Source organism: Megascapheus bottae, chromosome X, assembly GCF_031878675.1.
Source record: "Megascapheus bottae isolate mThoBot1 chromosome X, mThoBot2.hap1, whole genome shotgun sequence".
In the NCBI taxonomy this organism is placed as follows: Eukaryota; Metazoa; Chordata; class Mammalia; order Rodentia; family Geomyidae; genus Megascapheus; species Megascapheus bottae.
The window spans coordinates 73279491-73351579 of record NC_143547.1 but is presented as its reverse complement, the minus strand read 5'-3'; the positions used below and the strand labels follow the sequence as shown (position 1 = coordinate 73351579).

At 39.1% G+C, this 72089-nt stretch overlaps 1 pseudogene; it reads left to right on the top strand.

The window, feature by feature from the left end:
* Positions 1-23291: 23291 nt before the first annotated feature.
* On the top strand, positions 23292-24180 carry LOC150041334 (ragulator complex protein LAMTOR5 pseudogene; annotated as a pseudogene).
* Positions 24181-72089: the final 47909 nt, after the last annotated feature.

Genomic DNA, 72089 nt, shown 5'->3' with positions numbered 1-72089 from the left:
ACATCCCCTCCAGCATCTGTTGTTATTAGTTTTCTAGATCCTGGCCATTCTAACTGGAGTGAGGTGGAATCTTAGAGTTGTTTTGATTTGCATTTCTTTTATGACCAGAGATATCAAGCATTTCTTCATGAATCTATAGGCCATTTTTATTTCTTCTTCAGAGAAGATTCTCTTTAAGTCTTTGGCCCATGTTTTAATGGGACGGTTGTTTCTTTGGAGATTAGTTTTGGAGTGATTCAATTTTTTGAGCTGCAGAATGCATTTTTGAAAGAGATAGCCAGACTGGAGATGTAGCACAGAGTAGAACACTTTCCTAATCTGTACAAAGCCCTAGGTTCCATTCCCAGTGCCACAATAAAATGAAAAAATAAAATGAAATAAGAGGAAGGACAGGATGTAGAGTTATAGAGATTATCAGACTGTTCTAAAGAGAAGATGGCTTAGTAAATCAACTACAAGGCAATACAAGGGACTTGGAATGTGGCTTAGTGGTAGAGTGCTTACTTAACATGCATGAAACACTGGATTAAATTCCTCAATACCACATGAACAGAAAAAGCCAGAACTGGCACTGTGGCTCAAGTGGTAGAGTGCTAGCCTTGAGCAAAAGAAGCTCAGGGGGCTGAAATTTTGGCCTAGTGTTAGGGTGCTCGCCTAGCATGCATGAAGACCCAGGTTCGATTTCTCAGCATCACATAAATAGAAAAAGCCAGAAGTGGTGCTGTGGCTAAAGTGGTAGAACTCTAGCCTTGAGAAAGCCCAATGACAGCACTTAGACACTGATTTCAAGCCCCAGGATTGCAAAAAAAGAAGCTCAGGGACAGTGTCCAGGCCCTGACTTAAGCCCTAAGACTGGCAAAAAAAAAAAGACAATACAAGGTGACTTGTACATGTGTGCTTCTTCATTAAACCTACTACAGTACTTATAAGATATTTATTGAACATATGTGCCAGATGCTGTGTTAGGCTTTTGGTATACATCAGTGACCAAAGAAGACCTAACAGATCTCTGCCTGCTGTAGAGTTTACATTCATTTACCTATGGGCCCATTCATTCTAAAAACCCTTAGACAGGCCCTGGGGCTGGGGAGATCAGTACAACAATTTTTTTTTCCTCAGAGTTCAGTTTGGCCCAGCAAGAAAGGAACCTATTATACTATGTTGTTTGAAGTATATACAGAGTGCTAACAGAACAAATAAAGATGGCATATAGCTCAGATGAGGTCATATAGAAACCCAACTTTGAGAAAGAGTAGAAAGCTGTCATGCTGAGAGAAAGGTAAGAAACAGCCTCAGAAACACACAATCAGGGAAATATGAAAGTCATATGATCTTTGAGGTTTTAGAGATAGTTCCTTACTGCTGTCATGGGAAGAGACAAAAGTAAAGGAGAGTACAGAGAAAGTTCTCAAACTTAGCTTAGTGTCTAGTATCTATTTGTTAACAAAGCTATTGGTTGAGTTAATGAGTGAATAAAGTTGAAGTGATATAGTAGATTATCTATTATTGTGTAACAAATTTCTCCCAAGCCTGGCAGCTCAAACTAACAAACATTTATTATTGTGCGAGTGGCATATCTGGGTAGCTCCTGCTTAGGGTGGCAATGAAGTTGTTGGCTGGGACAGTCATGTCAAGGTTCTGGTAGGGATAGATGGCTCAGTTTCATGTTCTCACACTGAAGGTCAGTTGTGACTGCTTTATTGGATCCTGGTAATATACACATCGCAGAGGAATTCTTGACAGGTATTAGCTACAAGCTGTAATTATTAGCACCTAAGTAACTACAAGGTATAAATATTAGCTGCTAAGAATTGAGGCATGGTAAAAAAAAAACAGTTATGTGTTTCTCCTATTTTTATTTTAATGTATAGAGGGGTTACAGTTATATTCACCGGATAGAAAGTGCATTACTTCCCAAACATTGATACCCCTTCTCATGTTTTTGTCCCCAGTTCTCTCTCCCCAGCCCCTCCCCTCATATTTTCCCCTCCTATTTCAAATAAAGAAATAAATGTATATATAATATACTACGTAACAAAGTCAGATACTGTAACAACATGAGATTAACCAAAGGGCAACACAAGAGAAGAGAAAAATAGTCACTAATAATTAAGCTCTTGTTTCCTTGTCCTGGAGGTCCTTTTTTTTGGTGCTGAGGAGAGAACCTAGGTCCAGATACTTGCACATGCTAAGCAAGTACTCTACTACTGAGATATACCTCAGACTCTTTGTTAGAAGACAATTAACAAATGAGTAAGCTGATCATTTTTGTTGTTTCAGGAATCCCCTTCCATTGTGACTGGGGTGAGAGAAGCTGAGAGAATATATATATATATATATATATATATATATATATATATATATATATATACACAACACACACACACATACACACACACACACACACACACACACACACACACACATGCTGGAGTACCAAGGTAGCACTACCTACATAGTACTCACTTGTTGGCAAAGTAGGAGAGATAAACAGGAAACAGAAGAGAAGAAAGTGGGGTTTTATTTGTAGAGGTTGAGTGGAGAGGATAAGTTGAATTAGGACCAAGTAGAGTTTGAGATGTTTCTATGACCATCTATATGAAAATACCCAGTTATGCAACTCAGAAGAGAAATCTGGGCCAGAAATTTAGCAATCATCAGGAGAATAAAATCATGGGTATGGATTAGATTGTTTAAGGAACCATGTCCACTTAGAATGGAAGCCTTCCTAGGAAAGAATCACAGGCTCATCTAGTATGCACAAAGGTCTGGTTTCGATTCCTTGGTACCACATGCACAGAAAAATCAAAGTGGCACTGTGGCACAAGTGACAGAGTGCCAGCCTTGAGCAAAAAATGTCCAAGGACAGTGACCAGGCCCCAAGTTCAAGCCCCAGGACTGGGAACAAAAGAATCACAGCCTCACCACCAGTTGTGTGATGGATGAAAAAGTGCCTAGGAAGGCATGTCAGGTGTGACCAGAAGGAACAAGGAAAATCTGCAGTGTTAGGAGCCGGGAGCATGACCTAGTGGTAGCGTGCATGCACAGCATGCACAAAGCCCTGGATTTATTTCCTTGGTACCACATACACAGAAAAGGCTGGGAGTGGTGTTGTGGCTCAAGCTGTAGACCACTAGCCTTGAGAATACCCAAAGACCGTGCCTAGGTCCTGAGTTCAAGCCCCAGGACTGGCAAAAAAGAATAATTCATGGTATGGTGTGAGGCAAGCCTGGCTGAGCCATGTTCTTCAGGCTAGAAGGACACCCTCTTGGGATTTACAAGCTGTAATCCTAGTACTAACTCCTCAGATAGCTTTTCCCCCACTAGTTCAGCTTCTGGGATTGTAGATTTCTGGAGTTCATTGAAACTGCAGCAGTCTTTGGCCCGATAATGACTGTGAATGATAAGTGCTAACTTTTACTGAGTAGGAGGCTTTGGTTTAGCTGTGGCTTATCCCCTCCAAAACTGTTTACATTTGGTCAGCAGTGTTACAGGGTTGAGAATTTAAGGGATATGTTTAGGACGTTTGGTCATAGGAGTTCTGCTCTCATGAAGAAAGCAATGCCATTCTCAGCAACCCGCGTCATTTCTAGTGGGAGGGACTGAATTCTCACCTCCACTGCATTAGATTAGTTGCCATAAGAGCAAGGTGTAGACAGTAAAGGAGCCCTTCTTGTCTCTTTTGCATATGCCCACCTGCCTTTCTCCTTTTCCACCAGTTCTAGGCCCTTATCTGATGCAGTCATCCAATCAGACTTCCATCTTCCAGAACAATGAGGTAAATAAAAAGTCTTTTCCTTAATAAATTACCCAGTCTCTGGAATTCTGCTATATCAATGCGAAATAAAGAAAATGTTGACTACTTCATATAGATATTCTGACTTAAATAACTTTACATTTGTCAACTTATGCATTATCCCCCTTTTAAAGATGGTGAATTGTATAGCCTATACCACAGTATAAGTCCAGTTTGAGTTTACATAGGCCATATCAAGAAAGAGGTAAATGAAGATTCCTAAGTCTCTGGAACACTTCAGTTGCCTTTCTTCTTGAGGAAGTAAGTTATTAGGACAGATCTAACTGGATTGGGGAACCCATCTTCAATAGCTGAAAGCACCTGACATGAACTTTCTTTGTTCTTCTTGGATCTAGATGAAGTTTCATGTACCTCGACACATCTCACTGACTGAAGCCTTTAGGTTAAGGAGCAATGATAACAGATTGTACCTTTAGATGGAACAATGTGTTGAGACGGACGGCATAGTTCATCAGTTTGCCCTCAAGTCATGCCTTCCAGGTGTCCATTTATTGCTTGAAGCCCTTAGCATAGTCTGTGCCTCTCATCATCCCATTACTTTCCAGGTGTAAACAGCTCACCTTCTACTAGAATTAATTTTTCAAAGGGAAGACATAGGGCTGGGAATGTAGCCTAGTGGTAGAGTGCCTGCCTAGCATGCACAAACAGGGCTTGGTTCCATTTCTTGGTACCACATACACACAAAAAGCTGAAAGTGGTGCTGTGGCTCAAGTATTAGAGGATTAGCCTTGAGAAAGCCCAAGGACAGTGCTCACTTGGACTTTCTCAAGGCTACAGCTCCACCACTTGAGCCTCAGCACCACTCTCAGCTTTTTTCTATGTATGTGGTACGGAAGAATTAAACCCAGGTCTTCGTGCATGCCAGGCTAGCACTCTACCACTAGGCCAAAGTCACGGCCCCCAGAAATAGAATTTTATATATGTTATGCCTCCAGTGGCTTCTCAGCCCTTAGCACATAGCTAGGCTCCCAATAATCCTCAAGAAGTATTTGTTGGGTGAATAAATTAAAAGATGGATGAATTTTTCCCTACTACAAGCCTTCTTGCTTAACCTGTATTTCTGTTCATAACCACCCTAGTTTCCCCAACCAGAAGAGCACCTATAACTTCTTTTAAAGACAGGGTTAAACACCCCTTTATGTTAAAAGCTCTGGAGAAACTAGGAATACATGGAACATTCCTCAATGTAATAAAGGCTGTGTATGAGAAACCTACTGCCAGTATTACACTTAATGGTGAAAAATCTAAAGCCATTCCCTCTAAAATCAGGAACGAGACAAGGATGCCCACCCTCTCCACTCCTCTTTAACATAGTACTAGAATTCCTAGCCAGTGCAATAGGGCAAGAAGCAAGCATAAAGGGGATCCAAGTAGGGAAAGAGGAAATAAAACTATCCCTCTTTGCAGATGACATGATTCTGTATTTAAAGAATCCTATAGACTCTACTCCCAAGCTCCTTGAGCTGATTCAAAGCTTTGGAAGAGTAGCAGGCTATAAAATCAACCCTCAAAAATCAACTGCCTTCCTTTATGCCAACAGTGAGAGGAACGAGGCAATAATCAGGAAAGAAACTCCTTTCACAATAGCCTCAAAGAAAATAAAGTACCTAGGAATTAGCTTAACTAAGAATGTAAAGGACCTTTTTGACGAAAAATTTAAAACCCTAAAAAAGGAAATTAAAGCAGAACTAAGGAAATGGAAAAACCTCCCATGCTCCTGGATTGGAAGAATCAACATTGTGAAAATGACAATCTTGCCAAGAGCTATCTACAAATTCAATGCAATACCCATCAACATCCCAATGCCATTCTTTAAAGAAATAGAAGAGGCAATCCAAAATTTCATATGGAATAATAAAAGACCCCGTATAGCAAAAACACTTCTTAGCAGAAAGAACAGCGCTGGAGGAATTTCAATTCCAAACTTTAGACTGTATTACAGAGCTATAATTCTCAAAACAGCTTGGTACTGGCACAGGAACAGGCCTGAAGACCAATGGAATAGAACTGAGGACCCAGATATTAAACCACAGACCTATGGCCACCTAATCTTTGACAAGGGAGCCAAAAAAATAGAATGGAAGAAAGACAGCTTCTTCAACAAGTTGTGCTGGCAGAACTGGTTAAGCACCTGCAGAAAACTAAAGCTGGATCCTTCTTTGTCACCTTGCACTAGAATTAACTCCAAATGGATCAAAGACCTGGAGGTAAAAGGTGACACACTGAAAACTCTACAGGAAGGAATAGGAGATACACTAGGCCTCCTTGGCACAAGTAGAAACTTTCTTAATAAGGACCAAGAATCACAACAAATCAGAGAAAGGCTGGATAAGTGGGACTGCATTAAACTGCAGAGCTTTTGTATGGCAAAGGACATAGCTAGTAAACTAATCAGGAAGCATACAGAGTGGGAGAAGATCTTCACCAACCAAACAACGGACAAAGGCCTCATATCTAAAATATATCAACAACTCAAAAAATTGAATCACTCCAAAATTAACTTCCAAAGTAACAACCATCCCATTAAAAAATGGGCCAAAGACTTAAAGAGAGTCTTCTCTGAAGAAGAAACAAAAATGGCCTATAGACACATGAAGAAATGCTCAATATCTCTGGTCATAAAAGAAATGCAAATCAAAACAACTCTAAGATTCCACCTCACTCCAGCTAGAATGGCCAGGATCAGGAAAACGAATGACAACAGATGCTGGAGGGGATGTGGCCAGGAGGGATCACTACTACACTGTTGGTGGGAGTGTAAACTCGTGCAACCACTATGGAAAGCAGTGTGGCAGTGCCTCAAAAGGCTAAACATAGAACTCCCCTATGACCCAGCAATTCCACTACTTGGCATTTACCCAACCACCCAGAAACAAGGACATACTAAATCCACCAGCACAACGATGTTCATTGCAGCACTATTTACCATAGCAAAGATATGGAACCAACCTAGATGTCCCTCAGTTGATGAGTGGATCAACAAGTTGTGGTATTTGTACACAATGGAATTCTATGCTGCTGTCAGAAAGAATGACATCGCCCCATTTGTTAGGAAATGGAAAGACTTAGAAAAAATCATATTAAGTGAAGTAAGCCAGACTCTAAGGAACTTAGGCTCAATGGTTTCCCTCATTCGTCATAATCAGTAGAAACCTTGGGCTCTACTAGCAGAGATTTTCAATAGAGCAAAATCTTGATACATAAGGACATATAATGTGAAGCTAATTGAAAGGACCTCCAGGATAGTGAAACAAAAGCCATATAATGAATGATTGTTGTCCTTAATGTACTATGTTGTCTCTCATCTCCTTTGCTATCCCTTGGTTATCTCATATTGGTATAGTATCTCACTTTGTTATCTGATATATTGAATTTATTTGTATATGGATATTTGAAATTTGATAGGGAAGGGGGGAAAACCAAGACGGGTGGGGGGTGTGGGGGGGAGGGAAACGGGTACCAAGACATGTGAAAGGGTATCAATGTATGTGAATTAATGCACCTTCTGTCTGGCAAATATCATGTAACCCTTTTACTAATTACAATAAAAAAATAAAGACAGGGTTAATAAACAAGTGTGGGTGGTTAAATCATTTGATTCAATTTCACAAGTGTTTAGTAAGCCTGCCATAAACCCAGGACTGTTCCTATGTCCCCTTGGAAATAACATGCACCTAGGCAATTTAGAGAATTTTAAAAATACATATTTCAGACAGAGGAAAAGGTATCAATAGTAATATGCTTACAGTCATATACTCATGACCTTCCTTCAAAAGTAAGACATATGCACAACTTAGAGGCTCTGGAAATCAAGAACTCTTATTAAAGGAACTTTTTAGCATAACCATTCCTTTTGAAACAAAACCTAAACTGGATTGACCTCAAGCTGATTTATATTGTGCATGTATACGATCAAGTGTAACAAGTCATACATGCTACCGAAAGCAATTGCAGTGCCTGATCCTAGAGTGTTGCCCAAGACCTCAGTAGGCATATTATTCAATATGGGGCTTATGCTTTTATGACCTTTCTCAAATCCAAACAATTCTGAATTCCAAAACAGACATGGTTATAGGGACATAGGAGAGGCACGGTAATTATATGGTATATTAGGTCACTATTTGGGGCTTGATTATTAAATAGCAGTGTTACTTTTCTTGGGGGTGGTACTATTATACTTTAAACTCAGAACCTTGAGTTTGCTAGGCATTCTGCTACTGAGCCACAATATCGACTTCATTTTCTGCTAATTATTTTTTTCATATTTTTATTGTAATTATTAGAAGGGTTACATTATATTCACCAGATAGAAGGTGCATTATGTCACAAACATTGATACCCTTTCTCATGTCTTGGTCCCCATTTCCCTTCCCCTATCCCCACCCCTCATCTTGTTTTCCTCCTTCTCTATCCTATTTCAAATAAACAAATAAGTATATAAAATATATCAGATAACAAAGTGAGCTATTGTAACAATAAGAGATAACCAAGGGACAGCAAAAGAGATGAGAGCTAACATGGTACATTAAGGACAACAATCACTTACTATATGGCTTTTGTTTCTATATCCTAGAGGTCCTTACATTTAGCATCATCCTATATGGCCTTATGTATCTATTGTAAATCTCTGCTAAGAGAGTCCAAGGTTTCTACTGGTTATGACAAATGAGGGAAACCACTGAGCCTATATTACTTGGAGTCTGGCTTACTTCACTTAATATGAATTTTTCCTAAGTCTTTCCATTTCCTTACAAATGGGGCAATGTCATTCTTTCTGAAGCAGCATAGAATACCATTGTGTAAAATACCACATCTTGTTGATCCACTCATTAACTAAGGGATATCTGCTATGGTAAATAGTGCTGCAATGAACATCGTTGTGCTAGTGGATTTATTATGTCCTTGTTTCTGGGCAATTGGGTAAATGCCTAGTAGTAGAATTGCTGGGTCATAGGGGAGCTGTATTTTTAGTCTTTTGAGGAACTATCATACTGCTTTCCATAGTGGTTGAATGAGTTTGCACTCCCACCAACAGTGTAGTAGTGATCCCTCCTGGCCACATCCCTGCCAGCATCTGTTGTTATTAGATTTCTTGATCCTGGCCATTCTAACTGGAGTGAGGTGGAATCTTAGAGTTGTTTTCATTTGCATTTCTTTTATGACCAGAGATGTTGAGCATTTCTTCATGTGTCTATAGGCCATTCTTATTTCTTCTTCAGAGAAGACTCTCTTTAAGTCTTTGACCCATCTTTTAATGGGATGGTTGTTTCTCTGGAGATTAGTTTTGGAGTGATTCAATTTTTTGAGTTGTTGATATATTTTAGATATGAGGCCTTTGTTCGTTGTATGGTTGGTGAAGATCTTCTCCCACTCTGCAGGCTTTTTAGTTAGTTTGCTATGTCCTTTACCATACAGAAGCTCTGCAGTTTAATGCAGTCCCACTTATCCAGACTTTCTCTGATTTGTTTTGTTTCTGGGTCCTTATTAAGAAAGTTTGACCTGTCCCAAGGAGACCTAGTTTATCTCCTATTCTTTCTTGTAATGCTTTCAATGTATCTGCTTTTACCTCCAGGTCTTTGATCCATTTGGAGTTAATCCTGGTGCAGAGTGACAAAGAAGGATCCAACTTTAGTTTTCTGCAGGTGTTTAACCAGTTCTGCCAGTACCACTTGTTGAAGAGGCTGTCTTTCTTCTATTCTAATTTTTTGGCTCCCTTATCAAAGATTAAGTGGCCATAATCTGTGGGTTAATATCTGGGTTTTCAGTTCTATCCCATTGGTCTTCAGGCCTATTCCTGTGCCAGTACCAAGCTGTTTTGATCACTATAGCTCTGTAATAGGGTCTAACGTTTGGTATTGAAATTTCTCCTGCATTGTTCTTTCTGCTAAGAATTATTTTTGCTATACATGGTCTTTTCTTATTCCATATGAAATTTTGGATTTCCTCTTCTATTTCTTTAAAGAATGACATTGGGATATTGATGGGTTTTGCATTGAATTTTTTAGCCATTGGCAAGATTGCCATTTTCACAATGTTAATCTTCTAATCCAGGAGCATAGGAGGTTTTTCCATTTCCTCTCTGCTGATTATTTTTGATAAGATTTTACTTGCTGTCATTCATGTGTCTGGACAGTGGTCTGCCTGTTTAGGCTTCCGGTCATTTCAGGGTTGACGGGCCTGTGCTATCACGTCCAGCCTTACCCCAGTGATATAAGATCTTATGGGGTTTTCTGCCCAGACTTGTCTGGAACCATACATAATCTTCCTTCGCAGCCTCACAAGTAGCTAGGTTTGTAGGTGTGAGCCAGTGGCACCTAACCTAAACAGAGGGACTTTGTTTTTGTTCAGTTTGCTTGTTTTTAATGCTACTCAAATGCAGAAAGAAAAGGAGAGTATGAAAGGTCTAGGTACAATCACTCCCCTCCTCCTTTCATCTCCATTTCCACTTCTCCTCCTTAGACTGCACATTTCTTTCAGCCTCTTGCCTGATTCACACAGAGCCTAAACTCAGACAATATTCTTGCATCAACATACTTTATATTTGTCTCAGGCCTCTTTCTAAGTCTCAGCTTTTGTGTCTTCTTATTATTATCTGAGACCCCCCTTTTTCCCTTTTAGTTTCAGAACCCTTCTCTCTTCCCTCCCTACTCCATCTTCATGTCTACTGTTGATCTTAATTTCTGATTCATCAACTCTGAACTTCCACATCTGTTCAAGCCATGCTTGGGACAGGTCTTTCTCTCTAGGGCTATTCTTTGTTCCTTATGTCTACCTTTCTTGTTTGTCCTTCCTTATCTTCCTTATGTCCTTTCTTATTGTAATGCACAGTTGTAGTCCTAGCAGAGGCAGAACAAATAACACAAATCTGGGCCACATAGTAATACCCAAACTGAAAAAAAACTCCCCCCCACAGTCATACTTAAGTTTAAAAGTAAGACAATTTAAATGAAAACATAAAAAAGAAAAAACATAAGTGCATACAGTGATATCCTCTTATATGACTAAAAATCACAGTGGTGTTTCGTGCACAATTTTGAGGACCTTGTTCCATAAATCAGTTCTTGAATGAAAGCATTTTTTGGAATGATGGGCCATCTAGTGGCAAGTGGGAGATGAGTCTTCAGTATGAGAACCAGATGGATTTCTAGATGAGTGGGTAAACTCTTCAACCCTGCTAGACTCTGGTAGATCCCACAGAACCAATCTAAAAATGTGCATGTACAGCAGTAGTCAAATTTAGGAAGAGCTACATGACGTGTATGACTTTATCTGTGTTTGTGCTATTATTCACACACACACATGCACCAACATATCACGTTTATAAATCAGCCTCCATGGCCAAATTCAGAAACTCTATAAATACTTTTTTGCATCCCAACAGCTTTTGTGTCAGGACAGTGTAAGTAACAGACTTGAGTCAAAGTTTTGTTCTGGGAAGTTACATTAAGAGAGAATAAAAGCAATGTTAGGGAAGAAATTGCTGTATAAGAAAGAGATAGCTTTTAAATCATATCTCCCAATTTTATAAATTGAGTTTTTTTTTAAAAAATCTACTTAAGGTACTATGTTATCTCTCATCTCTTTTGCTGTTCCTTGGTTATCTCATATTGTTACACTATCTCACTTTGTTACCTGATATATCGGATATATTTGTATTTGGTTATCTGAAATTGGATAGGGAACAGGGGAAAACAAGATGAGGGGTGGGGAAGAGAGAAGGGAAATGGGGACCATGACATGTGAAAGGGTATCAATGTGTGGGAATTAAGGCACCATTTATCTGGCAAATATCATGTAACCCTTCTATTAATTACAATAAAAATATATTTAAAAAAAAGAGTAGGATCGATGAATATTAAAAGGGAGAATGTCCAAAAAGCAGCATTGTACCGAGAAACTGCTTTGCTGAATATCAACTCTTGTGTACTCAAAGATAATAAAAATATTCAAAATTAATAAAAAGAGGAGGATCAAAAAAAAATCTATGTCACCCGGTGTGGTGTCTCACACCTGTAATCCTAGCTACTCAGGAGGCTAAGATCTGAGGACTGAGGTTCAAAGCCAGCCCAGGCTCTAAAGTCACTGAAAGTCTTATCTCCAGTTAACCATCAGAAAACTGCAAGTGGCACTGTGGCTGAAGAGGTAGGGTGGTAGCCTTGAGCTGAAGAGTTCAGGGACAGTGCCCAATCCCAGATTCCAAGCCCCATGATTGACAAAAAAAAGTCAATATATTCCAATTGGTAGTCATTTATTCATCCTGTTAACATTTTTAATCCATTAAATCATGTACAAAAACATCATGGTATTGTTAATATTCACTTGCATTTTGCAAAAGAGAAATGAATAATGTAAGTAATATATATATATATATATATATATATATATATATATATATATATAGAGAGAGAGAGAGAGAGAGAGAGAGAGAGAGAGAAAGTAGAAACCAGGCATCGTGCTACTTGCCTATCATTCTAGAACTCTGGAAACAGAGGTTGGAAGACTATGAGTTTAAGGCCAGTCCTGGCCAATATATTGAAACACTATTTCAAAAAACTATTTTTAAACATCTCAGTCAAATAAAAAGAAAGAAAGAAAGAAAGATGTGTAGTAGAGCTGGACATAATCTTAATATAGCGAATTCCAAGAAGCCTAGAAATGTGCACCCTCCCATGTGCTTCTCTCCAAGTTAGCTGCAATAGTTAATAAACACATAGACTTTTAGATAGCTTTCAACAATCATTCTTTGCTGCATTACCAGAAGAGCTGAGACTTATAGCTGTTTCAATAGTAAAAACATGGTATGGGGGTACTACCTGTAATCCCAACAGCTGGGAGGGCAAGGCACTAGATCATGGAGAGAGATGGTTTCAAAACAAAAACAGAAAAAGCAAATGATGTATGTAATTGTTTGAACTGTTTCAGAGTGCTCTGCCTTTAAGACTGACTACCTCACCTAGTTTCTGCGTGTGTCTTGGTCTTAGCACTAATAGTCATACGTCCTAGGATACCTTATAACTGGTGAGAAACTAGAACAATACATCATTCTAAGTCCTTAGATTATTTGAAAAGGTTGATGATGAGCAAAAATCCAACCTGAGGGAGTTGAGGGAGGGAAACCCGGACAAAAACGAGAAGGGGTATCAAGGTTTGAGAAGTAATGCACCCACTACCTGAGGAATGTAACTGTAACCCCTCTATACATTACCCTGACAATAAAATACAATTTAAAAAAAAGGAAAGCTGGGCATGTGGCTCACACCTGTAATCCTAGCAGCTCAGGAAGCTGAGATCTGAGGATCACAGTACAAAGCCAGCCCAGGCACTAACATGTCTGTCAAGAGGTAGGGCAGTAGCCTTGAGCTGAAGAGCTCAGGGACAATACCCAGACTCAGAGTTCAAGTCCCACAACTGACAACAAAAAAGGGAAAAAAAATCAACTTGTGTCCAACCCTTACCAAAAGTCCTATGAGCTAGATACTATCCTTCTCTCTACTGTACATATGAGACACATGAGTGGAGGACTTGAACTTGCCTGAAATGATTTAGCTAGTGTCAAAGACAAGATTTGAACCAAATCCTGCAAGTACCAAATCTTGCATCAATTCTGCATTACTAACCTGTATGACACGCACGTACTTCCACCCCTCCACTACTCAGACGAAGGATAGTACACAGCATTCATAGTCTAACAGTCTTTACCAGATGACCTCAGAAGGTTTAATGACAGGAATTGATGTTATTAGAGATTTTGATAGTTCCTTATAACATTTTGGAAAGAAAATTCAAACACTTAGAAGAAAAAGTAAGTGGCTTTGAAAATGTGATCTTTCTATTTACTTGATTCTGAAATTCTCGGGGTACCTGATGGACTTAACCTAAAGCCTTCATCTTTCTCCCTGACAGCCATATCTTAGAACTGCATTGTTGCAGATCACATTGAGTCATTTCTCCTCCCGATTCCCCTGAGCAAATATACTGTGCGTTTTTGGAGAAGGGAGCCCTGAGATCAAGGCCACATCTGATGCCCCAGATTTCATTCTTCTTAGTGGCTGAATAATATTCCATCATATATATGTTCTACATTTTCTTTATCATCCATTGTTGGGCACCTAGGCTGCATCCATATCTTGGATATTGTAAATAGTGTTTCTATAAGCAGGTAAGTTTCTCTCATATGTTGCTTTGCATCCAGTTTGGTAAATGCCCAACATTGTTATAGTAGGATCATAGGAAACTCAATTTGTACTTTTTGAGGAACATTCATACTGACTTCAACAGGAACTGAACTAATTTACATTTTCACCAACAGTGTACAAGCATTTTTCTTTTCCTGGCCCTTTCTATTCTCCCCATCTTCTCTGAATCCTCATCAGCATTTGTAATTATTGTTTTCTTGATGATAGCCATTGAGACTGGGGTGAGTTGGAATCTAAGTGTCATTTTAATTTGTATTTCCTCTATGACTAAGGATGTTGAGCATTTCTTAATGTATTTATTGGTCATTTATACTTCTCTTGAGAATTGTGTGCTGTTTGTTTGCCCACTTATTAATTGGATCATTTATTCTTTTGGAATTTACTTGTTGGGGGTTATTATATATTCTGGATATTAATCCTTTGTCTGATGAATAGCCTGAAAAGATTTTCTCCCATTGTGTAGATTATCTCTTTATTCTGATAATGGTTTCCTTTCCTGTGTAAAAGCTTTTTAATTTGAAGCAATCCCATTTTTCAATTCTTGATCTTATTTTCTGTGCTATTAGATTTCTATTCAGAAAGTCATCGACTAAGCCTATATCGTCAAGTATTTTTCCAGCATTTTTCTGTACTAGTGTCCATATTTTAGGCTTTAAAGTATTGGATTTGTTTTGTACAGAAATTTAGTTTCCTTCCTCTACATGTAGATGTTTATTTTTTGTGAAATTATTTGTTGAACAGAGTGTCTTTTCCTCAAGATAGTTTTTTGAACCTGGCTGCAGCTGTGTGGGTTTGTTTGCGAGTCTTTTATTCCTCTGGTCTAGGTGTTTATATTTTAATTTAATTTTGATACTAAGGTTTGCACTCATAGCCTAGGTACTATTCTTCAGTTATTTTGCACTAAAGGTTAGTGCTCTTCTATTTGACCCAAAGCTCCACTTCCACCTTTTTTTCTGGTGATTAATTGAAGAAAAGAGACTCATGAACTTTACCTGCCTAGGCAGGCTTCAACTGGGATCTTCAGATCTCAGTCTGGATTGGTTGGATTTCTGATGGTTATATGGTCTAATTTTTTGACAGGGTCTTTACTGCTTTGCCTTAAAGCATTCTTTTAATGTCACTGAAGCAGGGTAGTAGAAATGGGAGGTGATTCTGTTACTGTGACTCTGTAGAAGAAGCTCTAGCCAGGCATGGCAGTAGTGAAGCCCTGAATTCTAACACTCATGAGGTGGAGGATTCTCGAAGGCCCATGAATTTGAGGTTAGTTTCATCTAAACAGAAAGTTTGAATCAGGTGGGCCTACATAGTAAGTCCTTGTCTCAAAATAAATAAGGCTAGAGATATGGTTCAAATGGTAGAGCACCCATATAGCAAGTATGAGACACCGAGTTCAAACATTACTGCGAAATAAAACACTCTAAAAATAAATGAGTAAAAAAGTTAATTCAGACCTAAGTCAATTTCTCAAGTAGATCTGTGTGTATACTAGTTTGTAAACTGCTAAAATTAACAATTCTTTGTCTAGATCCAAGAAATTCAAATCTTCTACGTTCTATATTTATAGCATCTTCTCTTCCTTCTCTCAACTTACCAAAGTGGACATACCTTATATTTATTTATCAATTTATTATAATAAATTATTCTATGTGATCTTTCTTTTTCTTCTCTCTTGCTCAGTTTGGTACCTTGTATCTATTATTATCTCTGCCTCATTTATTGTATTAGGAACAGAAAATCTGGATATGTCTTCTCATTTACCCTTAATTTTATGACATAGAGAATGTCAGTTCTCCTCCCTGAACCTTAATTTTCTCATACGTAAAACAAGGTCTTAATTTATTGATTACATAATTATTTGCGAAATGTGGTATAATGTCCAGCAGTAACAATCACCCAGAGTTTTTATTAGAAAATCACATCTGGGTGAACTCTTAATAGCTTAGTGGTAAAGCACTTTCCTAGCATGTACAAAACTGTGGGTTCAATCCCAAGCACCTAAGAAGGAGGAAAAAGCCAGCGGGGGGGGGGGGTGGGGAGGCAAATCCACAGATGGATGAATAAAGAAAATGTGCCATAGCTAAGATATGAAACCAACTGAGATATCCCTTGGTAGATGAATTGATCAAGAAGATGTAGTACTTATACACAATGGAATTCTAGGATGCTGTAAGAATGATATTGCCCTATTCATAAGGAAATGCAAAGACTTGAAAAAAATCATATTTAGTTAAGTAAGCCTATACCAAAGAAACATAGTCTCAATGGTTTCCTTCATTTGTAACAATTAGTATTTGTCTAGGATTCCCCTAGCAAAGGTTCACAATAGCTCCAAAACTATGCTCATATGTTCACATAGGATGAGGCTAAGTGAAATGAACTCCAGGATAGGATAACAAGAGATTGATTGATTGATTGATTGATTGATTTGCCAATCCTGGGCTTGAACTCAGGGCCTGAGCACTGTTCTTGGACTTTCTCAAGGCTAGAGCCTCAGCACCACGTCCTGCTTTTTTTTTCCCTATGTATGTGGTACCAAGGAATCGGCCCTGGTCTTTGTGCATGCTAGGCCAAACTCCCAGCCACATAGTTGTGGTTTTTAATATACTATGTGAAGTTATTTCTTTTCTCTTTTTTCCTCTTATAGTTTATTTCATTTTGTTACTGTATTTGACTTTGGTACCTGATATATTGTATATATGTTTATTGGTTTATTTGAAATAGGGAAGGAAAGGGGAAAAAACAAGATGATTAGGAGGGGGTGGGAGAGGGAAAGTGGGAGAAGAGCATGGGAAGGGGTATCAATGTTCAGGAAGTAATGGACCAGTTTCTGATGAATGTAACTGTAACCCCTCTATACATAACCCTAACAGTAAAGTAAAATTTTTAAAAGAGAAAATGTGGGTGACAGTCCAGGTAGCATCCATCTGTAATTGCAGCAATCTGAGAAGCAAAGCCAACAGGATTATGAGTTCAAGGCCAGCCTACATTACATAGGGAGTTCCAGCCTGGATTATATGTAGAAGTCTTAAGTGGGAGCAGGGGAGGGAAAGAGAGAGAACCTGTGATAATATATAGAATGGAATCTTAACCATTTTAAAAAGAAGGGAATTCTATCACATGATAGAACAATAAAATAGCACTATGTGAAAAGAGTCAGATTCAAAACAAGAAATATTGTGAAGATTCCAGTCCCGTAAAGCATTTAGTGAAAAATCATAGAGACGGAAAAAAAGGTTGTTGTCAAGAGCTGAGAAAGGGAGGCAAGGGAAAAATAAGAAGAGAAGGAGAAAAAAAAGGAAGAAGTGGGAAGGGGGAAGAATGGATATGGAGTTTCAGTTTTGCAAGATAAAGAGGTTATTGTCATTTGTAGCATAATGCTGTAAAGATAATACTACTGAACTATAACCATGAAAATTGGAAAGATGATCAATGTAATGTTTTGAAGGCATTTTTAGTTATTCTCTTCAGTGATGAATATTGAACCAGAGCATGGCACAAGCTAAGTATGCATTATAACATTGAGCTACATGCATGCCAGTCCCTATTGTTAGATATTTTGCCACAAAATTGTAGAGCTCAGTGTCACCCTAGAGACACTGAATTAGAATTTATGGATGGAGCTGTGATGTGCATTTTAAACAAGCTCCCTACAATGATTTTAATATCCTCTAAAATTTTGAGAATCACTGACAAAAAAATACGTAGCCAATCCTATCTTCATTGCTACAAATTTGATCTTAGTGTCTCCTTTCTCCAAGAATATTTCTGTGCACTTTCACTTGCTGCCAGCTAGTCCACTTAGAAAATGCAAATTCATTTTATCATTAGCCAAAGCAAAAAAAAATGAATCTAAAAGGTAAATACTGCAAGAGACGGTTATTTAGTCTATTTCCAAGCCAAACACATGACTTTGGATCCGGAACAGTTTTGTATTACTCGTGGCTCTGATCTTCTCCATTAGACTGAGTAATTGGAAGCTGGCTCTGGGTATGCTTACAGAAATTATATTAAATTGTTCACATTAGATAAATCTCAGCCCGTGGTTGTGGCTGGAAAAAACAGTGGTAAGAATATTAATGAGTATTTCCCCTGAAATGAGAATGTATAACTTCTAAACAATCAGAGAAGGGTCCTGTTTTTATTGGGAACTGCTGAGAAGGGACCTGTCTGATTGAAGCCCAGTGTCAGACTGGGGATAAGAGTAGTAGCTCACATTCACCGGGTACTTATAATGCATCACACAGCTCAAATACTGCCCAAAGCTGATCTCATTCAATTCTTATCCTAGACATCAAGACAGGTGCTGTCATTACTCTTCTTTTGCAAATTGTTAAGGGAGGCTCAAAAGGCCTGAAACCCTTGCTGTTGAGTGTATCCCACTCCTGGGACCATATGACTATTTGATCATATATACAGTCCATATAAATATATATGCACATACACATACACACACACACACACACACACACACACACACACACACACACACACACACACCACACACACACCATACACAGACACAGCGGATTTCTATGCTGCCATAAAAAAGAATGACAATGCCCTATTTGTGAGGAAATGGAAAGACTTGGAAAAAAGTAAGCCAGACCCAAAGAAACAAATGCTCCATGGTTTCCCTCATTTGTAACAATTAGTACATGTCTAGGATTCTCCGAGCAGAGGATTGCAATAGCTTAAAAGCTATATGAATATGGCCACATAGGATGAGGCTAACCGAAATGAACTCCAGGATAGGGAAACAAGAGGTTTATCTTTGTGATTGCGGATATTAAGATACTATGTGAAGTTATTTCTTTTTTCTTTTATTTCCCCTTACGGTTTATATCATGTTGTTACTGTATCTGACTTTGTTGCCTAGTATGTTGTATATGTTTAGTTGTTCATTGGAAATAGGGAAATGAAGGGAAAAACAAGATGATTGGGAGGAGGTGGAGGGAGGGAAAGTGAGAGACAAACATGGGAAGGGGTATCAATATACAACAACTAAGCAGGGCCCCATGGCTCACGCCTGTAAACCTAGCTAAATTGGCTAGACTGGCTAAATAAATAAATAAATAAATAAATTCTGTGAGATTTTTTTCCAGTCCTGGGCTTAAGCTCAGAGCCTTAGCACTGTCCTTGGACTTTCCCAAGGCTAGAGCTCTATTACTTGAGCCACAGCACCACTTCTGGCTTTTTCTATGTATGTGGTACTGAGGAATTGAACCCGGGTCTTCATGCATGCTAGGCAAGCACTCTACTACTAGGCTAAACTCCTGGCCCCCTTGAGGCTTTTATCTTCAATCAACCACCAAAAACCAGAAATGGTGCTGTGGCTCAAGTGGTAGAGCACTAGCCTTGAGCTTAAGAGCTCAGGGACAGCGCCCGGGCCCAGAATTCAAGTCCCATGACAGACACACACACAAAAAAGAATTAATATACCCCTACCTGATGAATGTAACTGTAACCCCTCTGTACATCATCCCAACAATCATATATATATATATATAATTTCAGAAATATATACAAATTATAATTGTATATATTTTGGAGTGCAAAGCAATGTTATAATTTTTAATATAATGTGGGAAGATAAAGTGAAGCAAATTGTCATGTCAATTATTTCAGTTAACATTTCTGTGATGAAGGTAATTGAAGTTTATTTTTAGTGATACTGAAATATGTACAACTCTGTTTTCAGTTGTATTTGTCACTAAATGTGCTCATTATTCTCTCTAATATTGGAATCTTGCTCTAAGACAAATGTGAGATTGGGCCCTAACTTGGGCTCTCCCTATCTTTCTATGTATCTTTCCTGCTTTCACAAGGTTGTGAAGTTCCTGAGGCCAGAAGCCTGTTTTTTTTTTCTTTCTTGTTCTGTGAATGTCCAGTCTCTTTCCTTTCCTGAATATTGCTTCTTAGATTGCTCACTGTGTGGCTCTGATGCTCAGGACTACAAAAGTTGTATCTGGGACATACAACTTACCAACTCCCCCCGCCACACACACACACATACATAATTGAAGTTAAACTTTTTGTGTCCAAATGGCACTGTGATAGTCTGCAGGCAAAGTGCCCATCCCTTCATATGCAATGCTTCATTGACGACAGTATGTATTCCTTAATGGAAGCTCCTGACTTAAAAGCATCCTGTAATATGTGCAGACAGACAATATCAAAGCAATAATGGACCTTTAATTATTTAGTCCAGATGTTTTAAACAAGGTTAGAGAATGAACAAGAGACATGGACAAGGTCAAATAAAGATTAGTAGGAGGATATGGATTAGAAGTTAATAATTATGTCCTCCAACCTTATGTTAACTATTTAGACAGCATGGGTGGTCATGGTATCATGGAGAACAAATGTCAGCTGATGCCTCTGATTTGAAATAAAATCCTGTTGTGTGAGAGACTCAAACAAACAAGGATGGATGTCAGCATCAAAACATTAAGAAGAGGGGCCAGGAGTTTGGCCTAGTGGTTGATTGCTTACCTAGCATGCATGAACACCTGGGTTCGATTCCTCCATACCACATACATAGAAAAAGCCAAAGTGCTACAGTGTCTCCAGTGGTAGAGTGCTAGCCTTGAGAAAACCCAAAGACAGTGTTCAGGCCCTAAGTTCAAGCACCAGGTCTGGCAAAAAAAAAAAAGCTCAGAAAAGAATATAACAGTGTTATTTGTGGGAGTTTGAAAAGCAGGGCCCTAAAATCTAAAAGGGGATGAGTATGTCATTTTGGTTTCTCTGGGAAGCAGATGTCAAAAATTAGGAATGAAAACGATTTTAAATAATCAAAACGGATAGGATAGAGATTCCCTTCTTGAATATTTGTTTGTTAAACATGTCATTTGAAATATGCTGCAAAAATCAATGTTAATAAATTCTTTAATAAAAAAATGGATAGGAAGAAAAATAGGAGTAAGAAGTCTTCATACCATCTGCAAGTATGACCACTGTGAAAGAGGAGAGAGACTCTAGAAGGATTATGTAGGTAGAGCGCCAGACTCTGATGGAACTTTGAAAATTAGAGCCAATCCCAAAAGAGGCTCTCATTCCAAGATTTTTCAAAGAGGCCTTTTGTGCTAGCCAGAAATAGCTAGGCCCTTTCACCCTCAATGTGCTCAGGCATTGTCTGGGGACTGAGCAGGAAGCATGAGTTGACACATATACATTTCCTTTTCCTGTGGCCAACTGGTGTTGTGTAATAAATCTCCTTTCTCTGTCCTTTACCATTACTGGTCTCTATATTTGGCATCTTAGGGTAAATAGCTGGACCTTGATGTATGAAACCTAGTAGTTTGGGCCTGGGGCTTAAAATCTCCTATAACTGTTCCAGGATGTTCTTTGAATAATTAAATACATTACGTATGCAAGTATGAAACTATCATAATGAAATCAACTGTTCTGTAAAAATAAATCTTAATAAAAATGACAAAAGGAATCAATATCTCAGGAATGAAGAATAAACAATAGCTAAAGAAGAAAGAGTAGTACATATAGCAAACTATGATTTTCCTCATGAGCTTTATAAATTATGTGTAATGGCTGAAACAAACATAGCAACATCTGATACCAAAGACAGTGACAGTTAAAAGTGAGTAAAAGAAACAAACATAGCAACATCTGATACCAAAGACAGTGACAGTTAAAAGTGAGTAAAAGCCAAGCGTGGAGGATTATGCTTGTAATGCTAGCTACTCAGGAGGCTGAGATCTGAGGATCTCAGTTCAAAGCCAGCCAGGGCACTAAAGAACATGAGGCTTATCTCCAATTAACATCTACAAAATGGGAAGTGGGGCTACGGCTTAAGGGCTTAAAGGGTAGGGCAATAGCCTTGAGTTGAAGAGCTCAGGGACAGAGCCAAGGCCCCGAGTTCAAGCTCCACAACCAACAACAACAACAAAAGTGAGTAAAGTGGTATACAAATAGAAGTGAGGTTGTTTACCCTTTACCAAAGTGGTAAGAGGTTGTGATCAGTGCATGTCATGCCAGTAGACCAGTACTAGTTTATACATACCTATATTGTAACACATAGATTGATTACTGTGAAAATTATACAAAGAGACATACCCAAAACAACAAGAAATAAATCAAGATAGATTCCTAAAATATACTCAATTTGTCCTTACAAATACAAGAAAATAGAAGAGGAATGAGAACCAGAAAAGAAAAACAGAAAATGAAAAGTAAAATGGGCAACTTAAGTATTACTGTATCAATTATTAATTTAAACATAAAAGGTCCAAATGCAGTAATTGGAAAAAAGAGATTGACAATAAATATTAAATATGGCTCAAATATGAACTGATTTTGAAAAAAAGTTACTATTACTTATTTAGTGCTTGTAGGGATTGAAGTCGGGTCCCTGAGCTTTCTAGGCAAGTGGAATCAAAATGATACAATGATAACAGGAAAATCTGTAAATTATTAAAAACTCTAAATTATTAAGGGTAAAATCTCTAGATTAAAAACACTTCTAAGTAATCTGTGGGGTTAAAGAGGAAGTCTTGCAAAAACACATACATGGTACTATATAAAAACAGAATATAATATTAAAAGATAGGATAAAGAGAAACTTATAGTCAGTCCTGAATAGTTATAGTAGAAATGAATAGGTCTTCAATCAACAACATATTTCCAAGAAACATATAGTTCAAGAAACAATAGGAACGAGAACAAAATAAACCTGAGGTGAATGTGAGCAAAGAAGATTATAAATGGAAATCAGTACATTGAAAGCAAAAACCAATAAAACAAAAAGTAGATGTTTAGGATTTTTTTTTAAATTTAGGTAGTGTGCTGGTGTCTGAGAAGTATAATTCTAAGTACTCAAGAAGCTGAAATCTGGAGGATTGAGTTTCGAGACCAGCTCTGGCAGAAAAGTCTGAAACAGCCTCCAATGATCCTGTAAAATGTCAAAGTGGGGGCGTGGCTCAATTGGTAGCATGCCAGATGACAAGCAAGTCAAGCAAGCACTCAGTGCTGTTCTGTCTCTGATTGCAGTACACAAAAATTACAAATAGCCAGCAAAACTTGAAAAAAAATAAAAAGAAAGATACTAAGTAGCAATAGTATGAGTACATTAGGGTCTATACTACAGCCCCTGTATTTCTTGATAAGATGACATGGGAATACTTTATATAATTTTAATATTATAAATCTGACAGTTTGGAAGAAAAGAACAATTTCCCAAACCTACAAACTATCAACATTGAACTGGGATGAAACTAAAAATTTGAGTATTTCTTATATACATTAAAGAAATTGAGCATGTGACCGCGGCCTCCGGAGTGGAAGGGCGCAGAGCACCGTGGGGTCTCGGGCTGAGGCGGGCTGCGGACGGGATGGAGGCCACCTTGGAGCAGCACCTGGAGGACACAATGAAGAATCCGTCCATTGTTGGAGTCTTGTGCACAGATTCACAAGGACTTAATCTTGGCTGCCGGGGTACTCTCAGATGAACATGCCAGAGTGATATCTGTTCTTGCCCAGCAAGCGGCTAAGCTAACCTCTGACCCCACTGATATTCCTGTGGTATGTCTAGAGTCAGATAATGGGAATATTATGATCCAGAAACATGACGGCATAACAGTGGCAGTGCACAAAATGGCCTCTTGACATCTCATGTCTACTTTCTAGAAACCTATCATAGGGATTCAACCTGTCAGTGCTAATTAAAACTTATAAAACTACTAATTATGCTTGTAAGTTCCAGTGGTTAGATCATTCACTTAATATACATTTGGGAGTTTTCTATTTATATAAGTTGCTTTTACCCTAAACTCTCAAGATGTAAGAATTTTTCATGCTCAAGGCTCTACCACTTGATCCATAGTTCCACTTCTAGCTTCTTGGGAGTAGTTAATTGGAAATAACGAATCTCATGGACTTTCCCGTCCTGGTTGTCCTCAAATCTTGAACTCCTGAGTAGTTAGGAATAAGTACAGGCATGAGCCACTGGCATCTGGCTAAGAAAGGATTACATTTTGAAGCATGTTTCTTTGTGTCCAAAGAAATAGATGCAGTAAGGAACAAGGGGTTTTCAGCAGGAGGAAATGGCTATGACAGAACTAACCAAAATGCGTATTTATGTAATAGCAAGTTGATCTAGTTTGATTGGGTAAGCAAGAGGGGAAAAATTTGGTCTAGGTCACCTTGTCTATAGAATTTTCTTTTTTTTTTTTTTGCCAGTCCTGGGCTTGAGCTCAGGGCTTGAGCACTGTCCTTGGACTTTCTCAAGGCTAGAGCTCTACCACTTGAGCCTCAGCACCGCTTCCGGCTTTTTTTTCTATATGTGGTACCAAGGAATCGAACCTGGGTCTTCGTGCATGCTAGGCAAGCACTTTAACCACTAGGCCAAACTCCCGGCCCCGTCTATAGAATTTTCTATATACAATAAATAAATCTGTTAGAGAAAAAAAAAGAAATTGAATACACAATTTGAAATCTTTTGAAAAAAATTCACTCCCAGGTAGTTTTGGCTAGAAAATTCTACCAACACTTAAGGAAAAATAATACAAACTTTTTTTTTGTCAGTGATGGTACTTGAACTCCAGGGCTTGAACTCGGGGCCTGGTTGCTGTCCCTTAGCTCTACAGCTCAAGGCTATGGCTCTACCACTTTGAGCCACAGCAACACTTCCAGTTTTCTGGTGGTTAAAGGTAAGAGTCTCACAGACTTTCATGCCCTGGCTGGCTTTGAACCTCAATCCTCAGGTTATACCCTCTGAAGTAGCTAGGATTACACGCGTGAGCCACCAGTGTCCGGCTCAATAATACAAAACTTATACAATCTCCTTCCAGATAGCAAAAATGCAGGAAATGTCCCACACCTCATTTCTTGAAGCCAGTATTATTACATTGATGTATAGCACATAAAAATAATACAAAAAAGAGAACTAGAGACCATAGTCTCTTATGAAATTAGACATCAAATCCTTAAAAAATACTAGTGAATCCATTCTAAGATAGGAAATTTATTCAAAGTATACAAGGGTTAAAGAGCTCCCATGCAAAAAAAAATCAGTGTAATTCACTGTATCCACCAGGCTAGATATAGAATAGAATTATATTTTCATAACAATTGATGAAGAAAAGTATCTAAGTACACCAAACAGCAATTAATGATTAAAAGCTCTCAATTGTCATGAATAGAGAAAAAATAATCTTAACTTGGGAAGTCATCTTATGAAAACATCATTAGGGATTGGGATAGAGCTCAGTGGTAGCATGAATCTGCACATGTGCAAGCCATGTCATGGCTAGCATTATACTGTCAGGAGTGGAAAATCTTTTTTCTGCCAAAGGCCATTTGGTTTCTTCTTACATCATTCAGAATCATGCAAAATTGTCAGTACAGGCAGATGGGCAGTGGGCAGGCTGACAAGAAGCCTATGAGGAGCATATGAGATGGGAATATTCCCATTTTCTACTTTTACTTAACATGGAACTAGAAGTTCTAGCTACTGCAATAAGGTAGTAAGTAGAAATTAAAAGTCATACAAATTGGAAAAGAAGTAGTCTTGTTTATTTTCAGATGGTATGGTTTTCTATGTAGAAAATACCAAGTAACCTACTAAATAACAGCAATATCAATCCTTTACAATTAAAAAGCGAGACCGAGTGGTGTCGATGGCTCAAGCCTGTAATCCTAGCTACTCAGGAGGCTGAGATCTGAGGATCACAGTTCAAAGCAAGCCCCTGCACAGAAGTCCATGAGATTTTTTTCATATATTTTATTGTAATTAATAGAAGGGTTACATTATATTCACCAGATAGAAGGTACATTACTTTGCAAACATTGATACCCTCTCTCATGTCTTGGTCCTCATTTCCCTCCCACCACCCCCACCCCTCATCTTATTTTCCCCCCTTCCCTATCCGATTTCATATGACCAAATAAGCATATATACAATATATCAGATAACAAGGTAAAATATTGTAACAATATAAGATAACCAAGACATAGCAAGAGATGAGAGATAACAGTACAAGGACAACAATCACTCATTATATGGCTTTTGTTTCTACATCCTGGAAGTCCTTTCATTTAGTGTCATACTATATGGCCTTATGTATCTAGGTTTTTCTATATTGTAAATCTCTGCTCCATGAGATTCTTATCTCCAATTAACCACCAGAAAACAGGAAGTGATGCTGTGGCTCCAGGGATAGGGCCGTAGCCTTGAGCTGAAAAGCTCAGGGACAGTGCCCAGGCCCACAGTTCAAGCCCCATGACCAGGAGAAAGAACGAAAAAAGAAAGAAGGAAAGAAAGAAAGAAAGAAAGAAAGAAAGAAAGAAAGAAAGAAAGAAAGAAAGAGAGAGAGAAACAGAGAAAGAAAGAGAGAAAGAAAGAAAGAAAGAAAGAAAGAAAGAAAGAAAGAAAGAGAGAGAGAAAGAAATCAAGCAAGCAGAAGAGAAAATGAATAATTCTTAAGTGAGGTTAAATACTCTTTCAAAATTGGGAGACTCAATACAGGCTATTAAACTTGCCCATATTGATTTATAGTTTTTGGATTTTTTTGTGAGTCATAGGGCTTGAACTCAGCCTGGGCATTGTCCCCAAGCTCTTCAGCTCAAGGCTACCGCCTACCTCTGGGCCTGGGCACTGTTCCTGAGCTCTTTAGCTCAAGGTTATCACCATACCCTTGAGCCAAACCCCACTTCCTATTTGATAGAGATTAATTGGAGATAAGAGTCTCAGGTCCTTTTGTGCCCAAGCTGGCTTTGAACATTGATCCACAGATCTCAGCCTCTTGAGTAGCTAGGATTACAGGCGTGAGCCACACTTGATTTATAGGTTTAATGAAAGTAATCCCTATCAAAAATTTCAGCCAAGATTGTGACATAGGCAAGCTTATTGTAACTTTTATATAGGAAGATACAGGTGTTGAAATAGCTAAACCAATCTTGACAAGAACCAAGTGTGAAGTTTCACACTACTTGATATTAAGGTTTGCTCTACAATTACAATAATTAAGACAAAAATAATGAAGAAATGGATGCATGGTTCGCTGCATCAGAATGGAGATCAATGGAATAGAAGGGAGAACCCAGAAATAGACTCACACAAGCATGCCCAAATGTCTTTCACAAAGATATAAAAGCCATTCAATGTCAGGAAGATGATAACTTTGACAATTGGACATTCTCTGGTAAACAACAAAAACATCATCTCCCATATAAGTTTCACATATTCTATGAAAACTAACATAGGATGGATCATACCCTTAGATATAAAATGTAAACTATATAAGATTTAGAAAACAAAACTACAGAAGATAATCTCCTAGAACTGGTATAAGGATTAGGCTTACCCTGAAAAAGCATGGTCCATAGAAAAAAAAAAGAGAAAAAGATGGATAATTTACACCTTATATAAATGATGATGTGCATCTCCTTTATGGCCAGCCAGAGATGTTGAAAATTTTTTGTTGGTTATGGGACTTGAACTCTGGGCCTGGGTATAGTCCCTGATTTCTTCAGCTACTACCCTACCCTACCCATGGAGCCACAATGCCACTTCCATTTTTCTAGATGTTAATTGGAGTTAAGGGTCTCATGGTCTTTAGTGCCTGGGCTGGCTTTGAACCATGATCTTCAGATCTCAGCCTCCAGAATAGTTAGGATTACAGGCATGAGCCACCGTGCCCTGCCAGATTCTGAGCATTTCTTCATGTGCCTTTTGGCAATTTTTGTTTCTTCTGAGAAATCTCTCTGTAAGTCGTTTGCACATTTATTAACTCAGTTGTTGTTTCTTTGAAAGTTTATATTGGGAGGTTTATTTTTGGAGAATCTAGAATATGCCTATAAATCTACAAGTAAACATACTGGGTAGTAAGCAAGGGGTTACAAATGAATTAAATGAAGTGTAATAGACTCTATGAAGAACACAAATAATTATTTAAAAACACTGTCAAGAGTGCTTGCCTAGCATCCACGAAGACCCAGGTTTGATTCATTGATACCATATACTTAGAAAAAGCCAGAAGTGGTGCTGAGGCTCAAGTGGTAGAGTTCTAGCCTTGAGAAAGTCCAAGGACAGTGCTCAGGCCCTGAGCTTAAGCCCAGGATTGGCAAAAAAAAAAAAAAAACACTGTCAAGAGGCTGGGAGTTTAGCCTAGTAGTAGAGTGTTTGCATAGCATGCACAAAGACCCAGGTTTGATTCCTCGGCACCATATACATAGAAAAAAAAACCTAGAAATGGTACTGTGGCTCAAGGACAGTGCCCAGTCCATGAGTTCAAGCCCCAGGACTGGCAAAAAAAGAAAAAAAAACCCACTAAGTCAAATACTGACAAAATAAGTACTAGGAAATAGATACTTGCAAGAGGGGAGGATGAGGAAGGAGAGAGAGGTAGAAGAATGAAGGAGGGAAGCAGGGAAGATGAAGGTAAGGATTCATTGTATGTATCACAGAATTGAGAAATATAAGGGAAGGAGTGGGTGGGCTGCAGGCAGATGAAAATGTTAAAGTGGTGACATGGATCAAGACTCATTACACACATAAACTGCTTAGTTAAAGGTACAAATTTTAATACATAACCTAAAATTAACATAAATAACGGAAAGGGAAAGTGGATGGGGATGGTGAAAGGGGTGACATGGATCAAAATGCACTGAACCCATAAACAGCTTTGGTGAATTGCAACTCCTATGTATAACTACTTAAACACAATAAAAATTGTAAAGAAAAAAAATTGAAAGCTGGCTGGGAGTTTTGCCTAATGGTAGAGTGCTTCCCTAGTATGCACGAAGACCTGGGTTCAATTCCTTAGTATCACATGCATAGAAAAAGCCAGAGAGGAGATTGACGGAAGATGGCGGCGGTTCAGGGTGAGACATACTGAGCTCCTGCCAAGATTCATGTACTGGCAGTGCAGGAGACAGGCATCTAACAGAAATTGTTCCTAAGTAAGCTTTAGGACCACAGAGAACTCAGGCAGAGAGGAAAAAAGGAAAAAAAGGAAGAATACCAATGCAAAAAGAGAGCGTGGAGCTCCACCGCAGAGTGGCTGGGGAGACAAAGGCTCTTCTGAACCAGAGCAGAGAAAGTGCTCCACGGCGGCACAGACCCACCGAGCACAGAGCCGACACCCGGCCGTGCACGGACCTGCCAGCTTCACAGAACCGGAGAATCCAGCAATTTGTGAGTACCTCCAAGAAGTTTCCACTTCTGCTCCAGGAAAGGCATTGGGAGGGAGCCCCTCCCCCTCCAGCTGAGAGCAGCGCCATCTTGACTGCTGGCAAAGACAGGCCAAAGCAATTGGAGCCTGAGAGGTGATGCTGACAGCGCCACCTAACTGGCAAAGGATTTCCCAGAGATCCCTTAGCCGGAAATCCGGTCCCAGCGCTGCTGAAGTTTGTCCCCCTGTGCTGCCCGCAGACCTGGTAAACAAAGCCGCCTGCGGATCTTTCAGCTTTGTTTTTACCAAACAAGCAATCTCATCCGAAAAACCTCAAAGCCAAATCACAAGAGAAAAAGACTTTGTGAAGTGTTTAGATCCCGAATTTAGTGGAGACACAAGTTTCCTAACCTCTCCCCCCACCAAAAAAAAAAAACTGAATACCCTTTTTTAATTTTTTTACCCCATTTCATTTGCATTTTTAAATGTTCTTATTTTTCTCTTTGCCATTTAACCTACACCTTTTTTTCAATGTTATGATTCATTCCTTTTTTTTCTTTTTTTCTTTTTTTCTCCTCTCTTTTCCCGCAATGCTGCTGCCAATGTGGTCGTTCCTAGAAACACAGTGACAGCTCTGGGTACAGATTGAACAAAAACGATATCCATATTGATACAGTCACCTGTTTTTTAAACTCTGGGTTCTCAACCCTAGTATCTCTTGGGTAAGAACTCAGAACAGTGAGGAAACTCCCCCCACCTTTTTTCTTTTTTTGTTTTTTTGTTTTTGTTTTGTGTGTGTGTGTGTGTGTGTGTGTGTGTGTGTGTGCGTGTGTTCTGCTTTCTTTTATTTTGTTGCTGTTTTGTTTGTTTTTTCTTTTTTTCTTTCTTAAATTGGTATCATTGAAATCTCCTATATCAACCTCTCTCTTTTCTCTATATATTTTTATTACTCTTCTTATTTTGATAAGTTTTATCTAAGTTCTTCTAAACTTTCTACACAAATACTCTACCTGTCTATCACCTTAGGGCAGTTATCCTTACATGATACCCTTTCTTCATTACTATAATATTCTTACACTCCTGTATTACTCTTTTCCTACCTCCCTTGTCATCTTTCATATTATTTTTCTATCTCTGGTCCTCTGTTCATCCTTCAACTCTTATAATGCATGGATCTACATTTGATGGTTGTTGAGCAATGCTGTGTATCTAGGTGTTCAATTATACTCTAGGTCCAGAGGGACTTAAATACAATAGAGATTGGATTGAGGGACTTATTGTTTTGGTCATAAACTGGTCATCTGTGATCGTATTAGATTTGTATGTAAGTGTACAACAAGAAAGAGTGTTATTACCAATCTAAAAGAGCTAATAGCTATTGTCAGCCAACTAAAAAGGTCTAGGTTGGTTATATCTGAAAAATTATAATCTTATTTAGTATTAATCTTGCTCCAATCATCAAATGGGCAGAATAAGAAACTCAAGAAAAATGTCAAATCAAGGAATAACATCTCCCACCCAACATAAATAAGCAATGGAGCAGTCACTGGCAAATCTAGAGGAGAGCCTTCCAAGTGCTACACAAATGCAATTATAAACATCATTAATGAAAAATGTGAAAACATAAAGAAAGAGATAAGGGAGGAAGCCACAGCCAAACAAGAGGAAACCATAAACAAGGTGATATGTGAAAAAGGAGAAGCCATAAAGGAGGCCATAATAAAGGTTTTTCAAAGGAAAATGGACGAATTCATAGAATCCACAAACAAAAAGGTGATTGAACTCCAACAAATGTCCAAAGAGAATAAAGCTGCTGAACTAACCACTCTAATGGAAATCAAGGAGCTAAAGAAATCCATACATAATCTAAAACAAGAAATGCAAGGCATCAAAAATGAGCAATTAGAAGCAAGGGAGATGAAGAATAAAGTAGAAAACTTTGATAGGAGGTTAAACAATGCAGAAGAGAGAATTTTCTGGGTTGAAGATAATTTAGTTGTTATAGAAAAAGAACAAAATGAGTCAATTCAAAGCTAAGAAATATGAGAAAACGCTACAGGAGGTCCAAGATAAAATTAGGAAGCCTAATTTAAGGCTAATTGGTATTGAGGAGGGTCTAGAGAAAGAGATCAATGGTATTGGAAATATACTTCAGGGAATCATCTCAGAGAACTTCCCAAATATCCAGAAGGGCAGGCCCATCCAGATACAAGAAGCTTTTACGACCCCAAACAGACCTGACCAGAAAAGGACATCCCACCGCCACATTATAATCCGAACTGGATCAATAGAGGGCAAAGATAGGATCCTAAAAGCAGTCAGGGAGAAGAGAACAATCACCTATAAAGGCAAACCATTCAGAATATCCCCACATTTCTCAGCAGAGACCATGCAAGCAAGAAGAGATTGGAATGATATATACCATGCCCTGAATTCAAATAACTACCAACCAAGAATACTGTACCCAGCTAAGCTCTCTTTCATAACTGAGGGAAAAATAAAAACATTCCATTACAAGGAAAAGCTTCAACATTATGTAGCAACAAAACCAACAGTACTAATAAATATTTCTCAATCCTGACTCTCAATATCAATGGACTTAACTCTCCAATTAAACGGCATAGATTATCTAGTTGGATCAAAAAACAAGATCCATCGTTCTGCTGTCTTCAAGAGACACATCTTACCCCCCAAAACAAACACCTTTTGAAAATGAGAGGTTGGCATAACCTCTATCAAGCTAACGGCCCCCATAAACAGGCTGGAGTTGCCATCCTCATATCAGATAAAATAGACTTCAAACTAAAATTAGTGAGAAAAGACAAAGAAGGTTACTACATACTACTAAAGGGATCTTTCCTCCAGGAGGACATAACCATCCTAAATATCTACACACCGAATCCCGGAGCTCCAAACTTCATCAAGCAAACTTTACTTTCACTGAAACCATACATAGATCGAAACACAGTGATTGTTGGTGACTTTAACATACCACTCTCACCTTTGGACAGATCAACAAGGCAAAAACTCAACAGAGAAACCTTAGAATTGAACAACTATATAGACCAACTAGATCTAACAGACATCTGCAGAATATTCCATTCAGCAACAACACAATATACATTTTTTTTCAGTAGCACATGGAACATTTTCTAAAATAGACCACATCTTAGGCCATAAAACAAACCTGGACAGATTCAGAAACACTGAAACTATTCCCTGCACTCTCTCAGACCACAAGGACATCAAATTGGAACTGAACACACAACTCCACCAACGAAAACCCTGTAACTCATGGAGATTGAACAACACATTGTTGAATCACCAATGGGTCATCGAAGAGATCAGAACAGAAATCCAATAGTTTATGAAATTTAACCAAAAGGAGCACCCACCCTAATCCCACTAGAAGGAAGCAAATTATTAAAATCAAAGCAGAATTAAATGAATTGGAATCCAAAAAAAACTATAGAAAGAATCAACCAAACACGGAGTTGGTTCTATGAAAGAATTAACAAAATTGACAAACCATTAGCAAATTTTACCAAAAAAAGAAGGGAGCATACCGAAATAAACAAAATCGCAGACGAAAATGGTAATATCATGACAGAAATTACCAAGATCCAGAGTATCATGAGGGAATACTTCTCAAACCTTTACGCCAACAAATATGAGATACTAGAAGAAATGGATGAATTCCTAGCCAATATTAACATACCCACACTGAACCAAGAAGAACTAACCCAAATAACAGGCCTATTTCAATCACTGAAATAGAAATGGCAACAAGAGAACTTCCACCTAAGAAAAGCCCAGGGCCAGATGGATTCACAGCTGAATTGTATAAGGTCTTCAAAGCAGAGCTCACACCAATACTCCTCAAGCTCTTCAACGAAATTGAAAATGAAGGTTCTTTACCAAACTCATTCTATGAAGCCAGTATAACCCTCATCCCCAAACCAGACAGAGATTCATCAAAGAAAGAGAACTATAGACCCATTTCTTTGATGAACATCGATGGAAAACTTCTCAACAAAATACTGGCCAACCATCTACAACAACTCATCAAAAATTATACAGTATGATCAAACAGGTTTCATCACAGGGAGGCAAAGCTGGTTCAACATATGGAAATCAATTAATATAATTCAACACATCAACAGGAGCAGGGACAAAAATCACATGATTGTCTCAATAAATACAGAAAAGGCATTTGACAAGATCCAACACCCCTTTATGTTAAAAGCTCTGGAGAAGCTAGGAATCCATGGAACATTCCTCAGTATAATAAAGGCTGTGTATGACAAACCCACAGCTAGTATTATACTTAACGGCGAAAAGTTAAAGCCATTCCCTCTAAGAACAGGAACAAGACAAGGATGCCCACTCTCTCCACTCCTCTTTATCATAGTGTTAGAATTCCTAGCCAGTGCAACAAGGCAAGAAGCAAGCATAAAGGGGATCCAAATAGGGAAAGAGGAAGTAAAACTTTCCCTCTTTGCAGATTACATGATCCTGTATTTAAAGAAACCTATAGACTCTACTCCCAAGCTCCTTGAGCTGATTCAAAATTTTGGAAGGGTAGCAGGCTATAAAATTTTTAACCCTCAAAAATCAACTGCCTTCCTCTACGCCAACAGTGAGAGGAATGAGGCAACAACCAAGAAAGCAATTCCTTTTGCAATAGCCTCAAAGAAAATAAAGTACCTATGAATTACCTTAACTAAGAATGTAAAGGACCTTTTTGATGAAAACTTCAAACCCTGAAAAAGAAAATTAAAGCAGAACTGAGGAAATGGAAAAACCTCCCATGCTCCTGGATTGGAAGAATCAATATCGTGAAAATGACAATCTTCCCAAGGGCTATCTACAAATTCATGCAATGCCCATCAATATCCCAATGTCATTCTTTAAAGAAATAGAAGAGGCAATCCAAAATTTCATATGGAATAATAAAAGACCTCGTAAAGCAAAAACACTTCTTAAAAGAAGAACAGTGCAGGAGGAATTTCAATACCAAACTTTAGACTCTATTACAGAGCTATAATTAACAAAACAGCATGGTACTGGCACAAGAACAGGCCTGAAGACCATTGGAATAGAACTGAAGACCCAGATATTAAACCACAGACCTATGGCCACCTAATCTTTGACAAGGGAGCCCAAAAGATAGAATGGAAGAAAGATAGCCTCTTCAACAAGTGGTGCTGGCAGAACTGGTTAAGCACCTGGAGAAAACTGAAGTTGGATCCTTCTTTGTCACCCTGTACTAGAATTAACTCCAAATGGATCAAAGACCGGGAGGTAAAAGCCGACACTCTGAAAACTTTAAAAGAAGGAATAGGAGATACACTAGGCCTCCTTGGCGCAGGTCGAAACTTTCTTAATAAGGACCAAGAACCACAACAAATCAGAGAAAGGCTGGATAAGTGGGACTGCATTAAACTGCAGAGCTTTTGTATGGCAAAGGACATAGCTAGTAAACTAATCAGGAAGCCTACAGAGCGGGAGAAGATCTTCACCAACCATACAACGAACAAAGGCCTCATATCTAAAATATATCAACAACTCAAAAAATTGAATCAATCCAAAACTAATCTCCAAAGTAACAACCATCCCATTAAAAGATGGCCCAAAGACTTAAAGAGAGTCTTCTCTGAAGAAGAAACAAAAATGGCCTATAGACACATGAAGAAATGCTCAACATCTTTGGTCATAAAAGAAATGCAAATCAAAACAACTCTAAGATTCCACCTCACTCCAGTTAGAATGGCCAGGATCAAGAAAACTAATAACAACAGACGCTGGAGGGGATGTGGCCAGGAGGGATCATTACTACACTGTTGGTGGGAGTGCAAACTCATTCAACCACTATGGAAAGCAGCATGGCAGTTCCTCAAAAGACTCAACATAGAGCTCCCCTATGACCCAGCAATTCCACTACTAGGCATTTAACCAATCATCCAGAAACAAAGACATACTAAATCCACCAGCACAACAATGTTCATTGCAGCACTATTTACCACAGCAAAGATATGGAACCAACCTAGATGTCCTTCAGTTGATGAGTGGATCAACAAGATGTGGTATTTGTACACAATGGAATTCTATGCTGCTGTCAGAAAGAATGACATTGCCTCAGTTGTTAGGAAATGGAAAGACTTAGAAAAAATCATATTAAGTGAAGTAAGCCAGACTGAAAGAAACTTAGGCTCAATGGTTTCCCTCATTTGTCATAATCAGTAGAAACCTTGGGCTCTCCTCGCAGAGATTTGCAGTAGAGCAAAACCTTGATACAAAAGGCCATATAGTATGACACTAAATGAAAGGATCTCTAGGATATAGCATATAAGCCATATAATGAATGATTGTTGTTCTTAAGGTACTATGTTATCTCTCATCTCTTTTGCTGTCCCTTGGTTATCTCATATTGTTACAGTATTTCACTTTGTTACGTGATATATCATGTATTTGTATTTGGTTATTTGAAATTGGATAGGGAACGGGGAAAAACAAGATGAGGGATAGGGTGGTTGGGAGGGAAATGGGGACCAATACATGTGAAAGGGTATCAATGTATGGGAATTAATGCACTATCCATCTGGCAAATATCACGTAACCCTTCTATTAATTATAATAAAAATATATGAAAAAAAGAAAAAGCCAGAAATTATGCTGTGACTCAACTGGTAGAGCTCTAGCCTTGAGAAAGTCCAAGGATAACACCGGGATTGGCAAAAAAAAAAAATTGAAAGCTTTTGAGATGTGAAAGCCCATATGAAGAGACTGGAAAACAAAGATGTCGACTTGAAGAAAGTATGTGCAAATCACAAATCACATCATAAAACACAAATAACTTTCAAAATGTAGTAGCAAATAACTCCATTTCAAAAATGGGAAAGATATGCAACAAAAACCTTCACTAAAGCGAATATATAGACAATGAATAAGCACATGAACAGATGTTGAACAATAACAATGAGATAAATGCAAATTATAACATTGAAATATCACTATACAGAGTGTGTAAAATAAAAAAAAATATGCTAGCAACACCAAACACAGGCAAAGATGTAGAGAAGCTGGATCATTCATGTAACCAGGAATGTAAAAAGGAGAAAACAACTTGATACTTGCTTTAAGGGAGGTGAGATCTACAGGATCATGATTCAAAGCTACCCTGTAAGCCGGCCCCCTGGTTCAAGTCTGTAATTGTAGCTACTCAGGAGGCTGAGGTCTGAGGATCACAGTTCAAATCCAGACAGGGCACTAAAGACCATGAAATTTTCGTCTCTACTTAACCACTAGGAAACTGGAAGTGGGCTATGGCTCAAGGAGTAGGGCAGTATCCTTGAGCTGAAGAGCTCATGGACAGCAGCCAGACCCAGAGTCCAAGCTCCACGATGGATTAAAAAAAAAGCCATTTTGGGGAGAAAGATCCACAAGACTCCATCTCTAAAATCACTAACAAAAGGCTGGGCTGGCTGCCTGTTTCAAGTGGTAGAGTATCAGTCAAGGAAGGAAGCCAAGTAAGTATGGGACTATAAGTACAAACTTTAGTGCTGGGAAAATAGGTGTATGGTTCAACTGAAGTACATCCATTTATAATCATAGTACTCAGTGATTAAAAGGAAATGCCTATGGTCATGCATGATGGCTCATGTCTGTGATCCCACCCAAATATGTAAGAAGGTGGAGATTCAAAGGATGGCAGTTTGAGGCCTGCCTGGGGAAAATGTGAACAATATCCCATTTCAACCACCATGCCTGAGATCCTATCTATGTAGAATGAGAATAGAATAGCAGAACTCTGTAGAAATTCCAAGACCCTGAGTTCAAAGCCAAGTTCTGCCAAAACAACCAAAAATAGGTCCTATGTTGCAACATTTTTTTTTACCATATCTAAGATATGGAACCAACCTTCAGGAGATGAATGAATCTTGAAGATGCGGTATTTATACACAATGGAATTCTATGCTGCCATTAGAAAGAATGGCATTGCCCCACTTACAAACAAATGGAAAGACTTGGAAAAAAATCATGTTAAGTGAAGTAAGCCAAGCCCAAATAGGCTCCATGGTTTCCCTCATTTGTAACAATTAGTATACTTTTAGGATTCTCCTAGCAGAGAATCACAATAGCTCAAAAGCTATGTGCATGGCTGGGACTTTGACCTAGTGGTAAAGTGCTTGCCTAGCATGCATAAGGACCAGGGTTCAATTCCTCAGTACCACATATATAGGAAAAGCCAGAAATGGTGCTGTGGCTCAAGTGGTGGAGCTCTAGCCTTGAGAAAGCCCAAGGACAATGCTGAGGCCCTGAATTCAAGTCCCTGGACTGGCACGCACGCACACACACACACACACACACACACACACACACACACACACACACAGCTATGTGCATATGGCCACATAGAGTGATGCTACATGAAATAAACTCCAAGATATGAAGGTTTATCTTTGTAGTTGTGGTTTTTTAATGTACTATGTAAAGTTATTTATTAACTCTCCCCACCCCCATTAGGGTTTATATCCCATTTTTATTGTTTCTGACCTTGGGATCTTGGTATCTGGTGTGCTACATAGGCATTTATTTGTTTATTTGAATCAGGGAAGGGAAGGGAAAAAACCAAGATGATGAGACAAAGGACAAATGGTGAACCAATATAACAGCAATATTCACAAAATAATAAGTTGACCATGTGTTTTACAATTTGGGAAGTGGTTGGGGGAGATAAAAATGGGAGAAAAACAGGGTAAGGGATAACAATGTTTAAGAAGTAATGTACTCACTTCCTTTTGAATGTAAATGTAACCTCTATACATCACTCTGACTATTAATAAAGTATAAAAAAGAGGAACTAGGAGGATCTAGGCTGGGAGTGTGGCCTAGTGGTAGAGTGCTCAGTTAGCAGGTATGAAGCCTTGGGTTTGATTCCTTGGTACCACATACACGGTAAAAGCCGAAAGTAGCAATCTGGTTCAAGTGGCGGAATGCTAGCCCAGAGTTCAAGCCTGAGGACTTGTAAAAATAAAAAGAGGAACTAACATCTTAGACAAATACCCAGAAATTTTCATGCTGAATGAAAGAAACCTATTCTTATAATATACATACTTTTTGACTCAATCTACTAATTTCTGTGAAATGATTAATCGTAGAATTGGAATATAGTTTAGTGGCTGCCTTGGGTTAAAGAGATAGGGGAAGGGTTGAGGGGAGGAAATGTGATTTTCAAAGGGATATGGGTGGCATCCCTGAGGTGATTCTACTGTTCAGTATTTTGATTTTAGTGGTGGATAAAGGAAGTCATACAGGTGATAATGAGACAGAGAAATAAACACACACATTCACACACAGAGGTGGGGATAGATTAAACTGGGGAAATCTGAATAATATCGATGGAGTATATAAATGTTACTATTTAGAGTGTGCTACTATAAATTTTTCCTAAAATGTTACCATTGTGAAAGACTAGGCAGAGTTCACAGTTTTATCCAACTGCATGTCAATCTGCATTTGTCACAATAAAAATTCCCCTGAAAAAGGCTAGTAGTGCTGGAATTTAGTGGGTTAACAGGAGGATGGGAGGGTGGTAAGAGGCAACCAGATCAGCTAAGCAGAAGCCAGATGGTCCACCGCCAGGAATCCATGGAAGGAGTTGGATTTTATTCTAAGCCCATTGGGAAGCTACTAGAGGGGAGCCACATGAACTGCTTTCTATTTTAACAAATTGTTCTGGTTGCTATGTGTAGGGCTAAGAGTGGAAACAGGGAGACCAGTTAGGAGACCTTTGGAATAAACTAGATTTCTCTATTTATTTATTACCATTGTGGCCTGAAGTTTTACAAGTTTGCACAGGAAGAAAGCAAAGACAGAGAGAAATGAATGGACATAGGATATATATGTTGTAGGGAAAGGTAACAGAGACTTGAAGTTACACGGATAGTTATAAATTCTCAGTCCAGAAAATTTTTCTGGAATAGGATCAGTTCCATACACATAGCCCAAGCTATTTTTATAGAAGAAATGAAGTGTCAGAAATACAGATGGTGTCCCCACAGGTTGGATACATGTCTACTACATTGCTTATCACATATGGCTGATCAAATTTTATGGCACTTACACAAAATAAAATCTGGATGCCAGCAACCTGTAAAGCTACCCAGGAGGCTGAAATCTGAGGATAGTGGTTTAAAGACAACACAGTCAGGAAAGTCTATGTGACACTATTATTTCTGAAATTATTCAGAAAATCTGGAAGTGGTGCTATGGCTCAAGTGGTAGGGCACTAGCCTTGAGCACAAAGTGATTCAGGGACAGCACCCAGTCTCTGAGTTGAAGCCTCATGGCAGGGAGAGAGGGAGGAGGACACACACACACACACACACACACACAGAGACAGAGAGACAAAGACAGAGAGACAAAGACAGAGAGAGAGACAGAGAGACAGAGAGACAAAGACAGAGAGAGAATGATCTTAAGTTACTTGAAAATTTCCAAAATAGAATTAGAAAAAGAATGAGCACTTTTGGCAGACAAATTAGAAAAAAGGGGGGGGGTCAGCTTCAAGGTGATTCAGTCCTGTGTGTGGCACAGGCTTGATGAAGAGACCATAAGCGGAATGTCTGTTCTAGTCAACCACCATTGACTGGTATAAAACCTTAGCCTAGGTGCCTTGCCTCAATGAAGCTATGGGCCTGTCTGTGGTTGTTTCTGCTCAATGAACACCAGAGGGCAGCCAGCTACCTAAGTATGTCCTGCTTTTCCCTCCTTGGGAGTGGCTGATATGGCCAGGAGATGAGGATTGCCTTTGAATTGCTTTAGTTTCCAGAGGTTCCTGGGCCCAATTGCTCTGGGAAAGTAATTGAAAATTGATCCTATGAAGATTTTGAAGAATCTGGTTTCCAGTTCATTTGTCTGGTGAAATTAAACTGAGTTTCCTCATGGTTTAGTTATATTGTGTCTTGGCAAGTGGAAACATGGAATGCTTGTTGTTGTGCTTGAACTCAGGGTGTTCTGCAGCTCAAGGCTAGAGCTCTACCACTTGAGCCACAGTGCCACTTCCAGTTTTTTGGTGGTTAATTGGAGATAAGAATCTCACGGACTTCTGTGTCTGGGCTGGCTTTGAACCATGATCCCCCGATCTCAGTCTCCTGAATAGCTAGGATTACAGACGTGAGCCATTGGTACTGGGGTAGCCATGGAATGTTTTAGAAAAACATTTGTAAGTGAAAATGACCGACACTGTCTATATCATTCTAATATAATTTCATCACATTTCTGGTTGTAAAACAGATCCCACTGTAATGCTGTTCTGCCAGCCAGGGATTAAGTGGTTAGTCTTCCCTTAGCTTCTTTGGAACTCAGCATTTCCAATTATAATTGGATCTGAGCAACTGTGAGTCCAGCAAAATTCTCATATGTGACAATACCGATGGAAAGAGGTGTGGGACAAGATGATGGTGAGGATCTTTCCATTTTCCCCCTACCAAGACCATGATAAGCAAAAAATATAAGCATTACTTGTGAGTGCTACTAGATGGTTTCTAGTAGACCCAGCCTCAGGGACTAGTCAGCTTAGTCCATGGGATGGAGTGAAGTTGAGTGTGTGAGGTCACTGGGAATGAACACACAGATACTGTAGTAAGTTTGCTAAGATGAGATGGAGGGATGTGGCTCTAGCATGGCATGATAGTAGAAAACTTGCAGAGCCAAAGTGAATGGAAATGGAGTTTTGAATAGAAGATGAAGGTGACCAGTCAAAGACCAGCCAGTTCCTCTAGCTGGGGAGCTTCATGATTTTTTTTTGGACTGGAAGGCTGAGTCTAGTCAGTGTAGCAAGTGGGAAGAGAAACAACAGTGGGGGGTTCTGCATTTCTGTAGGCTAGACACTCTGGGTCCTGTACAACTATGATAGAAGGTTTGACTTATAGGGTGGTTTAGTGCATCTTTAAGTCATGATAAACACAGAAGTGTGACCTGATATCCCTGATGTTTTAGAAATATATGTCATATACCTCAAACTATTGACATTGAAAGATTTTTCTGGAAGACAAATGTGGCTTTTCAACAGAGGGCAGCTTCCTACTGGCTATATTTCTTCATTCAAGAGTAATGCTACAGATAGCTTTAGGGAACTGGGGCAGGGAGGAGGTTGCAGACTAGAAAATGGAAAGAGGTTAGAGTTTTTTTTATTTTATCTTCTATCACACTATCATGGTTTGTCTGGGGAGTTAAACATTTCTCTCCATGAAGTACTGTAAAATCATAGAGGAACCAGTGAGACTTTCAACTTTTTCCCCTCAAAGAAACTTTTTGCCATTAGGAGTGCTTAGGGGGCTTCTTTCTTGTGGTGTACAAAAACATTGGCTTTATCTAGTTTAATTCCCTGAAAATAAATGGTTTATCTCAATATGAGCTCCTCTTCCTTCCCCTTTCCAAGAGAGCTTTCCTCAAGTTCCTCTATCTGTACTTGTCTTGCTTCCTTTTAGAGGACTCCACCCATAGCTGCCATATTTCACTTCAGTAAAGGGAGTAACTAAGAATGCACAAGCTTGCTGAGGACTTACTGGCCATTCTTATCAAGGGATCAAAGCTACTTTGGTCACTGTTCCCAAGTTCAGTCAGCAAAATAAGGTATGGGGCACTGTGTGTTTGCGATTGATGTGAGTCCTTCCAAAGAAGTTTGCTCGAGACTTGGTTTTCCTTTTACTTCCAGAAAATCCAGCCAAGTTTGAGTTACTCACAGATAACACAGTACAGAAGAATGTGTGATATCTGAACAGAGGTCTTTGGACTGCAAATCTAGTCCTTGTGCTTTGATATTAGAGGCTATGTGTGATGGGAAATAAACTGAAAGCACTCATTTTTCCCCCTGACAGCCTGTATCTTAGAACTGGTCTTGGTTGCAGACCACACTTATCTCGTCTTACCTTCCTCCTGTGGTTTTGCGGAAGAAAGCCTGAAAGCAAGGTCTCCATGTCTGAGGCTCACACCCTTGACAAACACAGAATCTGTGAACCTTTGGAATTCCTCAGTCAAAATAAGATTGTGGTGCTGATGCCTCAGGAGACTGAGATCTGAAGATCACGGTTCAAAGCCAGCCCAGGCACAGAAATCCATGAGACTTTTATCACCAATTAACCACCAGAAAACCGGAAGTGACCCTGTGGCTCAAGTGGTAGAGTGGCAGACTTGAGCTGAAGCACTGAGGGACAACACACAGGCCCAGAATTCAAGCCCCACAACTGACCACAAAAAAATAAGATTGTTCACCCACCCTGCCTCCATATCCCCCTTCTTCCATTTGCCCCATCTGATTTCACTCTTTCTGCCTAATTGCTAAAGAGACCCTAGTTGTAACAGGAGGGAGGAGGATGCACTATTTTCCCTTTAGCCAGGCTAAAGGAAACTTGATTGCTTTCCCCAGTCTTTCCTCCCGAATAAAGCCTGTAGGTCTAGCTGAGTTTTGTACTTTCTGCTCTTTTTTTTCCCTTTTCTTACAGTATGAACAAAATACCGGATTCATGTCCATGGAGACACCATATAGGTAATAGTGATACAATGATTGGTTTCTGACAACTGAGTGTATGTGTAGGGAGTCAAGTATATGTAACACAAAACTGAACATTTTCACTCTTTTACATGTATAATTCAATCACAAGATATACTCATGATATTCCACCATTGCTACTATTCAGTTCCAGAATTTAGTTATCCCAAATACAAATTCTACTCTGAAAAGTGATTGTGAATTCAGATTCTCCTCTTTAGGAGCTGTGTAAAGTGGTATAATTCTTTCCTTTAATTTCTTAGGGTTTCAACTTGATCATTTACAAAATGAGGACATGAATAGTCCATGCTTTATAGGATTGATTATAGTTACCAGGACATTTAATATTAATTACTCTGAACAATTGGCTCAAGTGATAACTGAGCTCTTACTCTGTGTCAAGTTCAATATTTGAGCTAACCAGTGACAGGGCCATGACTCAGACTCAAGTGGGCATAGCCTTTGGGTGTGCATCTGTCTTGTTGGACTCCTCTGGGAGAGAGATGAGACAAGGCAGATAACTCAGTGTCAGCCATGTAGCATTCCCTCAGTAAATTCAGGCTACATGGTCCTTTCTATTACTGCTATAAAGTATAATTGAAGACTCCTTCTTTAGCCTCTGTGGTAGCAGTATGTTGCTCTCTCCTATTATGTAAGAAATATGTCAAATAGAGATGGATTTTTCCTTTACTTAAGGTGTAGAAGGAAGAAGCAGGCAGTCTTTTCACAAAAAAGGGTTTGAACTCAGGACCCTACACTTACTAGAGAGGTACTCTCTGTCATTTGAGCCATTCCCTTAGACCTTATGGTTTTAGTTTGCTTTTCTGATATAGTCTTGAATTTTTGCTTGGCCAGACTCACACCATGAGTAACTGGGATTACAGGCATTTACCATCACACTTGGCCTATACCCACATTGATATATGTATGATTAACCACATCTAAACACTACTTAGAATCCACTAATCCTTCTTTTTCCCGGTAATCCTTTTGATTGTCTAGAATCTACCCATCTTCGTTCTTGATTTTTCTCTTGTGTCAAAGCAAGGGCTTGGGAAAACTAGCAATGGGAAAGACAACTATTAAATGAACGGAAGAATGGCAAGGAAATCTCTTTCAGTCACTACTTTTCAAGGATACTCTCATCTCCCCACTACTTCCCATCACCATAACCCTTCTAGGCAGATGGCCATGCCAACAGGTAGACACAGAAGAAAGCCCTATATATCCTGGGAGTTCTGCCACTACAGTTTTCCCAACTCAATCTCTTGCTTCTTCAATGCTAACTTCTTGTTTGGGCTATTAAGAGGCAGAGAAGAGGAGAAAAGGGAGAAGGACAGAATGGGAAAAAGTGGGAAGGGGCTATGTTCTCTGTCTCAATCTTCAGCTTTCATCAGGGTTTTTACAAGTGCCAAACCTAGTCTAGATCTTACTAATCATTACCCAAAACTTCACACTCTTCAACTAACCAGGCTCTCCATCTTTTACCCCTCATTCTGGCCCAGCTGAAGTAGGAGAATCACCAACCAGCTTCAGGCACTTCCAACAAATGCCCCCTGTTCCTGCTGTTAAGGGGAGTCTGGGATCTTCTTGTGAGTTTCATATATAGATTCTTTACTCACTCACACTTTGGCTCAACCAGAGGACAAATACAATTTTCAGATCATGGCCCAAATTTTCCTAATTTCACATTTTTGCTCCTGCTGTCCATTTCTTGAATCATCTTGTCCCATTTACTGTCACTGCCTATGTCATATTGTTTTCCTAATGCACTCTCTTGTTTCTCCTTTTAGCATATGTTATTTTCCTCTTTCTAGTCTTCCCTCATTTCTGATTATACCTCTCTAAACGGCATTTCAATTAGCCTCATGTCACCATTTTAGCTAATGTAGGTTATTTTTTTTCTGGTACTGGCACTGCAAACCTGGGCCTTGTGCTCTTTTTTTTCACTCAAGATTACAGCCTTATCATTTGAGTCATAGCTCCACTTCTGGATTTTTGCTAGTTATCTGGAGTTAGCAATCTCTTGGTCTTGTCTGCCTGGGCTGTATTCAAATCATGATCCTCATATGTCAACTTACTGAGGAGTCAAGATAATATCTTGTTTCCCTACCCAGAACTCATAAGTCTCTCACAAATAAAAGCTCTTTTAGAAAAGAAATTATAGTTCTTGCTGCATCTTTGTAAAAGAGATCCTTTGCAAGCTCTTACTCCAAATTGGCAGCATTTGCTGCAAAAACATAGGTAGGTTTTGATTACTTTTATTGATTGTTGGAAATGTTCAACCATCATGTGAAAGTTATTTTTTTATAGGAAAGTTTAGACAAACTTTAAGCAATAGACTTCCGCATGTATACCCTGTTTCTAAATTGAGCAGGGCTTCGATTGATAGCAGGACAGAATGCAGTAGCTGGTCATTTGAAAGTTAATTCTTCCACCATTAGAAGCTACCATAGCATCCAAACAGAAACACCTTGGGACCATGTTCCTTTGCTCAATCTGTGCATCCTTTCCTTCTTGGAGGAGAAGGGATTCTTTGGTAAGAAGTAACAGAACTCCCTTTCAGCATTCTGGTAAGAGTGGGCTATGAGATGGATGAGAAAGAAAAGGGTCAGAGCTGTTCCCATACACCTTATACCTTAAACTCCCTTCTATTGGAGCCACATCACCATAATTTTTAACATCTTATGTGCCATATTAAAAAAAAAAGGAAACTGGGCACCCGTGGCTCACGCATGTAATTCTAGATACCAGGGAGACTGAGATCTGAGGATCATGGCTCCAAGCCAAGCTGGGCACAAAAGTCAGTGAGGCTCTTTTCTTCATTTAACCACCAGAAAACCAGAAATGGTACGGTGGCTCAAAGTGGGAGAATGTCATCCTTGAGATGAAGAACTCAAAGACAGCATCCGGGCCCAAAGTTCAAGCCCCATGATCAACAGATAGAGAGATACATACATAGATAGATAGATAGATAGATAGATAGATAGATAGATAGATAGAATCAAAAGGCATATAATATCTTACAGCAATTATGGCTTTTACAATATTTTTCAACAATGATCTCATTTTTATTGGATTTTCATAGACTTAAAACTGGGAGGGGATTTAAAGGATTAGTAGTTTAACTGAGGTCTTTGTAGAGTTGGGAAAATGCCTTTAAATATAATATTTCAAATATATACATATATATTACAGATGATGTAACTAACACACGTCAGTGAAGAATGAAAACTTTATGAATATAGCTGTTTCCAAAGGCAAAATTTTAATTTGTAATAATTTCTGGCCAGTCTGGGGCTTGAACTCAGGGCCTGAGCACTGTCCTTGGGCTTTTCTTCAAGGTTTGTTCTCTACCGCTTGAGCCACAGCACCATTTCTGGCTTTTCTATGTATGTGGTAGTGAGGAATCGAACCCGGGTCTTCGCGCATGTTAGGCAAGCACTCTACCAGTAGGTCAAACTCCCAGCCCGGTAATATTTTTTTATATTCCAGTACTATGTTTCAGTAAAAATTGTCCTAAACAATGATTGATTTAAGGGAAACATCTATATATTCTCCCCATGTCATTTCCCTACTGTCTGCAGCAGTCCTCCCTGTAAGATTATCATTCTTCTACACAGTTTTTGTTCTTTCCCTACTATGCAACATCACAGACAATACATAGCATCACAAACAGTATACTGTGCTATGCTCTTCTACATCCTTTCTTCTTGTACCTGTCCCTAGGCTTTGAACTCAGGACCTGGGCACTGTCCCTGAACTTTTATGTCCAAGGCTCTATCACTTGAGTCAGAGCTCTACCTCTGTCTTCTTTTGGTGTTTAATTGGAGATAGGAATCTCACAGTCTTTGCTGACTCAGTTGACTTTGATCTAAGATCCTCAAATCTCAGATTCCTGAATACATAGGATTATATGCTTGAGCCAGTGGTGCCTGGCTCTTTTGTATCCGTTGAAATACTGATTTGCTCGTTTCAATGTTTTACATATTGTTATAAGAATAGGCTGTGTATTAGAAAACAAGTGGTTATGAAACATACTCTTTTATCGGATATATAACTGTAACCTCTGTATATATCACCTTTATAATAGCAGTAAAAATTTAAAAAAAGAAAAAGATTGTTAGAATGTTATCTATAGATAAATCAAGTTTATTACTGAGACTCTTTTCCTTTTGTACTTACTAATGTCCTTGAGAGTTTAAAATAATTTGTTAGATTTGAGAGACTTCCTACTCCTCAGACAATGCCTTATTCTCCACCCAAGCTATACCTGAAACTTACTTTTTAAACCTTTAAAAAAATTCAACCAGCAATTTCAAGTAACTAACACTTTCTGAAAGGTATCCTTGCAATGTGAAGTTGAGAGGGAAGGCTCATATTAGGCTGCACAGAAATGTGGTATACAAGCAACTCTGATTTCTTCTGATATGTTAATGTGCTACCATCCCTGTTCTATACAATATCTAGAATTTATTAAAGCTTCCATTCTCAAAGAGTAGGACATAAAAAGGCAAATTGAAGCGAGGAATTAGGAGAACATTTTGCATGTGAATTTTTATCTCATAACTTCCAGTAAGGGAAAAGGCAAAAACTATCAGATACTACTGTTTATCTATAAGACATTTATGTAAATGACTTTTATCAGGATAAAAGCCAGGTTATCACAGATTTACTCTACATTAACTGACAAAGATATATCCAACTAAGAATACTTTTTCTAGAATGATTTCTAGGTAAAAAAAAATATGTGATGATTATCCAGGGGAAAATAAGTTTTCATTTAAAACCTAAGATTGTTTATGCAGGTATTTTGAATTGCACATCATCTTTCTTTTTTCCTCCAATTTATTGTTATTTTAGAGAAGATATGCAGTGGGGTTACCTTTACATACATCCAGAAATGTATACATTTCTTTTTACAAAATGTCATCTGTTTTCTCATTCTCTTCCATTCCCTCCCTCCCATCTCTACCCATGAGTTTCATAGTTCACTTTTTTGCCAGTTCTGGGGCTTGAACTCAGGTCCTGGGCACTATCCTTGAACTTTCTCAAGGTTAGCATTCTACCACTTAAGCCACAGCACCACTGTCAGCATTTTCTATGTATAAGGTACCAAGGAATCAAACACAGGGCTTTGTGCATGCTAGGCAAGCACTCTACAGCTAGGCCACATTCCTGGCCCCTGCATATTTAATGTTCATCAATGTCTGGTGAAGCCAGAGAACTCCACCTCTGTGCTTTTTCACCCTGTTATCTTTGATTCTGTTCCCTCCCTCTAACCCTCTCTCAGATGTGGATATGTATACATCTTATGTAAGGTAAAGAATACAGAGACAAGGGGTGGGAGGAGAGAAAGTGGGAGAAAAACATAGAAGGGGTATCAATTTTCAAGAAGTAATGTACTCACTACCTGATAAATATAACTGCAATGCCTCTGTACATCACTCTGACAATAAAAAAGAATATGGAGATAAAAAAAAGAAAAAGGAAAAATAAATTAAGAAGAAAGTCCTTCGTTTTCATATCTCTGGAGTTTGTTTCAGTATGCATATTATTTAATATGCATAGAGGAGGTGCTTGTGTATTGCACCTTTGTGATTCTATCCTAAGACTATCTATATGTGAGTATCTAGAATTCTATGTACTTTGTCATATCCCAGTGCTTTTTAGATCTAATTTCCACATATCAGGGAAAGCATGTACCATCTGTCTCCTTGACGTTGGCTTACCTCACTTAACATGTTTTGTTCTAGTTCCATCCATTTCCCTGCAAAAAGACATTATTTAATTCTTTCTAATGGCTGTGTTAAATTCTGTTGTAAAAAATATATGTGTATATGTATATATGTCCATCCATATGTAGACTATTGTATTTACTCATCTATTGTGGGGCATCTAGGCTGTTTCCATATCTTGGCCTTTCTGACTAGTGAAGCAATAAACCTGAGTGTCCAGGTGTCCTTATCATATCCTGGCTCATGATGCTCAAAGTACATAGAAGCCCAGGAGTGTTATGGCTGCCTCGTAGGGAAGATCTATGTTTACTTTTTTGAGGAACCTCAAGACTGCTTTCCATACTTGTACTTGTTTATATTGCCACCAGCAGTGCAGTGGGGTTCCTTTTCCCCCACATCCCTGCCAGCATTTGCTGTTGTTTGAATTTAAAATGTTGGCCATTCTAACTGGGGTAAAATGGTATCTCAGGGTTGTTTTGATTTTGTTTTTGCCAGTCCTGGGCTTGAGCTCAGGGCCTGAGCCCTGTCCTTGGACTTTCTCAAGGCTAGAGCTCTACCACTTGAGCCTCAGCACTTCTTCCATTTTTTTTTCTCTATGCATGTGATACTGAGGAATCGAACCTGGGTCTTCAGGCATACTAGGCAAGCACTCTACCACTAGGCCAAATTCCCGCCCCTGTTTTGATTTTTATTTCCTTTATGTTGAGCATTTCCTCATGTGCTTCTTACCTCTTCTTCTGAGAAGTCTCTTAGCTCCCTATCCCATTTGGTAATTGGTGTATTAAGTTTGGTTAACTTAATTAGTGTATTAAGTTTGGGTTATTTTCTTGAGTTCACTGTATATATTGGATAGCAGGCCTTTGTCTCGTGCATTGCTGGTAAAGTTCTTTTCTCAATGGGTTATTTGTCTTACTGGTTTAATGACTTTACCCTTAGCTGTGCAGAAACTTTTTATTTTTATGTTGTCCCACTTGTCCAGTCTAATATCTGTTTGAGTACATCATCTTTCCAGAAATAACCTCTCAGGCTGGGAGTGTGGCCTGGTGGTACGGTGTTTGACTAGCATGCACAAAGACCTGGGTTCAATTCCTCAGTACCACATACATAGAAAAAGCTAAAAGTGGCGCTCTGCCTCAAATGGTAGAGCTCTCGCCTTGAGAAAGCCCAAGGACAGTGATCAGGCCCTGATTTCAAGGTCCAGGAATGGAAAAAAAAGACACATGGATGTATCTGCATTTGGCTACTGCTAGGATGAAAGTGAGAGACTGAAATAAAATCTACAGTTTTCCATAGCCATTTTCCCCTGTAATTCAAATGAACTACCCTTTATCTTTCCAGAAGAATGGTTAAAGATATGAAAAAATAAAAACAATAGTGATTAGTCAAATTGTGGATAAGTCTTTGGTGAAGAAAATAACATACTTTAACATACTTGTTTCTGCATACATTCATTCAGTCTACAGATATTTATAGACTGTTCCCACTGGGTGCTGAAGGTTCAACAGTGAGCAAGTCTGGTGAGGATCCTGTCCCAGAACAATTGACATTCTAATAGGAAGGAACTAATAAATTAAGTAAGGCAATTTGAAAGAGCAATATGTAGAAAACATAATAGGATGAAACAATAGTGATTGATGTGGAAATGTATGACTATTTTAATAGCTAGGGGAAGCTTCTCAGGGGAGCAACCTCTGAGTCAAGTCAAATCTTGAGTAAGAATGAGTCCATCAACCAAATTATACATAGCATGCCTGTAATACCAGCACTCAGGAGCTGAGTTCATGGCTAGCCTGGGGGTACATAGCAAAGAGACCGTGTATTTTAAATAAAAGCAAATATCTAAAATTTCAGCTACTTTGGTACAAATCAGGAGGATGGATCAAGACCTGCCTGAGCAAAAATGTTAAGCAACACCATATCTCAACAAACAAGATGGGTATGGTGCTTCATGCCCATAATCCTGGCTATGTGCATTCTGTAGGTAGGAGGATCAAGGTCTAAGGACACTTAAGTATAAACATGAGACTATCTGAAAAACAACTTCAGCATAAAAAGAAGAGTGGGTGTGTATGGCTTAAACTGGTACAGTATTTGCCTGGTAAGTATGAATCCCTGTGTTCAAACCCCAGTATTTCTCTCCCTCAAGAGTGACAAAACTGAATGCTTAACATAAACAGCAGTAATATAATTTCTACATATATACCTAAGAGAAATAAAAACCTTCTTTCTATACAAAAACTCTTAAATTGGCTGGGAGCATAGTGTAGTGGTACAGTGCTCGCCTAGCATGCATGAAGCCCTGGGTTTGATTCCTCAGTACCACATACACAAAAAAGCCACAAGTGGCACTGTGGCTCAAGTGGTAGAGTGCTAGCCTTAAGAAAGTCCAAGGATGCCCAAGGACCTGGATATACACAAGGATACAGGGGGCACATTAGCACATCAGCTGGCAGAGGTCGAGGCAGAGGGCTACCATACTGAGTATGTTTTTCCTCAGGCACATCATTTTTATCTGGAAAGACTTTTCTAGCTGCAGTTTAAGGCAGCAATCCAAGAGACTTGAATAATATTAATTCAACAACAGCTTTATTTTTATGTGGAAAGGGTCTTGCATACAATAGTGAAAAAAAAACCTTGCTTAAATTCATGCTGTTCTTAAAACTAGATCTATTGATTGTACATCTTCAAGAATTTTAGTTACAATTTTGTTTTGTATTCTTGCAGTTTTAAGTGGATGCTCATCTTAGGGACATAAGCTTTTTATGGCCCTCTTGCAGATCTTCTGAACTATGCACATTTGTGCTTTTTTTGTAAGTTTGGACTAACTTTTATGTAAAAACAATCCCTCGCTCCCCTCCAGTTTTACAACAATCAGAAAGGGCACTGATTTATTTGGTATTTTTCTTTTTACAAAGCTATCTTTAGTCAAAGGTCACTGTCAAGTCTTTGCACCTGCTTTCAGTGTTATTGTGAAAGGTGTACTTTGTGGTCATTCAGAAAATAAAACACAACCTTTCTCTTGAAAAAAAAAAAAGAAAGTCCAAGGATTTGGGCCGGGAGTTTGGCCTAGTGGTAGAGTGCTTGCCTAGCATGCACAAAGACCAGGGTTCCATTCCTCAGTATCACATACACAGAAAAAAGCCGGAAGTGGTTCTGTGATTCAAGTGATAGGGCAAGCCCCAGGACTGGCAAAAAAAAAAGAAATGAAAAGAAAAGAAAAGAAAAAGAAGAAGACATGAGAGAGTTCTAAGCAAGGGAATAGCATAGTGTTGTGGAAAATTTTCAAAAGTTCCCCAGGCTATCAAGTAAAAGCTGATGTGTGAGCTGAGCATGGTGGCTCATGCCTGTAATTTTAGCTACTCAGGAGGCTGAAATCTGAGACTCATAGTTCAAAGCCAGTCCTGGCACTAAAGTCCATGAGACTCTTATCTCCAATTAACCACCAGAAAACTGGAAGTGGCACTGTTGCTCAAGGGGTAGGGCAGTATCCTTGAACCGAATAGCTCAGGGACAATGCCCAGGTCCAGAGGTCAAGTCCCATGACCGACAAAAAAATGATGTGTGGAATCAAGTTAAGAGAAGCAGAAGTCCAAGCAAGAGGTGATTGTAGGTATTAGAAAAGATAGAAAAGTGGGGAGATTTGGGACATATTACTGAGACAGAACTATCAGTACACACTGATATAGAGGCTAGGTTGTGAGAGAAAAAGAATAATGAAATATAACTTCTAGATTTGAGGCCTGATCTCTGAACAAATATTGACCATCATCTGCAGTACTGGGGATTAAATTCTTGCTCTATTAGGTTTGAAGTAATTGGTCAGCTACTCGAGTCATTTCTACACAGTCCTTATTTTAGTTACCTTTGGAAATCTTTTGGGTTACACGATGACAAAGTACTTAAGATACTTATAACTCAAAAAATGTACAGATTTGTCCTTGTTTTACTCATTGGCTATTTTTTTGCCTGTCCTTGGGCTTGAACTCAGGGCCTGGGCACTGTCCTTGAATTTTCTCAAGTTTAGTACTCTACCACTTGGAACTATTGCACCACTTCCAGTTTTTTGGTGGAGTCATTGGAGATAAGAGTCTCAGGGACTTTTCTACATAGGCTGGCTTTGAACCATAATCCTCCCATCTCAGCCTCCTAAGTAGCTAAAATTATAGGTATGAGCCACAGTGATTGGCTTAGTTTCACCATTCTTATATTCTTACTTTTTACCTCCTACTTATCAGTGTAGACTATCTAGAGAGTGTGAGTCATTGGCACCTGCCAAGGAGGTCAACCCATGGTTCTAAAGGAGTAATCAAGGTCACTTTTTCCTGGGAGTTGCCTGTGGAAGCTCTGATTCTACTGTGGTTTTCAATTACTTGCACTCTCTCCTTTCCATCAGCATAGCTAATTGAATTGGCTCTAAGTCTCTGGGAAATAAAGGTTTTATAATGAACAGTGAAAAGCCAGCCAACTTATTTCATGCAACTCAGCTAAAAAGCTCTACATGAGTAACTTAATAAGGTCACAATCATGTATCTTTCCCTATATGCATTCTAGTTTTATAAATGCTTCAATTTCTAAAATTGCTTTTCCACTAATGAAGATTTCTAAATACAATAGATTTCTTGCTAAGAAATAAAGTAATTAGGATGAATTCAATCTTTCAATTTATTAGTTGTACAGAATTGTGCAGTTTCGCATTAAGTTACTTGAAAGGGGTCACCTTTCATTTCAAAGAGACCACTTTGCACTTCATAGTCTGTGATGAGCCCATCAGTCTCATTTGCCCAGAGTCTCCTGGGCTAGAAAGTAGCATTTTTATCCAACCAATTAACAGAGTGGGAAATTTCCATATTCCCCTACTTAAGCAGAATTGTTTGATCACCTACGACCCAGTCACACACCCAATTGTCCATTTCTCTCCAGTCTGACTGCAAATGCTTTTATGTGGAACTTTGTAATCGTGTACTGTCAAGACCCCTTTTGTCTGGTCATCTTTCTCTCCATGGCATCTTTCCTGCTATTGCCACAGTGACCCTTCCCAAAGCAAATGTGAATTTACTCTTCTGCCCATAAATTTCAATGGCTTTCTCTAGTCTGACAGGTAAAACTCAACCCTAGCACAGCATGCACTGCCCTTTGTTGTTTCCTTCAGTACTTATTTTTCCAGCATTGACTACAGTCCTTTCCCAATGCTATAGAGATAGAGTTTCTTTCAGAGCCCCTAAATATGTCAGGAGTTTTATGTCCCATTGATATTGTAGATAGGGTTTCTTCACTCAGAATAATGCTTCCATTTTTCTCCCCTTTCCTGCCTCCAAACAAACTCATATCTTATTTCAAAAGAGCTGAAAGGTTTTCTCTGTGAAACCTGGAGCTCAATCACTCCTCCCCCTGCCCTTGGCAGACAGTACATGCTTTATGAATTCCAATGAAGGAGAAATGCACAGATACATGAAATACAAATATATCATGAGACTAAAGTTGGGCAACATAGAATTAAGGGTCAAGGATGAGGCGCTTCAAGACACTGAAGGATGTGAGAAGTGGGTACAGAGGATAGGTTAGAGGTGGAAAGTAAAGGAAACTGTCAGAGAACAGAAGACTGGATTAAGGCCTATTCTGGGATCCTTGGTTAGGATGGCATTTTTTCCCCTTGTCCTTCCCCCTCTCCTGTGCTTCCTTAACTGATACTGCTAATAGAGAGAAAGCATAGAAAGGAAAGTTGAAAGAAGATAATATCATGCTGAGATACATTTCCATGATTCTTCTTGTTAGTCATGTTTTCACAAAGCTCCAAAGAAATGCATACTACAAACAACCTCACAGTTGTTTATTGTTCTAGTATCTCTTTTTTCTACTAGCATAATTTGAAAACATTTTTACTCCAGGACTTTAGAAATATAGCCTGAAGTCCCTGAGAGCCTAGAATTTCCACTTCAACTTTTTTTTGCTAGTCCTCGGGCTTGAACTCAGGGCCTGAGTGCTGTCCTTGGGCTTTCTCAAGGCTAGAGCTCTACCACCTGAACCAAGCACCATTTCTGGCTTTTTCTATGCATGTGGTACCAAGGAATTGAACTCAGGTGTTTGTTCATGCTAGGCAAGCGCTCTACCACTAGGCCAAACTCCCGGCCCCTCCATTTCAACATCTAACCCACATTCAATGCAGTGACACAAAGCAGTAGCTGCAGCCCACAGGTATCCCATGATAGGAAAAAGAACAGATAGCTGTGAATATTAAAGTAGGAATTCTCATGCTGGTAATCTGCTTCAGTCCTATGTATCCTAAATGAAGAAACTACAACCCATAGAAGTTGGGTTAGTAGTACCTTGTGGGTAGGGAGACAGAAACAATTTACATGACTATGGAGCATAGATGAAAGCTGTATGGGAAACGACTGATCTTAGCAGTAGCTGGGCTATGGAGCTACGAGGTAGAAAAGTTACTGGAATATGACTTTGGGTTTTAATTATCTCATTTCCATGGTCCAACTGTCTTTTTTTACTGACAGTCAATGACTTTCAGCTGCTTTAAAAATTCTAAGAAATAGCCAGGCATGGTGGCTCACCCCTCTAATCCTAGCTACTCAAGAGGCTGAGATCTGAGGATCAAGGTTGAAAGCCAGCTCTGCACAAAAGGACCTGAGATTCTTATCTCCAGTTAACCTCTAGAAAATGGGAAGTGGGCTTAGATCTAGGGTAAGGTGGTAGCCCTCATCTGAAGAGCTCTGGGACAGAACCCAGACCAAGTTTAAGCCCCATGATCCACAAAAAAATTCTAAGAAACATGCCAGAAGCATGGACCTAGTGGTAGAATACTTGCCTAGCATTCAGAAAGCACTGAGTTCTATTGCTTGGTACCACATACTCAGGAAAAACTAGAAGTGGTGCTGTGGCTCAAGTGGTGCTGTGCCAGGCCCCGAGTTCAAGCCCCAGGACTGGCAAAAATAATCTAAGAACCTTAACATTCTCCAAACCCTGAGCTCAGATCCTCAACACTATCTCAGATTTTTCTGCTCAAGGCTAGTACTCTACCACTTGAGACACAGATCCGCTCCCAGCTTTTTTGGTGATTAAGTGAAAGTAGGAGAAGACTCCCAGACTTTCCTGCCCAAGCTAGCTTTGAACCATGATCAATCCTCATACCTTAGCCTCCTGAGGAGTTAGGATTACAGGCATGAGGCAGTAGTACCCAGGTACATTTTAAATTATTTAACTGTAGGTTGGTTTGTTGTTTGTTGTTGTTTGTTTGTTTTTGCTAGTTGATTTTTTTTTGGAGTCAGGATAAAAAGCTATAGTTTTTTGTAAATACATCTTGGCATGTCACAATCTGTCCACTGGTAATCTCAGAGTATCCCCACTATATGTAGATCCTGGTCTCTAGCTACATAGTGCTTTACACAGAACCCTACAGGGTATGTATGTTGAGCCTTACTTTGCCTGGCCCTTAGGGCTCATTTGCCCACAAGCCAGTAATTCTTGAAAGGCAGCTGCTCTTAAGAGCCTTAGCTGCTCATCTTCCTGTACTTCTACAGTGCACTTGGCTGGCTCGTAACAACATTCTCTTGTTTGGACCAGGGTGTATCACTGACTTAAGAAGTGCTGAAATCCTGGACAGGTATTTGCAAAGTCCCCAAATATTCAAGAGATGAAGTAGTGTACTCATCAGAGCAAACCTGTATAGACAGACCTGGAAATGTCATGAGCCTTAACCTATGAATAGAAGGGTTCCAGGTCAACTAAGTCACTTAGCAATTAGCCCCAGAGCTGCTGTTGAATGTTCTATTGAGAAGATATAGACCAACCATAGTTTCAAATATCTTGATCTTAATTCTTATCGTTGCTTTGTTCACCTTAAAATAGAAACTGGTAACTGTGTTAAAAATAGAAATTAGTGACTGTGTTGTATGAGAAGGGAAAAAGAAGCTAGGAAAGATGCTGCAAGTGAATAGAAAGAGCAAAACAAAAACTAATATGCACCTGAAAAAAGAATATCTGTCTTCTCATAGCTCTTTTACTATTTCTGTGACCCTAAGCATGGAATGGTCCTTTTGAGGGTCTCTGCTTCTCATTTAAGTCTCTTATGGAGCAGAGCTTGTCAATCAGAGAAAACTAAAATATAACTAAATATTAACTGATGTTAGATTATTGCTAACTTTGTTGTGATTACGCTGTCTTTAAAAAAAAAAACCCTGGGAGAGATAAATACTCAGCTCTTTTAAGAGGGAAATGACATACCATCTGAGATTTGTTTTAAAATATTCTTTGTCTCCATGCCTCCTCCATTTTTTAAATGAAAGACAATGCTGGGTAGATGAACATGTATGGTAAAATGATGATTAATTATTAAAACTAATAAGTACAGAAGAAATTGTTACATAAGTATCTTGAACTTCTGCATGTTTGCAATAATTTTAATGAAATATTAAAATAAAAATATAATAGTTTGATTATTTCAAAGGAAAAGGAGGCAGAATATCAAAAATTCATAAAGGGCCAGGGGGCAACATTACTTTTTTTCCAGTCTCTGGGCTTGAACTCGGAGCCTTAGCACTGTTCTTGGGCTTTCTCAAGGCTAGAGCTCTGCCACTTATGCCACAACACCATTTCCAGCTTTTTTTTTCTATGTATGTGGTACCAGGGAATCAAATCTGGGTCTTCCTGAACGCTAGGCAAGCACTCTACCACTAGGCCCAACTCCCGGACCCCATGGAGTAAAATTATTATAACAGTTATTTGCTGGGCGTGGTGGCTCACTCCTGTAATCCTAGCTACTCAGGAGGCTGAGATCTGAGGATCAAGGTTCAAAGCAAGCCTTGGCACTAAAATCTGTGAGCCTCTTATCTTCAATTAACCACAAGAAAATCAGAAGTGGGGCTGTGGCTCAAGGGATAGGGAGATAGCCTTGAGCTGAAGAGCTCAGGAGCAATGCCCGGCCTAGGGGTGGGGCAGTAGTCGAGCTGAAGAGCTCAGAAACAGTGTCTAGGCCCAGAGTTCAAGCCCCACGACCAACAAAAAAAGTTATTTGTTGTCTTCTTGAGTTCATCTTCCATCATTACATAAAATTATCTTTATGAAGAATACAAGATGAGAACTATTTATGAGGAAAATATGGATTTTGCATAATATTTTGTCTGGATACCACAAGAAAAAGTAGAACACTTTTTTTTATTTTGGTCACGGGGAGTGAACTCTGGTTCTGGGAGTGTCGCAGAGCTCTTTTGCTCAAGGCTAGTGGTCTACCACTTTGAGTCATGGCTCCACTTCCAGATTTCTAGTGGTTAATTAAAGAGTCTCACAGACTTTCTTGCACTAGCTGGCTGTGAACCTAAATCCTCAGATCTCAGCTTCTTGAGTCGCCAGGATTACAAGCATGAGTCACCAACACCCAGCTACTATAGCACTTTTTACATACCATCTAGATATAATTTCTCTTTATTTGACATCAGCCCTCCTATATCTGAGAGCTGTTTATCTAGACTATCCAAACAGATGTTTTCCACTTGAGGGACAGCATCCATTTTTGGCATTGAGGTCCCATGGGTCTAAAAATAGTCAAATCCCAGAGTTGACTGCAAGTTACCACAGAGCTGAAAATGCAGGCTCAGGGGTAGAAATTGAGCAATGAAAGAACAAAATTTGTCCGGAACATTAGCAGTTACAAAAATCAAGAAATGATTTAATCTCTTGCTCTGGATTATTCAAAATACCCCATGTTTGAAAGTGGAACCCTTACAACGTAAAATTGAAAAAGTTTCCTGGGAGTAATATTTCTCATCATGCTACTGGCACATCTGGGAATTGCCTTTGCCAGAGAGAGCTGTTTTGGTCTGCTAGGCCTGTACTCATTTTGGCTAAAGGTAAGCTGCTACCACCTGCTCTCTAGAGGCCAGACTGGGCCTGGACAAGGTCAGGGTTTGTTAGGAGTGGAGGGAAGAAGAGGCAGGGAAAAGTGGACCAGCAAGCTGATTTAGTCACATGTTATCTTTCTGTCATCGTGTCCTGCAGCTATTCTACTTGGACCACCTTAGTGATTGGCTTTTATTAAGTCCTTTGCACTGCTACAGCCTCCCTTAACTTGTGGAACTTTGGTACTCCAAATTTTAAGTCATCAGCCTTTGTCCCTTTTGGAATTTCTCATGGATTTCACACATAAGGAAAGAATAAGGGAGAAATACGAATAAATTCTGATATTTAAAAACAACTGAATTTGGGACCAGGAATGTGGCCTACCAGTATTGCCTTAGCTTATCCTTATTATTATCATATACCATTTTCTGAAAGACTCTACTGAACTCCTATTTACTGAACTATACCGCAGTCATTCCAGGCTAAGTCTCAGGTTAAGTCTTCCCTGCTTACATATCCAGATCAGAATCTGAGCTATTGTTTGTGTATGTAAACACCACCCCCTTAACCTGGTTTCTTGTGCAACACCTGCCTTAGTTCATAGTGGGTGTGGAGTAAGAAAACAAAATTCCCTCCAAGACTCAGTTTGATAACTGTTCTTTGGATAGGGAATAAACATTTCTGGCATTTGGGAGAAATGTAGAAGATAAAGAATTACATCACTATTTGGGACTTTAAGTCATGAGTCAAAGTTCCAGGCTACTCTTAATTAGGGGAAATATCTAAAACTGAAATAAACCCATGTTGGCCACAGCTGGAATAAAAGCAGAGATGGAATTTCTCTCCTCAAGACCCAACATTTGGGGCTGGGAGTTTGGCCTAGTGATAGAGTGCTTGCCTAGCAAGCACAAAGACCCGAGTTTGATTTCTGGGTACCACGTATATAGAAAATGGTGCTGTGGCTCAAGTGGTAGAGCTCTAACCTCCAGAAAGTCCAAGGACAGTTCTCAGGCCCTGAGCTCAAGCCCCGAACTAGCCAAAAAAAAAAAGAAAAAATACCCAACATTTGTGTGAGAGGGTGATTTTCAGAGGGAACATTTTTCTCAGGGCACTGAGAATAATAATGGTTATAAAAAGAACAATAATGATTATAAAAGCTAAAACTGCATGATTGTTGACAGGGAGTCAAGGAAAAGGAGTAGAGTTTGGGCGAAATTCATTGGGAAAATCTTCCTAGGAGAATCAGTCTGAGCTTGGGATTAATAAAAGAAACAACAAACAAAAAAATGAAAAAATGGGAAGTCAAGATGAGGAAATGGTATTTGCAATGACTTTGAGCTGTATGTTTGAGATTAGTTTTGTCACATTTAACTGGATTATATAATAGGAATGGATTAAACAATAGATGTTTGACAAGTAAGTGTTGTATATCAGGCATTGTACCAGAATTTGATAGCCTTTGGGGACCTCACTCTCACATGTGTTAGGGAGAACTGATGTACACATAAAACCTTATGGATCAATGGATATTGTAAATGAATATGCCTGTATTTGTTAGAGTTTTGTTGCTGTGACCTGGAAAAAACAACTTAAAGGAGGACTCAGCTCACAGTTGCTTGGTGCCATGCTTTTTCGCCATGGGAATGTGTGGAGGAAGAAGCTGTTCACCCTATGGCAGACAGGAAACAGAGAACAAGGATGGGACCAGGGACAAGGAATAATCTTTGAAGGTACACCCCCAGTGACCTACCTCATTTAGCTAGTCCTCAACTACTCCAGTTTCTAGAGCCTCCCAAAATAATGCCACTAACTGGAGACCAAACTTTCAAAATATTTGCCATTGGATGAAATTTTGTATTGAAACTAACCCGCTCTTCTTGCATTCTGTTTTGTCTTTGACAGTCCTGGAGCTTGAACTGAGGTCCTTGACACTGTCCTTGGGCTTTCTCAAGGCTAGAGCTCTACCACTTGAATCACAGCACCACTTTGGCTTTTTCTGTGTATGTGGTACTGATGAATTGAACCCAGGGTAAGCATTCTACCACTAGGGCCCCACTCCTGGCCCCTTCTTCTTGCATTCTGCATGCCTGCAAAACCAGCATTGGCTGATACCAATGGCTTAAACCATGGATGTAGTTGCCTGAGTGGTTGAACAACTTCTTAGGTGCCATAAAAGCGACACTCTGTCACACTTCCTTATTAAGGGAAGGTCTTTCAAATGCATTAATGAGTGGGATATAAGCAATTCCTAAGATGCACTCAAGGCATCTTTCTTACTGTCACTGTGCAGTCTTCCTTCCTTCCTTCCTTCCTTCCTTCCTCCTGCCCTCCCTCCCTCCCTCCCTCCCTTTTCTTTCTTTGATGGTACTGGGCTTTGAACTCAGTCCCTCATTACTGCTAAGCAGGTACCACTTGAGCCAGAAATCTAACCCTTGATTTCTTTTTTTCCCTTCTTTTATGGTCTCTTTTCTTTTTTTCCTTCTTTTATAGTCTCTTCTCTGTATTTAAGAATTTATTAACATTGATTTTTTACATCATATTTCAAATGACATATTTAACAAACAAGTATTCAAGAACAGGATCTCTATATATAATCACTGGCACTGGTACATAATTGAAATTAGGCTGAGGGTTTGTATGTGATAGATACATATTAATCTATGTATTAAAATACTATGTCTATAGAGTTACAAATTTTTATGTCTATGTAGTTGTGTTTATATTTCCAATACCATGTCCATAGCATTGGGTACGTGAATAATGAGTCCTCGCTTCTAAAGTAGAAAGACAGCCAATCAACTGGGAAAAGATATTTACCAATAATACATCAGACAAATGCTTAATATCCAGTATCTACATGGAACTCAAGAAATGAATCCCCCCTTGATTTCTTTTTAATGCTTCTAATTTCTTTAAAAATCTTCTCTTCCTTTTTTGCAATGCTCATGTTCTGGATAAGGTCCACGTGTTTCAAATCTTGCCACTTTGCTTTTTGATCCTAATTCTTACTATAAATCTTGTATAAATCATCCTTCCATATCTATGCTACATTCCCTTGAAATGTCCTCTGTCAAATTAGTCTATTGCTTTTCTTTTTTGATATCATTGGTGTAATATTCCAGCCATTTTGAGGGACCCTGAAGCCCCTAGCAATAGAGTCACCAGCACTCAGTGAGTCAGTTTAATAGCAGTGCAGCGGTTATTCTCCTCTTAGCTCCCGCCTTCAGTGGGGCTGAGCTTCTAAAGGTAAAACCACACACATGTGGTAGTCACCATATGACGTCACCTTAAGACGTCCATAGTCAATAACCACAAGGATGAAACCTGTGAGCAGGTTAAGCATTTTTAATAAAACAAAAACAATTTGACATGTAAGCCTGCTAGGCTATTATATATGGAATTGAACTGAGACCTTTACATTTGGTAATCAAACACTCTACCACCTGAGCTACATTATCAATTCTTTTGTTTTTTAGTTCGCTTTTAGACAGGGTCTTGTACTTTTATCTAGTTTCAGACCTTGATCCTCCAATTTCTGCTCCCTGAACAGGTAGTACACATGTGTACATATCAAGACTGGCCCAGTTCATTACTTTAAAATTCAGCCATTGACTGGGAGTGTGCCCTAGTGGTAGAGTGCTTGCTTAGCATGCACAAAGCCCTGGGTTCGATTCCTTGGGACCCCATACATAGAAAAAGCATTTAAGTGGTGCTGTGGCTCAAGTGGTAGAGTTCTAGCTTTGAGAAAGCTCAAGGACAATGCCGAGCCCTGAGCCCTGAGTTCAGTTCCCAGAACTGGCAAAAAACATTCAGCCATGCTGAAAGCCTCATGAAACCAACAAAATACACACAAATTCTTTGCCAGAATGTAACAAAAATGGTCTATAGTCCTGTTCCCAATATAGTCCTTATTTGCACCTTAAACCTTATAAGCCAAATATTGCTGTCCACATTTCAATCAACATTCTATTTTCTGAGCTCTTCCCAGATGGCTCATTAAGCACTGCGTTCACATCCTAGATTCTCTTTAGCTCACTTCTCCAAAGTGTTTTAAATTCCTCCTGCAAACCACTTCCAAAGACGTGTGAAGCACATTATCATGTTTAGTCACAGCATAGTTCTCACTCTCAGTACCAATTTTCTATACTAAATTTTCATTGCTCTGAGAAAATACATGAGAGGAACAACTTAAGTTTCAGAAGATTCCGTCCACAGTAACTTGGCCCTGTGCACTTGGGTAGATCATCATGGATCCTGTGGCAGAGGAAGCTGCTCACCTCATGCTGGATGGGTAGCAGAGTAGCACAGGAATAGGCAGAGATACCATAGCCCCCATGGCCCCACCACCAGAGATCTACTTCTTCTAACTAGGACCCGCCTCCTAGTTTCCATAATAGTACTACCATTGGAGGATCGGACACAGGAGCCTGAGGTGGACATTTCATGTTCAAATCATAACATTATTTGCCTCATGTAGCTGACATTTCTGCAATGCAGTAACGTATTTGCTTTGTGCGGCAGTGATGATGATGATGACTGAGCTTATATGTGAGAAAGCTGAAGAAGGCTTCACAGATGAGGGATGTGGAGCTGAATGTTGAGGGATAGAAGGCTTGGCCAGGAGGATCAGTGAAGGTTAGGAAGGCATTCCTGGTAAGGAGTCAGTATTTGGAATAAAGTGCAGAACAATCATTTCAATGGAATTTGCAGAAGCAGAAGGGAGAAGATGAGGTGCTTGAGGTCAACTATTTAAGACTTCATTGACCAAGTTGAGATTGTAGTGCTGTGAGCAAAGGAACCACTGGAATTTTCTGTTAAGACAGAAGAGTAACCGACCAGGAAGGCAATTCTTACAACACCAGAATAGGGAGAAATTGGAAAGTCAGAAGGTTAAAAGCAGGGGGTGGGGGTATAAAAAGATAAATACAACTATACAATGACTGATGTGGCATTCAGTAAAAACATCTCAGCTTTCAGTGCTGTAGAGCTGAAGCTTGGAGAATATTTAAGATGTTATTATTCAAAATCCACTTGGTGCAAACTATAGCTAGTCTCCTAGGAGTCCTAAAGCTTTCATTAGAACCAGCAGTCCCCAGATCAAAATCCCATAATCCCATAAATATAATGCCACAAATTAGGCATGAGGGTCTGAGTCATAGTCTCCGTGCCCTGAGAAGACAAGCCAGAAATTCTGATACTACTCCCACTGGGAGCAGCAGCTTACTCACTATCCTACTATGTGGGCCTATATAGTTCCCCAAGTCCCTCAGTTACTTCTAAAACAAATCCAGGTTTCCTCCCAAGAAATGTCCTTCAGACATTTCTGTCTCATGTTAGGCCATGCATAGCTGAGTGTCAAGTATGAGAAATGTGAAGAAATCCAGGAGTAGCTCCCAGGCCCCAAGAGTACTAAAAGTTGGCCTTCCCTTCTAAAGTCGGTAGCCACAAAGAAGGAAGCTATATTTTCCAGATCCTCCAAAGCCCAAAGGGGCCTTCAGTTTAACCATAGCCCCTGATGCTTAACCTGAGTCTGTGACCTTTAGCTCTGTATCAGGACACTATCCACAGGGCTTTGGTCTCTGAATGTTTTTTTTAAGTTTCTAGATACCCAAATTCAATTGATTAGAATATCTGTATATAATAGGAAAGATTCCAGTTTATGTGTCTAGAACCTGTTCCTTTAAATAGGCTTTTGAGAATATCCCTTGGTCATTGTCCCAGACCTATGAAATCTAATTGTTATTTTATGAATCCAGGAATAAGGTGGTTACTAGCAGGTACAGTCTCAGATAACCCTGGGGACACGGTGAATTGAGTCCTTTGAGTCACATAAGTCTAAAGAGCCTTACAATCTTCAGTGAGCCTTACAATCTTCTGGCTTCAAAAGGGCACAGACTATTATGATCCACTTTACCCCTCAAACACTAGGACTTAATCTTCCCTTTTGGATTTTTGGATCCAGGTTCAGAATCAGTTTTTTGAGTGGCCCTTGAGGGTGGCTCACTGAGACAAGGCTCTCTATTTTGGACCCTAAGACCATTTTTGTGGCCATAAATTAAAAGATAAGATCAAGCCAGGATCTCCTTTCCTACCCCAGTACATGTAGGCAGAGTCAGGAGAGGTAAGCCAGAGTCAAGTTCTGTTTCTGACAGGGCTGAATCATAAGGTCACTTGACTCTGACAGTTAAATGTATTCCCGTTGCTTCCCTTCCTGCCTCTATGCAAGAGGGCAGCTTTTGTCAGAGATATTCTGCAGTGATTCTCAGAGCTAACTATGAGTCTCAGTTTATCCCTTGCATAAACGGTAAAGAGATTCAGGGGAATCAATACTATAAGCTCCTGATTATGCCATGGTCCATTGCCACTATGTCTAAAAGGACTGGGGTCTCAAGAATGCCACTATCCTGAGGAGCAAATCAAGTGTGTGTGGGGAGACAACAGCCTGAGAGCATACGCCTTACCCTGAGGTCACTAGCCCTATCCATACAATCAGCCAGAACAGGCCTTTCCTGTCGAGCTAATCCCTCAGAGCTTATACTTAGAGCTTGGAAGCAGCTGAGGCACCTCTCTTGAAGAAGGCCTGAGAGGAAAGTCAAAGAAGCAGTCTCCATTGTCACCCTTGCTCTCAGAGCTTATAGTCAGAAGTGGAAAACAGCTGAGGCACCTCACTTAAAGAAGGCCTGAGGTTGGAGTAAAATAATCAGTCTCCATTGTAGCCCTTGTTACATGAATGATGAACGCCTTGGCTAAAAGGAACAGGTACAACCATCTTATAGATACAATCAATACTTAAAGTCTTACTCTCCAACACTTTCTAGTTTTGTAACCCAGGGCTATCCCATCCCCACCCTCACTTATCTGATCCATCGATGCCTGTGAATAAATGAAGGACTAAGAGATGTATTTCACTAATATGGCTACTGTAATGATTAGAATCTATGCATGTGAAAGCCTTGACTTAGGAATGGATGGTAAAAAAAAAAATCTTTCTTGTTGCTATCGTAGAACTCATCGGCCCAGTGCTGAACTATAGTGAAGAAATGGAAAGTTTGAGTACTAAATGGACCAGACTGCTTGGCACCACGCTTCATTAGGCCACCCTTGAGAACACTGATTTCCAGATATCGTTTATGACATAGTCCTTGTTTTCTCTCATGGTGCACATGACTTGAGTTGTGGGTGTCTCTAGAACTTTGGGGTATTGGTATATGTAGAGTATTCATTTATGTGATTTACTCCCACTCTTCCATCATTGAATTTCATGATTTGTAACCCAAGGTCCTTTTCCTCAGGCACAGCCTGTTCTCCCTTCTAGTGCCTGTGACCTGGCACTGCTAGATGCCCTCTACATTGATGCTCATTTTTTTTTGCCAGTCCTGGGGACTGAACTCAGGGCCTGAGCACTGACCTTGGGCTTTCCTCAAGGCTGGTGCTCTATCAGCACTGGAGCCACTGCACCACTTCTGGCTTTTTCTATGTATGTGGCACCAAGGAATTAAACCCGGTCTTCATGCATGCTAGGTAAGCACTCTACCACTAGGCCAAACTCCCGGCCCTGAAGCTGATCTTTCCACTGAAGAATTAGATTATAGGTGGGTGGCCCAAACCACAAATGATAAAGTGACATTCCTTCAGAAGGAACTAGGCATTCCTTGATCTGCTCTGAGACTGATTCAATCTGGGTGCAATGAGTCTTAGGTACCATCAGGCTTTAGAAGAGCTATCTATCCGAAAATGTTCATTTTAGTAGGCATTGGATTTCTTGGTGAGGTAAGACTTGTTAAAAGGCAGGTTTATTGTCACCCATAGGGTTTTCTGGTCTAGAAGTCCTAGCGTAGGCCTCAGCAACCTGAATTTAAAAGGCTAGAATCCCCAAAGTAACTCAGCCCTGTGGGAAATAAGTGCAATTGTTTCCAGCTAGTATAAGCTACCTTTGAGAGGAAGAAGAAGGCATTGACTAATAAGTCACAAAGTTTTGTAAATCTTTTAGATTAATAATCTCTAGAATCTCTTTTAGATATTATTGAAGTATTGCTTCATTCCTAGGCTGATACATAATAAAAGTGTTATTTTTCCACTTATGTACACAATGGACACTTGGCTATAGTCAAGACATCTAAAGGAAGGCTTCTACTGAAACAACAACAAATAAGGGTAGTGATAAAATATTTGCAATTGTGAAAGTTCATCTTCTGTAGATTGAATGATGTGGAATACAGTGATGGAGAAGTCCTAACTTCTGTTAATTCAAATTTTGGAGATATAGAGCTGAGGTCATTAAGTTAAAATGAGTTCGCTAGGGTACATCTGAATTCCCTGTGACTGATATGAGGAGGGAAATTTTCCTAGAGACAATTCTACAGAGACAATAGTATGAAAACACAAGGAGAAAACATTCATCTAGAAGTGAACACACACCCATCTTAGAAGAAACCACATCTGGCAACGTCTTACGCTTGAACTTATAGTTCTTCAGGCTCAGTCTCCCAAGAGCTGTGCCCACCTATTACTCGTAAGATTCTCTGTGAAAAGTTGATAAAGATCTTATACATTAAGCTGTCTATCAGACATTAATTATTGTTGGTGTGTGTGTGTGTGAATGTGTGTACATGTGTGTACATGTGTGCACATGTGTGCACATGTATTAGGGATTAAACTCAAGGGCTCTGTGCTTTTGCCTGCCTTTTTCCTTAAAGGCTTGTGTACTACTTGAATCTCAGTTCCACTTCTGGCTTTTTGGTGATTAATTAGCACTAAGAGTGTCATGGACTTTGCTGCTTAGACTGGCTTCAAGTCTAGATCCTCAGATCTCAGCCACTCGACTTGCTAGGATTACAGGCACTACCCACCAGTGCTCAGCTTTCTCAGATGTCATTAATCTATGACAAAACTGAAAGAATTATGACAATGAAATTCAATTTATATCAACAGTTATGGGGGAGGAATAAACATTTGCATCAACAGTTATGGGGGAAAAAGAAACATATTTGCTATACTCTTTGTAAATAAGGTACAGAGAAGTAATACATTCTTTTATAATGCCATCATTTAGAAACAAAATGCTAAAATTATGTACATAATGAAATGGATTTTCATATAACAAAATACAAAAATCTCAATCATGATATAAAGCCTTTTTGGATCTATTTACTAGGTCAGAACAAATGCTTACATTGATTTTCAATTTTTATTTTATTTTATTTTTACTTTTTTCTTTTTTTGACAGTCCTGAGACTTGAACTCAGGGCCTAGGCACTGTCCTTGGATACTTTTTGCTCAAGGCTAGCGCTCTGCCACTTGAGCCACAGAGCCACTTCTGGTTTTCTGGTGCTTAATTGGAAATAAGAGTCTCACAGACTTCTGTGCCCAGGCTGGCTTTGAATGGTGATTCTCAGATCTCAGCCTCTTGAGTAGCTTGAGCTAGGTGAGAGACACTAATGCCTGACTGCTTTTGACATTTTAATACACATCCAGTTTTCAAATAAATATGCTATGTTATATTTAAATCTTTTCTGTCAAATATCATGCTTTTCTTTTTTTCTTTTTCTCTATTAATCTTTTTTTGGTCTGTCATGGTGCTTGAACTCTGGGCTTGGGCACTGTCCCTGAGCATTTCAGCTCAAGGCTAGCGCTCTACTCCTTGAGCCACAAAGCCACTTCTGCTTTGCATTCTTTAAACCATGTACATCATTCAAATGATATAAAATCAAATTTTCCTATATTTTAAATGATATTAACAATTGCATACAATGTACTTTAAAATATGTATGAACTGTGTGGTAGGAAGCCTCTCAGACACCCCTCAATGATCTCCATCTCCTCTGTAAACACTTCACCTTGTATGCAAATTCAGGGTGCCGGTCAATGGTACAGTATGTACTATACTTAACATGTGCATGCTCTGGACTTTGATCTTTAGCATCAATTGTCTGCAACCCACTCCACTGCAAAAAGAAACACCACCATCAACAACAACAACAATAACAATAACAACAACAAACACCTCCCAAATGATCACCAGGCTAGCCTACACTGAATGCAAGTTAAAGGAGCTGAGTGATATGAATTTAATCACCCTGATCCAAGAGCTTCTCACTGCTACATGGACTATCATACTGTTCCCTTATTTTAATATTCTTCTTTGTTTACTTTTTTTTCATTAGCATCTATTTGCTAAACAAGGGGGGTATTTTATTGTGACATTTCTACTAGTGTAAGATGGTGCATTCTGGTTGGTACTATTCTCTTTTTTAAAATGAAAAACTTAAATAACTTTCATTACTGTCTTTGCAAATACAAATGAACAGTGTAAGGTCATTTGCCTTCTTTTATAATGTGAAATTCTCGGGTTCACCAGGCACCTGTTGTGAAAAGCTCTCTAATCCAAACTTTATATGTGTTATCATAGATCAGAGTCACAAAATAATTGTTCAGTATTCCAACTACCCAGTCCTAGATGTGGTACTGGGCAAGGGACAAGAGACATTCCCTATCATTTCACTTAGCCACTCTCTGTGGAACTGAGGTAATCAATTCTTGAGAGTATGGCAAATTGATGCTAAAACACTAAAGGAAGACTAATAGGTCAGGGTGCACCATAGCCCCGTGGGAGACCACAATGCCTCCCACTGAAGGGGCAGCCACAGTCCCCATCCATTTCCTCATCTTCCCAGAATTAAACTTGCTTGGCTTCAAGCGTCACTATTTGAGGAAAATTAAATTAATTATTCAATTTTCTTTTCACTTCATTTAATTATTTTTTCCACTACAACTATATTCTATTTTCTTTGGCCCAGATTCTGCATTTCATCAAAATTTAAAGAATAGGCTTTTGTGGGTTCAACTTGGAACCAAGTTGTCATTGTGTTGTTAATTCTTAGGGAATTATGAGCTAAATTAGAGAAAAAAATGAACAAAAGACAATTTAGACACATATCTTTAAGAACATACTTTATTTGGAAGCTTCCAAGTGCTTGTCTCCTGTATGAGAATTAACTAACAAATAGAATAGAAAGTAGTAAAAGTCTTGCTAACGTTACAATTCCAGTAAGCATAGATGGTAGATTTGGATTTATTTGGTTTTGTTTGTGGTGCTGGAGATGGATTGCATAGCCTTGCACATGGCTAGCCAACCACTCTATCATGAAGCTACACTGTCTTTCCTGATTGGTACTTTCTTTAAAGACGCTGTTGTCATGATACATAGCAAGTGAATTTTTTCTGAAGCAACTGCGGTTTGGTAACTCACAGCTATAATCCTAGCTATTTAGGAGGCCGAGCTCAGAAAAATCTGAGAGACTCCAATTATGCACCTAATATGCCAGCATGGAAGTATGTCTCAGGTGATAGAGTGCCAGTTGTGAATATATAAGTGAAATGTGGAACACAGATACACACAAAAATTGGTCCTGAAGCCACAGGAAAGTGATTAAAGGAACCTTAGCATTTTTCCCTAAAGTAGGTAAACCTACCTGAATGGGCTTAACTTGGTCCTGGAACAACACCATCATGTCAGTAACTTCACTTCTCCTTATCAAGAGAGGGATAGGGAAGTTGATGTATCAGTGCTCACTTGAACTGATGGAAAGAAAATTTTTTGGCTTCAGCAGAAGACACTATTGTTTCACAGATACAAGATAGTTTCTCTTCAAGATGGAATCTGTTAAAAGTTCAGAATTCATAACAAGCGGGTGTTATACATTTAAGCCCTAGCTTTTCCCAGTTGTAGTCAGTGAGAGAGCTAAGGTCTGTTTATTTATTGTTTTCCCCCTTTTAAATGATCATTGTCATCCTTAGGACTGTTGGCAGACCAAGTGGAGTTCCCTTTTGGTACAACTTTGAGAGTTGGCTCATATTTTAAATTGCTAGCAGCTACAAAATGATCACAGAAGTTACTAAGCTGAGTAGATGGTTTTCCCAAGTGATCTCCACAGCTGAAACACTTCTTCTGAGTCCTATTCAAAGTCTTCAAGTGTTCATGCTCAGCCCGTGATGGCTCCAGGACACTATTTATTGGATGCAATAGTTTATTATATTCATTTGCCATATATGCAGAAATAGAAGCCACAGTATGAGAATTGAGGTGTTACACAATGGGGCAGGTTTAGTGAATATGATATAGGTTTCCTTATCCAAAGGACAAAGCAAACTTGGACATGTTTTGGAACAAACCTCAGAGTGAGCCAAGAAAGGCAACTCCCTTCCTAGAACCGCTGCAACCATAGCAACGTTGGTTATTTAGTCACACATTCTGCAATATACTATTTAATGATGATGTTAATTAAATGGTTGTGTGGGGGTGTTGTGTCAGGAAACTTGGAATCTGACTTCTAACCCAGTGAGATAAAGCTGAAATAGGGGCTGAGATATGCAGAGGAAAGAAGTGCTAACTGATAGCATCAACCAAGCACTGAATCATCCTTTCTAATTAAATATTTAATAGAACATTTATACCACAAATTACTTAACCACTAGAATCGGAAATGCCTTTCTGTTTTTCCCCAGACAAGATGCTACTCAGTTGCACAAATTAGAAGGCTTTGTGATTGACTTTTAATTAAAATGTAGCTCTCTTGATAACTTTGAAATCTTTCTGGAGAATACTGTTAGGAAAAACCAATCTAAATGATTTTGTTTTCAAAATAAAACAGGAAAGTCATTTGCTAGATAATTAATTCAACCTCAAATGGCTTTTCCCCAAAGTCCCTAAATGCACTCGGAATTTTGTATTCTATTGATGTGATTTTTATGTAGTCCTAGGTAGAAACTTCATGTGCTTTGCCAGTTTTTTTCCCCAGAGACAAAGATTTACTATGTAGCCTAGACTTATGTAAAATTAGGCCCAGGCTGGCCTTCTATATCCCAGTGCCTTTGTCTCCCTATTGCTCAGCCTCCCTACTGATTGTGTTATCGAAGTGCATCTCACTCCCAAAGCATTGTCAGTTCTTTGTTAGGGCATCCTGTATTTTCATCTATGTCTAGGAAGGGAATCTCAATCTAAAGCAAGGATTGTTTTTTTTTTTTTTTTCCTCAAAAGTTTGACCAGAAATGTGTACAGGCATATTTTCTGGCCCGGGTTCTAAAAATAATTACATCTAAAATATGTGCCATCTCGACTCGAATCAAAGTTAAAAAATGAACACTATAACTGTAGATTGAACTATTGTCTTTCACTTCAGATTTGGAGCTCACATGTTAGATTGTATTTTCAAACCACAACAAAAGACACTTGAGGAAAATTCATATATAATGCCACTAGTGGGTGCTAGAGGTACAGTAAGAAAATACAGAGAGGTTTCCTTTTGCAAGATTGGTGAGATAAAAATATATTTTGATAAATTTGTACTTCCTCTGGCTTTTTTCCCATTTGGATGAGAACCAAAGAGACTTTAAATTCAATCAGGTATATTTTGATTCTTGTAATTCTAATGGAAAGGAACTGCTTCCCATTTCAGAGAGAGAGCAGTAAATACGGCTGTTCATTTCCTTTATGTGTGTCATGCACTGTATGAATGATCTACTTTCCCTACCTCATTTAACTCTCACAAGAATATTAGACAGTGACTGCTCTTTTTACCTCCATTTACCAAAGGAAATAACCAAGGCAGAGAAGAGGTTAAGAAACTTGCTTAAAGCCAGGAGAGTGGCTGTAATCCTAGCTACTCAGGAGGCTGAGAGCTAGGGATCAGGTTCAAAGCCAGCCCAGGCACTAAAGTCGGTGAGACTCTTATCTCCAATTAACCAAAAGTAAGCCGGAAGTGATGCTGTAGCTAAGGGGTAGGGTGGTAGCCTTGAGCTGAAGAGCTCAGTGACAAC